General features: G+C 37.4%; 3 protein-coding genes and 1 long non-coding RNA gene across 4 annotated transcripts in view; 1 reads left to right on the top strand and 3 right to left on the bottom strand.

The window, feature by feature from the left end:
• LOC131167134 (1-phosphatidylinositol-3-phosphate 5-kinase FAB1B) overlaps positions 1 to 11,752 on the bottom strand; it is a 17,999-nt gene extending 6,247 nt beyond the window's left edge. Inside the window, exons 1-8 of the mRNA XM_058125960.1 lie at positions 9,771 to 11,752; positions 6,644 to 7,387; positions 4,438 to 4,591; positions 3,767 to 4,111; positions 2,483 to 3,382; positions 2,021 to 2,352; positions 489 to 612; positions 230 to 400 (exon numbers count right to left, since the gene is read on the bottom strand). Of these exons, the coding sequence (XP_057981943.1) occupies positions 230 to 400; positions 489 to 612; positions 2,021 to 2,352; positions 2,483 to 3,382; positions 3,767 to 4,111; positions 4,438 to 4,591; positions 6,644 to 7,387; positions 9,771 to 10,390 (3,390 nt within the window). The 5' untranslated portion in view covers positions 10,391 to 11,752. The remainder of the gene's footprint in view (positions 1 to 229; positions 401 to 488; positions 613 to 2,020; positions 2,353 to 2,482; positions 3,383 to 3,766; positions 4,112 to 4,437; positions 4,592 to 6,643; positions 7,388 to 9,770) is intronic.
• Positions 11,753 to 31,920: 20,168 nt separating this feature from the next.
• On the bottom strand, positions 31,921 to 33,155 carry LOC131167133 (uncharacterized). The gene is made up of 2 exons (XR_009139996.1): positions 32,937 to 33,155; positions 31,921 to 32,185 (listed from the first exon to the last, which is right to left on the bottom strand). It is a non-coding gene; the product is annotated as an uncharacterized LOC131167133 (long non-coding RNA).
• A 625-nt stretch (positions 33,156 to 33,780) lies between these two features.
• Positions 33,781 to 43,887, top strand: LOC131167132 (uncharacterized). Its single transcript, XM_058125959.1, has 5 exons — positions 33,781 to 34,371; positions 41,408 to 41,560; positions 41,638 to 41,779; positions 43,158 to 43,399; positions 43,508 to 43,887. Exons 1-5 carry the CDS (start codon positions 33,925 to 33,927, stop codon positions 43,712 to 43,714), a joined length of 1,191 nt encoding a protein of 396 aa, XP_057981942.1. The 5' UTR covers positions 33,781 to 33,924; the 3' UTR covers positions 43,715 to 43,887.
• Positions 43,888 to 45,925: 2,038 nt separating this feature from the next.
• On the bottom strand, positions 45,926 to 46,729 carry LOC131167131 (uncharacterized). Its single transcript, XM_058125958.1, has 2 exons — positions 46,659 to 46,729; positions 45,926 to 46,480 (listed from the first exon to the last, which is right to left on the bottom strand). The coding sequence occupies exons 1-2, from the start codon at positions 46,700 to 46,702 to the stop codon at positions 46,129 to 46,131; spliced, it is 396 nt and encodes a 131-aa protein (XP_057981941.1). The 5' UTR covers positions 46,703 to 46,729; the 3' UTR covers positions 45,926 to 46,128.
• Between the last annotated feature and the right edge of the window lie 25,360 nt (positions 46,730 to 72,089).

The raw sequence follows: 72,089 nt of genomic DNA, 5'->3' as shown, positions 1-72,089 counted from the left end.
TTTTATCCAATTCAAAATTCAACATACCAGCTCAACGCTTCTAATCCACCCAAAAGAGACAACCAACCATTTTGTAAAAACTTCAGATTCATTAGCATACATCTCCATAAACTTATATGATGTAGAAATGTGCAATGCAATGCAGCAAGTACAACATTGAGTTGATAATGAAAATTGCATAACTCAAATGCAATGAAAATTTCCAAGCAATAAGAAACCAAATCCTTGCCTCAAATTCGGCTTTCTCCTTTTGTAGCATCCCTTCCAATTCTGCAATTTGGCGTCTTGATTCAGATGGTTTTGTGCCACTCTTAAGTGGTCCAGCAGCATTCTTTTTCTCTTCAATCTGACAAAGGGCATTTAGTACCTCAGAAAATAGAAGTTCTGCTCGATCAACCACCTGTTATAAACAAAATATTTAAAATTAGAATGCATGCAGAGAGATATTTCAAATGACATCTTTAGATAAACAGTTTCTATCAATGCACCTCGCTAATTTCCTTTTGCACCCATTCCTGATTTTCATATTTGAAATCAAGTTTGGGGGGTGGAAGGTAGACCGAATGAACATCAATTGAAGCATAATGGAAGCACGCAACCATGTTCCCAAACCTGCAGATGTAAAATTAATGAGTGTGCATGTGTGAGAGAGAGGTGAGGAAAGGGAAAAGAGAGAGAGCATTGTGCGCATCAAGACTGTCCGATTAATATACAACTTGAATGAAAGAAAACAGAGGTATATACATACAAACATTTTTACTTTCAATTACCAGCACCAAAGATAAAAATCAACATGGAAATCTACCTCATCATCACAACTTATAGATGTTGGAAATGGACAGAAGGAATGGGTATAATAAGGCATCTATGCATGAATATCGCAAAACCCCTTTTTTTCAAAAACAGGCACAAGACATTACTTAGCAAGGGCACAATAACATATGAACAAACGTACAAATCTACATATCAACTTTTTACTCAATACAATTATATAGCCAAACATCTAATATACAAACATATGCTTCGTCTTGCTTCTCCCAAATAAACTTTTTAATATATTTTCTCCTACTTTTCTCCTACTGAACAGCCAAAGATGATTAGATTATGTAGAAGCCATCATTGAAATGTGTGTGTGATTTTTTTTTTGGGGGGCGGGGTGGGGGGGGGAGAGGTTAATGCTCCACTAAAACTGAGGTGTCGCCAGCCTTTTTTGTGATTTCCAAAAATTAATTTCAACCATTAGATAGAACGTCATCTTCCTAACCTGCTAATCAAATTACCCCATCTGAAAATAAGTGGACACTGATCAACACTATTAAAATTTTACTTCTATTTTGAGATTTTAAAAATGTTTTTAAAATGTTCCAAGTTTGATTGCATTGATCAAGCACCATCTGACACTGGATGGGCTTGAATTCCATCAGCAAGATAAACATGAGATGAACTTCTGACAGTTGATATAATTTTTTGTCCTCATGTGGGCACCACAAAAAAGGAGACACCAAACTTGGCGACAGCCAGTGTGCTTGCGTGCAATTAATCTTTAAAAGCACACCCCAACGTCTAAAAAAAATCTTTTAAGATTTACAATATAACTGGAATTGTCAATGCTTGTAGGATCCCCTTGCAAAGTGCTGCTTCCAACACAGACAAAGCTCCTACATAGAAGGATCCATGTAATTCTATCAAATAAATAAATAAGGTCTATGTCATGTAGGTTGCAACAATAAAGGCAAATAACTATGAATTTTCCCTACTATTCACCAATTTTGCCAATCACCAAGAAAGGATTCAAAAAAATTAAATGGCAGAAACCAACAAGCCTTGGTAACAACCAAAACAGCATGTTTATTAAATCCAACCAACAATATCATACAAGTGGCTCAATTAATTTTCAAGATCCAGGCCCAGTATGGGTGCCATCTATGCTGAACCTGTTCCAAAGAGGAAGCAAAGCTTAATATATTTCAAGATTATTTATTTCCTGTTTGCAAAAAATTCAGTGAAATTGACAGAATACCCATAGAATCGAAGACAGTCTCTGTGTAAGGAGTGGCCACAACTTGCCACCCTACTCGCAGCTGCATGGTTCGAAAAACTAAGCTCCAAAAATTTCCCAAAAGATAAACCCCAAGCAGCATCAGACATCACAATTCTCCGAGTTGCTGGAGGAAAACCATTAGTTCGTGGACACCGCAAGCATCTATGCCACATCCAGATCTTTCCTTCCCTTTCACCAGGCAAGAGAAATTCTGGTAACTTTTTAACAGAAATTGTGAGGGTTCCTTGTCGATGAGTATAACAATGAACATGTGCTTCTGAGGGCATCTCACACGAACGACATCGGTAACTCTGACCAATAAATAAGCTTCTTCAGTCTCAAATGCATTTATGGGGTTTCTATTTGAGAAAAAAACAAAAACAAAAACAAAACAAACAGAAGAACATTAACATGCAAAACATTAAAAAAAAAAAAACCAACCTGGTCGAATAAATGATCTCGTAAAAACCGCCCCAAAGGTTTATCAAAATTACCATAATATTTAATCCGAAAGAGATGGGACCTTTCACAGACAGTGCCCTTCCACACACACCGGGATGATAAGGAAACCAAGATGCTCTGATGGTCGGAAGGTGATGGAGGAAACTCTTCTTTGGAAGAGCCTGGCTCCCCTATACTTTTACCATTTGGTTGCAAGGATGATAAATCAGAAGTACCTAGTGAATTTGCAGCCATTGTATTGTAATCATTTTGGGCATTACCAGCCATGGCTCTTGGTCTCAATGCCTCCGAAGGCCCAAAACCATTAGCAGTGAGATGATCACCAATGCCAGTTTCACCATAATTGGCTGCAGTTTCAGCCTCCAAAGATTCCTTTGAACCTAGAGCATTATTCTTTTCACCAGAACAAGGCACATTATGGTAAGAATCGGAAGCAACTATCCCTGAAGGAATATAGGAGGAAGAAACAGAGTTAACAAAACTCAAAGTGGACGGCCCATGCTGAGAGCCAGGACCACCAGGAAAACAAGGTGGATGAGCGACTTCCATTTTGTGTAAGGAAGCACTGATCGAAGTGGCTAGATCTGAACTGGGGACACTATAGGACCCCTGTGGTTCATCAGCAGGTTGAGAACCCTGAGACTTGTCATTAGCAGGGATGGCAAAACCAGGTATTGTTGAGATTGACCTATCAATGCTTGATGCTTTATCTGGAAGTGCTACTGTTATTGGAGAATTTAATGGGAATTCAGGCAGAGAGGCTCCTTCATCAGCAAGAAACGATGTCTCCAAAGCCAAGTGATAAGCTGCAAAAACACCATATTGGACAACATGCTTCACTTTCTTTAAATCATCCCCACTGGCACCTCTGAGTAAGATCTGGAAGCAAAAAAAGAAAAAAGAGCCACATGAATTTTTTTATTGGAAGCCTATCCAGAGACAGTTGAGATGTTCATTTAGTTTAATGAAATACTAACACAATTATGAACTCGACACCCCCCGCCCCCACAAACTCCCCCTCAAAAAACACAAAATGCAACCACCTATACATGGGTCCTACCGGAATAATATCCCAAACTAACAGTCACTTGACAAAACTTGTTCTAAAAACTTCAAGTGCAGAATATCAGCACAAGAGATATTTAAGTGTAGTCCACATGCCATATTAAAGTAAAGCCTGCCAAACTTTTATCTGATTCACAAAATTATAGAATAAACAATAACATAACTTTTAATAATTTTATCAGTTTCATAAGGACTTACAGTACAACCCAAGGGCTTTGGGCAGCCTTCAAAATACATCAATGTCTTCACCAATTTTTTTCCACCCTGCCCAGCAGACCCATGCTCTTCCAAAAACCTCTCCACATGGAATATGTCACAATACCCCAACTTTTGCGGGGAGAGATGATCAATGGAAGGAACTATTTGAGCACCTGTGCAGCGGGCTATGCGCTCTAAAAGTGGCCTTTTAATTTTGAGAACAAGTGATATGTCTTTTGCAAGGAGATACTCTTGTGCAAACCGAGAAACTGATTTCTCCACCAAAAGGACATCAGGACGGTGCACATCTATTTTTGCAACTGCCATCTTTAAATGATCCATTTCCTACACAAGGTGATAAAAATCCATTAGAACAAATGATACAGGAAATAATTACAGAAGCACATGCAGAGACATTGAGCAAACGTAAAAGAAAAATTCTTCTGGGTATGCAAAACTAAGTTCCTTTATTTATTTATCAATTCTTTTTATGAGTAATGTATGGTATTAAATGGGCACTGAGTAGCTGCCAACCCAAAACACGATGCATAGGCATAATGAACAAAGAAGTCAGCTGCAGAAAAAGAAAAAGCAGAGTTCCCCTTCATATTCCTATAATAGATACTCGTATAAATGGCAAAATAATCCAGGAAAAAGTTTAGGACCACAACCTGCTGTAACAGGGTATCAAAACTTGATAAGTGATTTGAAACCCGCTGGTACTCAAGTGCTCCACCAAGGATCAGCAATCGAGGTTTCTCTATTTTTGACGTCATACGCCGATGCGCCACATTTTTCTTACAAACAACTCCTTTGACCACCATGCTAGAAGAAATGCAATGAAGTCTTTGTCAAAAACAGAGAAACTTCAAGATTATAAAAAATAACTCAGGGAAAAAAAAAACGCAACTTCAGTAGTACTTCAAAAAAATATAACATAAAAATTCAAATCAGGATTGGAACTGGATGTGAACTGGCAGTTATGGAAGCTCACGTGGTAATTAGAGATGTCACATGCCTGTACTACAGTTTTATGGACATAGTTCCAGATGCCTAAAGTTGTGATGATGGGAGGGGAAAGAAACATGAAAGAAATGAAAACATTAAAATTTATTTATTTTTTTATAAAACCACACATATAACTGCAAGTCATTTTAACTAGACACTGTTATCATCATCCTTCTGAGCAAAAAGAGATCATGTATCATATGATAAGTTCCTTGTGTCTGGGCATACAAAGTCACATATTCTTTTCCTACTTATTTAGAGGGAGAGAAGAATTTGGGTTCTAGACTCCTTGGGGGAAAATTCGCAAGTCTTTCTTTCTTCAGTTGGTTAATGCTCCAAATGCTAATCCTTTCTTCTTACATTGTTTTATTTGGAAAGCTAATGTTCCCCAAAAAATAAAAGCTTTTACTTGGGCAGTGGTCCTGAATAAAAATCAATACTAGTGACTTGCTTTGGAAGAGAGGACCAAATAGGGCAGGATCACTAGATATATGTGTACTTTGTTTTAGGAGTGGGGAGACATTTACATCTGTTCTCACATTGTCCTTCTTCATGGAATGTTTTGAATCACTTGTTTGGAGTTCTAGGTGAGAAATGCATCCATCCTTCTTCTTTGGATGCTTTTTGTGTTGTTAATTTTAGAGGCTTGGGGAGGGGAAAGAAAAGGAAAGATTTTTGTGGAGATGTATGGTTCTTGCCATTACATGGTGTATTTCGTAGGAGATGAATCCCAAAATCTTTAAGGAATGGCACATCTCCTAATTTGAATGGAGCAGAATGGTTTCTCGTGTCTCTTTGGTGTTTAAGGGTGTTTCTCTTGAAGATTTGCAGCCAGATCAGATACTTTGCTCCATTAGAGTGGTTTTTTAAATACTTTTCTTTTATTTTGTTGTTTTCATTGACTTATTGGAGGATATCCCGTTCTCCATGCTGTTATTCTTTTCTTCTGTAATTTTTTTCTTAATTCTTCAAATAAATTTCTTTGTTCCCTTCTCATGATAAATCACTGCCTTGTTGTCACTTGTACTAAACTCCCCCTCGCCACTTCTCTCTCTCTCTCTCCCCCCTTTATAAATCTCATTTTCTATGAGGAACAGAATGTTACAACGAATGTTAATTTGATTCACAAATAAATCAAAGAAAACACTGTCAAATTTGAGGACTCATAAAAATAAGTATCAGCAATATCTCCTATCAAAATGACATATGTGCAACGCAACAAATCAATTAACAAGTACAAATATGAAACTTTATGCTAGTGCATATGGCCATACTACTAAAAACACCAGCTTTTTGATGATTGAAACCTTCATAAGAAGAAAGAGCTAGGGTCCAACTATTTGGGGTCCACAGCCCTTAACATTATTATGACAGCTCAATTATAAACAAGCCTGATGAAAATTGAAAAAATAATGGTAATAAATTTCATGCCAGCATGGATCTCATATCTAAATAATTGCAATCAAACTATGAATCTCTTGGCAATAGTCTAGGAAACCATCATTTTACAAAGAAAACACAATAAATTTGCAATCAGAAATCCAAGCATCTCATTGGCACAGTTGATAATCTGGAATATAATTGTAACTTCTGAAGATTGTGTTCATTTATGATATGGGCCATAACCTAACATATTGTCACATTTCTGAACGAAGCTTACAATTAGTTTCACCAGATTAAACAATAATATCAAGGTGCACAACTGCATATACAAAATAGACTAAATTGATTAATGGTTGGCAGATGAAGCAAATTAAACACAAGCTTCAATTTTATGGGATTTATGTTTTTGCCATGTACCCTAGATGAATGGATTGCTGGCAGGATACCTTACATCTAAATCATCATCTTAAACAGTGCAGTTTTTACCTTTCACAGCGCCGTCCAGAAGCTATGCATTTTACTTTCACATATCCACCCGGGTCCATTCCCCCACCTTTGCTTGTATCTGGCTTTAAAAGTGTAGCAGCCTCCCAGGACAGTGATGTAATTATCTCCAACCAACCCTCATTGTCATCTTCTTCGCCTACAGGAAGGTTCTCAACCTGCAATAGCTGAGAAACCAAAGCCCTGAAATGCCCATCAACTACATTCTTCATAGCCTTCTTATGCTCCTCACTAGACTTGTCTCTATTGCGATACTCTCCACTTCCAAAACTGCTGGAAGTGCGTAAATATCCCCACTCTCCCACAGCATCACCCTCATCATCATCATCAAACAGAACAGCTTCCTTCTCATCTTCTTCATCTTCTGGTTCAGGGGGAAGCCAGAGAATTCCATTGTTCTCAAAATCCACAGGTTCGGCGTTGACATCCTCTCTGGCATAAAGGGAGGAAGATGCTTCCTCATCAGCAATATAATGTTCATCTTTTTTGCCAAGCTGTTGAATTCCTTCCAAATTCTGTGAATCAAAGCTATGGTGTAATGGAGAGCTACTCAAACTCTTTGCGTCATTCGTTTCTCCATCAGGATGCACCTTATGTGATCCATAGTCATTGTCATTTTCATCAAACTCAACATGACCATAGTAGTCATTGTCCTGAGGAAAATGCCTTGTTTCAGAGTCTGACCGATAAACATCATATCCATCATCGTCGTCGTCACTCCTGAATCTGAAAAAATGGAAGCAATAAATAACTAAGAGTAACACATTACTGCACGCTAAATGTGGATTGAAGGTAATAATGCAAGTTAATAAGAATTGCATAAAGCCTGGTAGCAGCAGAATATACAAACAATGATGACCACAACGACCATAATAATAATAATAATAAAGGGCACCCACAGCTATCCTCGGTAAGGTTGTTATCGTGTGACCTGGAGGTCATGGGTTTGAGGTGTGAAAACAGCCTCTTGCAAAAATGCAAAGTAAGGCTCATTGTAAGGCTGCATACTATAGACCCATTGTCGTCCGCCCCTTCCCCAGACCCCGCATACACGGGAGCTTTGTGTGCCCCTTCCTCAGACCCCATATACGCGCAAGCTTTGTGCACCAGGCTGCCCTTTTTTTCACAAGTTGAACATTGATGGTTATCTTGCTACAACTTGTCAATATGAACATTGAGAGACATCAATGCATTGACATGCATGGCTTTGCTAAATTTATAAGCATCCACTTGAGCAAAGCAAGCATAAAGAACACAATACTAGGAAAAAAGTAAACAAAGAAAAGAGAAATATCCAATTTTACAGGTTGCAAATATACTCTCGAGCAATGCACTCAGGCAAGGCCTTCGAAGCATTTAGGCATATGCTAGATACCTTCCTCATGCTTTTGACATCTGACTTGAGCTAACAACCCCTCCGAAGCAGGGATTTAAGCATTTTGATACCATGTTTACATTTTTCACACTTATTACATCCCAGGGAACCATTATTATTAAGCTTACTTGTAGAGCATGGGCTTGTGGCCAAGTGGCTTATCTCTTGGTTCTCAAAAGGAGATATCAAGAATACACTCCCCTTAGGGGAGAGTGTGTGGGTGTGGTTTTAGGGTTGGTATGTATTAGCTAATTACAAATTTATTAAGCTTGTCAGTTATTAATTATAAGTTGTAAGGTTAGTTGAAAGGCAACCATGGTTGTGCACCAGACATGCCATAAAGAGAAGACGCAGAAGGAAAAAAGCTGTGGCCTTATTCCTCAAGGCTGATGCCCCACATTTGATTGGATAAGCCATCATACCCAACACGTACGCCCTTATAAACAGTGAAAGAATAGTATTTATATTCTTCAATAACGGCAAACATTCTTTCATATAGAAAAATAAGATTCATTAATAGGGAGGAGAAAACTCCAGAAAATACAACCCCAAAAAGAAGCTAGGAACACAACTCTATCCCAAAGCAAAAGTGGAGGAACACACAGAAGACACCCAAACAAGCACATGCCTCCCCAAAAACCTCCCCTTTCTGCCCCACCATGAACAGTAATCTAAAATCTGTGACATACTTGTACGCTTAAACAAACATAAATGTTTACATGCTTAAAATAAGCTCTGTTTGTTAAACCATCACTTCTACAATATGGCAAGCAAAGAAATTCATTCTTAAATCTGACAATAATTTCAAATAACCACCAATAGAGCACACTTTTATGAAGTAATCTAGGCCACTCAATCAAGGGACTTAATCGAAACTAAATGCATGATAAAACATAGAGCACATTCGCTGAGTATTCCCAAATTCCAACTTCCAAACAGGTGAGTTTTTCGAGTAATCATAAATCAAATATATATTCATGGGTTATTTGAGGCAAGCACATTACTACTAGAGGGGAACCAGATATAAGGCAAGATGAAGCGCAATGGCAAACTATACCTGATACTAGGAGAGTCTAGACCTGCTGAAGAGGAGAGAATGCAAGAGAGAACAAAATTTTATATTTTGGTCAAGATTATAAACAAGTAGGGCAATGAATAAATTTCTTTAAAATAAAAAGGCTGCAATTTTTGTGAATTATGTATTTCTTAAATATGCTCATGAGGATAATGAACCAGGTTTTGGCATATGTTAGTGTAAGCATTGGTAATAGATGATTTGCAGGAATGAGAAGGCATGCAGGTTGCTCAAATGATAGTTCCCCCAAAATGATGGTGTTCCTACACAGAAAGAGAAGATGCTCAGAGACTTCAAAATATGTGCCCACACTATCACCCAGCAGCCCTTCAGCCCCTTTCACTCTAGCAAACTGACCAAGAACCTCTCATCCCATTACACAGGAGCAACAGCAATGGAACCTACCATCAACAAGCATCAAGTTTGTAGAGGCCCGCTTGACCCTTAAACTTGTAGAAGAACCCTAGATGCTTAAGAAACATTACAAGCTCAGGAGTAAGGAGCATTACCCTTGCTCACACTGTCTTATGATGAGCCATCTCAAAAATACAGGAAAATTCAGCATGCAATTAGTGATTATAAATTTTATTGCAACCCATGCGCAATATTTCAAATTGAACTCAACAGAAAGTAGCAACAGAAGGAGAGATAAAACTAACCTGTTCATGCAAAATCCAAATTGGTTGGAGGATGGATCCCCTATTTCTGGAACAGGATGGCTGCTCCTTCCTGATGCAACTGTACCTTGCTCCTCTTTGCCTGTTTCCATCACTGGTGATTGACGTGGGCTGAGACCAGAACCGTAAGAAACTCGTTGATACGGTCCAACCGAGAATGGCATCGAACCAAGAGTAATACTGCTACTATTAGCTGTACCACTAGATTTAGTGCTGGCCAAACTTGCAATTGATGGTGAAGCACTGAGATCCAGGTGGGGACCCTGGATCCCATTATCAAGAGTAGTTACACCTTGCTCCCATTGCTTGAAACAATAGTTACAAACCCGGATCTTTTCCCACTCTTCACGGGGCGTCCTAGGCTCACTAGATGGGGGAGGAATGGAGTTTGCAGTACACTTGGCACAGAAAACTCGGCCGCAGAGTCGACAATGGTGCCTACGATTAAATATTGTGAACTGAGAATCACAATCGTAGCATACCCTGCAGCTCTGATCGGGCATCCAAAAGTCCCTTGACACATTAGCCGGCTCAGACCGCCAAGGGAGCCAGGATTTCAAGATGCCAACTAGCTCAGATAATGTTTTGTCAGGGGCATCCATCGACAAAGAGTCCTCCTGCCCCTCATACTGAAATGCTCATTGGCCACTCTAACAACCAAATCCCAGCAAACAATGATCTGATCTAATAAGTGTAGATTTGGTCTCAAACTCAACAATTTGAGAGATTACCTATACAGCTAACCACCAGATGGCAAACCAAACCAATTTGCCAAAAAGGGAGAAAAATGATTACGGAAAAAACACATCAAATTCCAATTGCAATAAACCTGAGCAATTTCACAGACAGTTGCCCCTGCCCTAATCCAACCCCCAGGAGTTCAAAGTTCAACAGAAGAACGCTCATGAAATAAGTACCCAATCGCATTAACGGAGCTCTTGATTTTCCTAATGAATGCCCAATATGAGTTTTCTTTGCAAACCAATCCTCAGTCCCCAGTCCTCAATATGGCAGTGGGCTATATTTCCTGAAGCTGCCAACTGAAAACCTTGAATCCATAATTATGTGCTGAACACCTTTACCCCACAATTCTACGCTCAATTACAAAAATCCTCTAACCTATGAAGACAACTCCCCCAACCCTCTCGGTCACAAAAATCAATAGAAGGAAGCAGGGCTCAGAACCCAAATTTCCCACGACTTCAAAGCGGCAACACCCCACCCAAACTGCTCCGCAGAAAGAACATAAATAACACGGTTCTATTTATTTATTTCTTTCTTTCTTTCCCTGTGAGGAAAGGAATAAATAAACGAGAAACCGACTCTAATCTGTCAGTCGCCAATCACTCCCACGCGGAATCCATTGATTTTCATTCAAAAGACCGAAACCCATAAGGCGCTATCTATAAACGACAAACAAAGCCCCAAAACCCTCACAAGATCAACAACGATTGTGAAGCAAATTCATTCAACAATTATCCATATTTATAAACCCTTTTGCAGCCCATACCCAATCTTCTGGAAGACGAAACCAGTTCATGTCATCAGAATATCCTCCACACACATAGAAAAAACTAAAAATCCGAGAGTCAAATCCTAAAACTCTCGTCAAAATTACCTTCAGCTTCAATCAAAACCACAATCGGATCTTCGAGTCTTCGAGTCAAGGCGAAAGGCAACACACAGATTTGCGCCACGAAGACAGAAACCGTGATATACCGAAAGTTATGGGGTAGGTGGACATGACGGGTAAGTTCCCCAACCCAGATAGCGATTCTTCCCCATAAATTTGATCCAAATTACAAAATCGATTCTCAAGTACCCATAATCATCAATCCCTCCTCCCCCACAAATTTATACCCCAAATTAAAATTTTGCATGTAGAGAGAGAGAGAGAGAGAGAGAGAGAGAGAGAGAGAGAGAGAGAGAGAGATCTACAGGCACCTGTGGCTTCCCGCATACGAGGAATTGCAGCAAAAATATGAGAATGGAAGACTACTTTTCATCAATATCTAATCTAACGTCTCTGTGAAATTAAATTGAAAATTTTTTGAGTTATTCATTTGATTCCTCTCCCTCTCTCTAGAATTTTTTGCTGCTTACTAATTTGACATTTTAGTTTTTGTTTTTTTTTTTTTTTTTTCTCTCGGCAATGATAGAGACCTCCTTCTTTCTTTTGAGTTTTGACTCTCAACGTGAATCCCTCTTCTTTACTTATTTACAGCGCAAATCGAAATTTATTAGTTTTCCCAATTAATCCTCCGGACGACGGCCATCGGCGGCTCGGGCTGGGCCGCCGCGTGCTCAACACATCCCCGTTGTGAGCCGTATCCTTTGCTGTCCGGCCCACGTAAAATAATATTTTTTTTTTTTTTTATTCTATAACAATAATGTCATATAATCTACGGAATACTTCATTGTTTGATTTTTAAACACTATACAATATATTTGTTTTATAATTTTATCAGCAATATTCTACATAATTTTATTTTTTATTTTTTTTTTGTTTTAAGAGCTAATTGTCAAATTCAATTTGAATAATTAATTGGTTAACTATTCAAAATATCATTTATCACATTATTATTAATAATGTGGACCTTGAAATGCATTTGATCGTGAATGAATAATAAAAAATTAAATTAATTAATTTAAGATAATTTTCAAGCTTGTAATTAATCTGTGTGTAATCCACACATTCAATAAATATTTTTTCTTAAATTGTGTATGTCATTATAATAAATATATACTTATTTATTTGTGTAAAATATTATTGATTGCAAATAAAAAGAAGGGTCCAAATATTCTAATGTTGAAGCTTTAACTTTAATGTTTTTATCAAAAATTTATTATTTTAATAACTTTTGGTAAATGGGGGAAAATTAAGAGAACCTTTTTGAAATACTAACTAGAAAGATTTCGAGTATAATTACTTTTGGTTCAATTGTTAGCCATTGCGAATTAGTAATTAGGATATCCTAAAATATAAAAAAAATAACTAAATAACTCATATAAGAACCCTCTCATACTTAGGTAAATTAAGAAATGAAAAAAGAATAAAAAGAGAAAAGATGATGGGTAAAAAAGGCTTGTTATTTTTTTATGATCATCCTGTCTTTGCATTCAGTTAAGTTGTCATGAAGGTTGTAAATAGCGACCTTATTCTGAATAAATAAATAAGTGTGAATAGCTACCACTAAATAGTTATTAAGTGACGGGTGTAGATCTATCTGCTAAGATGGTTGTAGATCATGCAATTTGACTAAGGTGATGTTTTTTATGGTCTGTGTATATGGTTTCTTGTACTAATAAGTATGTGTGGCCTATAACTAAGATAACGAGCTCTAATTGTCCCTCCACTACTAAGTACAAACTCGGTCCAGATTGGCAAAATGTTATTATCTCGGGCCTCTTTTATTTAGGATTTCTACCCACCTCTCCTTGATTTTTCTATGCTTATCATATGGGATATTACATTTATTTCTCTTTATTATCGAAATTACTGTGCAAGAAATTTAACTCTGTTAAGTGGACATGTGTACATAATAAAACATATTTTTATTAATCAAAACATCATGTCATTCTTTTATCTGCTTACCAATTATATGACATGTATTCTACCATTGGTAGGACATGCTAAAGCACAATATCATTTCCTTATAAGAAGAAATGACATTTAAGGAGTTTAATATATAGGCTTTTGGCTTCCTAAATCATCTCATTCTCTTTTTAAGATTTTTTCTTTATCCCTCCAAAACTCAATTTCTACAACCAATCACTATTGCTACACTTGTTACTCCATTTTAAGACAACATTTTTGGTGTTGTCCCTATGTTACTCTTGAATGAGGTTTCATGTTGGATTCATTTTAGGCTTTTTCTAGTACTAGAGGCATCAAGAGATCCTTTGTACCTAGAAAACTCTTTAAGGATGTCTAAAAGCCATTCAACCCTTCTCAAGTCATTCCCAAATCCGAGTAGAAGACCCATCTATTCATTGATGTGTAAAAGCTCCCATATAAGGAGTTGACCGGCCCTATGGTCAAGTACAATTTTCTCAATTTAGAGACTATTCCAAGGCTCATCTTGAGATCAAAAGATTCCACATTATGAATTCTTTCAAGCTTGCATTCCTTATACCTATTAAAGTGCTCATCATTGCCAAAGTAGGGAAATCAACAACAACGGGAGGACAATTGTTTGTTCATTAAACTCTAATTTTATACTACTAATTTCAAACATTCAAAATATTTATTGTTGTACGCCTTCTCAACTTATAACATCAATTTAACCATAATACTTCAGTAACCAAGGGCTACAAATGTTTTTTTTCTTTTTTTTTTTTGGGGGCGGGGTGTTGTGGTGTTTACTATGAGGCTCTAATCAACACTATCAAAATGAAGATATAAATATACTTGAATATAAATGGGAGCATAAGGCATAATGACTACAATTTTTTGTTTACTATGATGCTTGTTAGGCATATGCAATACAAAAGACAACCAATATCTCTTTTTAAATTCATTATACACTTTTCAAAGTTTTAACAAATTAAAATCCTCTAGTATGAAAGTACTAGAATCAAACCTTTGATATTTCACGTTGAATATGACTGATATAATTTATATTTTTAGTTTTTTAAAAAAATTTCTAAAATATCATCAAAATTTTTGATACTCAAGTGTGATCACCACATTTTCATTTTGAGTGGCACAATTTTAAAAATTCGACAACTTTGTCCCATATGCATATATAAGTTAGTGTCTACAAGGTTGTTATCAAGGATGGGTTTAGGTTAGGTTTGTAATTCTAATGATGAAACAAGGTTTGCCCCTCGGCTTGAAGTGCTTTCGTAATATCTTCACAATTAAACAAGATACGAGTTTTTTGAGAGTAATGGAATTTTTGTGTTAAGTACAAAAAGAAGTTTATGCAGAATGTCATCTCCTTTATCCATCAGTGAAAAAATGAAAGTATATATATGTTTGCTTTCAAAGCTGAGGAATAGCCAATAAACACCAAATGAAAGGGATCTAATGAAGGATCATGGAACAATAAATAAAGGGCCTAATTGGATGTACTCTTAACAGATTTGAATCTTGTCCTTCTATTCGTTGCTTGTTGAAGACAAGTTGGTCCATGTTAACCTTAGCCTAACTACATAATGTAAGGGTAGGTTTACACTCATGTATTTATTTAATTTCTTTTATTTGCAAACTAACTTTTGACCTGACATTATACCTATCTTAGAATCTCCCTCTTTTAAAGCTCCAGGATTTGGGGGAAAACAAAGACAAGAAGAAGGAGGCCATCTAGCGAGGCTTCAAATAACTATTGGAGTTGTAAGAACCCGAATCGTGATATATGGGTTTAAATAAATAAGAGAGGGGCAAATTGAAAATTTAGTAGGATTCTTTGACGAAGCCAGAGTTCGTCAACGAAGTCCATGTATCTCTCATTGATGAATCAACGAGATCAGAGGCTCGTCGACGAGGAGAAGCCGAGGAGTCTCGAAAAAATCGGAGATCCCAGACTCGTCGACAAGGTCTTGGTCTCGTCGACGAGAAGACTATAGAGCCTCGTTGACGAGGACACAATTCGTTAACAAGAAGTGGCGAGGTCAAAGGGCTATAAATAGAAGTTTTCATTACTTCTCAACTAAGAAACTCAAATATCTTCTCTCTCTCTCTCTCTCTCTCTCTCTCTCTCTCTCTCTCTCTCTCTCTCTCTCTCTCTCTCTCTCTCTCTTTAGAACTCTCCCTACTCTCTATCTCTCTAGATTTTTTCATCTTTCATCGCAAGAATCGTAAATCTAAAGTTACCACGAGGATTGTGGAAGGATTCTCTACAAGTTCTACGGATTAGAATCCTATTTCAAAGATTTTCGGGTTTTGGTGTAAAATCGAGGTAAGGCTCAGTTTTCAATTCTGATTTGGTAGTTTAGTAAAGAACAGTGTTGTGAGTATCTTCTATACTGTTGTTTGTAGGTTTTGGAATTCGGTTCGCTGTTTAGGGGCCTTAGAGTTCGGGAGTCTCTCTTGGGGGAAAGGTAAGGGGAATTGTGTTTGTATCAATTATTTTTGAAATCGGACTTGGTGGAACTGTGGTTCACGATCCTGTATATGTTTTGGCTACTCATTTGAGGGAATCTAACAGGGAAAACTATGGGTTTTTCATGAATACAGTTTTGGGAAAAAGGGGGCGACGGGTTGCATCCCTGGTTTTATTGAAAATCAAATGTATATGTTGATTTATACTGTGTTATAGGGATGTCCGTGCCTTGACTTGTTTAAACTGTATATGTGTTTGCAAAACCATGATTTTAGATTACCAAATGGGTGTGATTTGTTTGATTATATGAGTATGCATGTGTGTGTGATTGGTTAAATGGCTAGTAGGAACGGGGTTTCGAATTTGTTCCATGTACTGAGAGTGTCCGGCTTTATATCCGAGGGCGTGTGTTTATCAACTGCCACGTAGGCAAGAGTGTCTGGCTCTATATCTGAGGGCATGAGCCTATACCGGCTGATCACTGAAGGGCGTGGATCCACCAGTTACCGCCGATACGATGCCATGAGAGTTTGGGACTAGCCATGTGCTGGTGGCGCCGTGCTTTGCGGGTTGGCTACGGGCCAACGCTGAATTGTCGCAGACCATCTACGGGCCGAGGGGTGTGATCATGGGCGTGCGTATGTGTGCATGTGCGTGTATGCATTGTGTAAATTAGTACTAGACTGCATTTAACTGTGTGTATGTTACATCATGATAACACTCAAATGTCACACACCAATATAACCTGTGTTCTTCCTTAGTGAGAGGTGTCTCACTCCTACTATATGTACATTTTTACAAGTCCTTCGAGTAACAGAAACTAGCGTCCTGGTGTAGGGAGCTAATAGCCGGTGTACTGCGATTAGCGCTTGGGTAAGTGTTAGGACTGTATTTTGGTGGGTTGCCATTTTGAGATGTAATTGGGCACTTGTTTGTGCATTTGTGTTAGAACCTTGTTTCTGCTCTTGTATAGACTCTGGTATGGTACTGTATGTATATATAATGACAGTATTTCCACTGCGTATATTCTGTTATGTTTGGATGTGTATAGGGTGCCTGGGAACCCCACGGGGTCGGACCCTCATCCTTTGTACTGTATCTGTGGGCGGTTTGTATAATACAAGGATATGTTAGATTACATTTTCACCCCTAGGTCCCATTTCTGGGTTCGGGGCGTGACAGTTTGGTATCAGAGCTAACCAGGTTGTTAGGTCTTGTAGACTTGTTTAGGCTTAGCTGTGAGTACATACTAGAGTATAAGATGTTGGATATGGGTAGAGTTGGTTGAGAGTTGTTCGGTTGCTAGACCGAGATTTGTCGATGGTATTCCGTGTTTTTCCTGGGATGACGATTCCAGTAAAAGTAGGGCAGATCATTGATGACTTTCGTGTCGGTGTGATAGGATAAACCCAGACTTGGTAGGGAGTAGTTAACACAATTAATGTAGATCATTGTGTTGACTGTATATATTGTAGGGATACTGATAGGTTCCTATTGTGCTGCAAAATAGAGCCCCAAGATAATGACCTAGGAAGTGACTCCGAGGAGACTGCGAGTGATGAGTCTCCTTCTGTACCTTAAGGTTTGACGAGATAGGTGTTATGGGAGATCGGGCGGAGTGTAAGGAGACGCGAGCGCTCTCCTATTGCTGTAGGGTGCACCATTGAGAGGTTCACACGCATGCATCCTTCGACGTTCTCTAGAGGACCTGACTCAACGATAGCAGAGGATTGGGTGGAGAAGATTAAAAGGATCTTGGAGGTCCTGCACTGCACTGATAAGCAGCGAGTCTTCTATGCTACCTTCCAACTATCTAAGGAGGCGGGTCGATGGTGGACTACAGTGAATCTATTGGGGAAGGAGAGGGGCGGTTCGAAGGAGATGACGTAGAGCCGTTTCAAGGAGGTGTTCTTTGACAGATACTTCTCGGCTTCAATACGGGATGCGAAGGCAGATGAATTTTTTGCTCTAACTCAGGGGAGTATAACGGTGCAGGGGTATGCGGCTCGGTATATAGAGCTGTCCCGGTTTGCGTCGTGTTTGATCTGGAGCGAGTATGAGAAGACTCAAAGGTTCGAGAAGAGTTTAAGGAAGGATATACACAAACTTGTGGGTATGCTTCAGATCTGCGAGTTCTTGGTGTTAGTGGATAAAGCCACTGTGATTGAGACCGATATCCAAAAGGACGAGGTGGATCAGGAATTGTGGAAGAGGATAGTACCTTTTGGTTCTCAGACAGGATCTCGTCAGGGATCGTGGAAGAAGAGGAGCAAGGGCTCGGGTTACCGTCAGAATACCGAGCGCCATAGTTCCCAGGGGAGCCAGACTAGGGATCGTTGTATCAAATGCCACAGATGGCACAAGGGTGAGTGCCGATCTTTCGACAGTAACTGCTACAACTGTGGCTAGCCAGGTCACATGACTCGCGATTATTATGCACTGAGGCGAGACATGCCTGTATCTAGTGTAAACCGAGGGGGCAACCAAATACCTCGGGGAACCATTCAGACGAATACAGCTCCGGCCAAAGTGTACTCTCTTACTCTAGCGAATGCTGAGCATGTAGGGAACGTAGTGATTGGTACTATATTATTGCTTTCAAATAAGGCTTCTGCGTTTTTTTATTCGGGTGCAACCCATTCCTTTATATCTATGAATTTTGTAGGACAATGTGAGGTTGAGACCCAAGACATGAACGAGGTGTTATTTGTTACTACACCATCTGGGAGTGTATCTTTCTGTGGGAAGATGTTGGTAGATTGCCTAGTAGTAATTTATGGGAAGCTGCTACTAGCGAATCTTATTGTATACGACATGTCAGGGTTCGATGTTATTCTAGTGATGGATTGGTTGTTCTCCAGTTATGCTGTGATCGACTGCCGTAGGAAGGTAGTAGTTTTCAGACCTCCTGGGGAGTAGGAGTTTGAATTCGTGGGATCGTGTGTGCGTCCAACGCCACAGATTCTGTCTGCACTACAGGCGAGGAGGTTACTGTTGGACGGATGTCAGAGGTACCTAACTTGTGTGGAGGAACCGTAGTGGGATGAATTAAGAATCGAGGATATTCGGGTAGTCAATGAGTTCCTGGATGTGTTTCCAGATGATTTACCCGGTTTACCTCCGGATCAAGAGGTGGAGTTTGCTATAGAGTTGTTGCTTGGCAAGGCACCGATCTCTAAAGCTTTGTACCGGATGGCTCCAGTGGAATTGCAAGAGTTGAAGGAGCAGTTGCAGGAATTACTGGACAAGGGATTCATTCGACCTAATGTTTCGCCCTAGGGAGCTCCAGTACTATTTGAGAAGAAGAAGAACGGGTCACTGCGGATGTGCATTGATTACCGTGAGATTAATAAGGTAACTGTGAAGAATCGCTATCCTTTACCTCATATAGATGATCTCTTTGACCAGTTGTAGGGGACACGAGTCTTTTCGAAGATCGACTTGCAGTCAGGATATCATCAGGTGAGGGTTAGAGTTAAGGATGTAGCGAGGACAACTTTCCGAACTAGATATGGCTACTACGAGTTCCTGGTCATGCCATTTGGGTTGACGAAAGCTCCAGCGGTGTCCATGGATCTGATGAATAGGTTTTTCCATAAATACCTGGATTGGTTTGTGATGGTGTTCATTGATGACATTTTGGTATACTCGAGGAGTTTAGAAGAGCATGAGGACCATTTGAGGTTAGTATTACAGAATCTGCGGGAGAAGAAGCTATATGCTAAACTAAAGAAGTGGGAATTCTGGTTGAGTCAGATTGCATTCTTAGGCCATGTGGTTACTGGTGATGGTATATCAGTAGATCCTAGCAAGATTGAAGTTGTGGTCGACTGGGTGAGGCCAAAGAATGTGTAGGAGGTTCAGAGTTTTCTAGGACTGACGGGTTATTATTGTCGGTTCATGGAGGGGTTCTCTAAACTGTCTGGGCCTCTGACTCGATTGACCGGGAATGGGGTACAGTTTGTGTAACGACCCAAAGAATAATGTTATTTAAATAATAAAAAGGGGGGGAAATGGAAACAGTAACATTGCATTTTGGATATTATAACCCTAGAAATTTTCCAAGCACTTGTCGACGAACACAGGAGTTTCGTTGACGAGATCCCGTCTCGTTGATGAGAAGATCTTGAGAGAGGATTTTTGGGAATTCTGAAATTCGTCAAAGAGCGTGCAGATTCGTCAACAAACTTTCCACAGGACTCGTCGATGAGGTGACGTGGCTCGTCGACGAATCTCGTAGTATAAATAGTGCTTAAACTCATTTTTACGCAAAATTTCTGCGTCGTTCTCTCTCCTCTCTCTCTCCTATGGCCTCTCCTCCATCTCTCTTCGATTTCAGCCACATCAGTCGCTGAATCGACGATCTAAGGCCACCACGACGCTCCTGGCGGAGTTCTCTTCAAGTCTACTGGGGCGGATCGTCGGTGGGATTGAGTCGTGTTTCTTCCCAAAATCAAGGTAAGGCCTTTTAGTCAAATTTTGGCCTTCTGGCAGTTGTAGGAAATGATGTAGGCCAAAAAATATTGATATTTTGTTCTGACAAATGTGGTTTTCAAAGTGTGGAATAGGAAGCCCTGTGGGTGTAAGACCAGTATACGATAGGGGCTTTTCGACAGTTAGGTAAGGGAAACATGCTATGCTAGGAAAACCTAGTATGATTTCAGTATAAAGTTTATGTTTCTACCAGATTATTATTCAGGACATATATTTATGCAATTTATTATTAATGTTAAAATATTTTAAATTATTGTGTGGCATGAGAGTATGAATACAAAATAGGAACATGTTTTTACAGTATTTTCAGGAATACGTTTTACAAAATATACAGACAGTGAAATGCATTTACAGTATCTTTCAGAATACCATGATTTTACAGTTTTATAGTACCATAATGGGTAGATTTACAGTTTATCTCAGAAAAATGCAATTGATATACTTACAGATTATTATAACATTATGGTTTATACAGTTATTACAAAATCATGGTAAAACAGTTAGTTGTTTATAGAAACGTATTATATAGTATCAGACCCTGATGGATCAGACAGCAGAGCACGGTACCGTAGCTACAGATATACAGATATTCAGTTCAGAGTGCAACCACTTAACTCATATAGTAAGTGGTATAAGGTCGATCATGCCTAGTTGTGGACAGGCTCCCCATCAGATATGGGTTGAGGAGGGCCGATCTGACCGAGGAGTAGAGTGGTTTACCCTGGTCGGCCAGCCAGGATAGATCCAGCCTTCGGCCCGGACAACCTTGTCATAAGGGGGTTAAATCATGACATACAACCATCTAGGGAGATATTCTAAGATATTATAGTATTATCAGACTTTCTGAAATAGTAGAATTATTATGAAAAGTAACTTCATACAGTTTGACATGTTAAATTATATAGTTAAAGGGTTATAATATGTTATGTAGTATCAGCATTTTCTGATTTAGTTACTTGTACTACTCTTAACACGGTTTAATTTTTACAGATCCATATCTCAGTAGCCACACACTAGTGATAGCATGTTTCGTCTTACTGAGCTTTGTCTCATCCCGGCGTTGAACTATTTTTTTTTTCAGGTGAGTCAGTTGGGCGAGCGGAGTAGGCTCGCAGATAGAGGAGCTGTTAGTATGCCCTTTTTGAGGGTGAGTGTTTTTGGGGTACAATTTTGTTAGCCCTGGTATTAGTAAGAGTAGTTCTTGAGAGTACAGTGAAATATGTAATATTTGTGGAATATTTAGACACTCTGGTATTGTATATATATGAGGTTGTGTTTCATGTTATTTGCTTTCCGCTGTGTAGGAAATTGTTTTAATTTAAAATAGTAGAGAATTTATCTTTATAAGGAGGTTGTTATAGTTTAAGTGGACCATTGATTGTGAACAGTGCTTTCAGGAGTTGAAGCACCGGCTGGTTACCACTCTAGTTTTGACCATTCTTTTGGGAGATGATGGGTTTGTAATTTATAACGACTCGTCTCTGAAAGGTTCGGGATGTGTGCTTATGCAGCAAGGTAAGGTAGTAGCGTATGCCTCTCGGCAACTGAAGGAATATGAGAAAAATTACCCTACGCATGATCTAGAATTGACTGCTGTTGTATATGCACTGAAGATCTAGCGACACTATTTGTATGGTGTGCAGTGTGAGATCTTCACTGACCATAAGAGCCTCAGGTATTTCTTCACGCAAAAGGAGTTGAATATGAGGCAGATACGGTGGCTTGAATTGATTAAGGACTACGATTGCACGATCAGTTATCACCTAGGAAAAACTGATGTGATAGCCGATGCGTTGAGTCGAAAGTCGAGACTTGCGGTTGTTTCTGCAGTTGTAACTTAGTGTCACATCAGATGAGATTTGGAGAGCTCGGGTATAGAGTTGGTATCTGGGGATTATTAGGCTTTCTTTGCTAGTTTGGTGGTCCAGCCGACTTTATTTGAGCGTATAAAGGCCGCGTAGGCTAATGATGCAGAGTTGGCAGAGGTTATGGAAAAGGTACAGTAGGGACTGACTACAGAGTTTGACATCTCTGAGAGAGGTATGCTGAGGTTTGGGATCAGGTTATGTGTTCTGAACAATGACGAGATCAGAAGGATGAAGTGCATCGTTCTTTGTATACAGTACATCCGGGTAGTAAAAAGATGTATCGGGATTTGCGCGAATCCTTCTGGTGGAGTGGTATAAAGAGGGACATTGCTCGGTTCGTGGAGCAGTGTCTAACGTGTCAACAGGTGAAAGTTGAACATCAGAGGCTGGCAAGGCCGTTGTAGCCTTTGCCTATTCTGGTGTGGAAATGGGAGCATATTTCCATGGATTTTGTGACCAGATTACCTCCAGCGCTTCACGGGAAGAATGTTATTTAGGTAATCGTGGACAGGTTGACGAAATCTGCTCACTTCATACCGATGAAAGTTGACTATCCTTTGAGTAAGCTAACTAATATGTACGTGCATGAGGTTATGAGAATGCATGGAGTACCGGTGTAAATCGTGTCAAATCGAGACCTAAGGTTTACTTCTTGATTTTGGACGAGCTTTCAGGAGGCACTGGAGACGAAGCTTACTTTCAGTACAGCATTCCACCCCCAAACTGATGGACAGTCAGAGAGGATTATACATATCTTGGAAGATATGTTGTGAGCTTGTGTGTTAGACTTTGGTGGTAGTTGGATACAGTTTTTGCCACTCGTAGAGTTCGCGTATAACAACAGCTTCCAGGCTAGTATCGAGATGACACCGTTCGAGGTTTTGTATGGTCGGAGGTGTCGATCTCCTTTATGTTGGGATGAGATTGGAGAACGTCAGGTGTTAAGACCGGAACTCGTGCAGCAGGCGTATGAGAAGGTGGGTTTGATCCGGGAGAGGATTAGATCAGTTCAAAGTCGGCAGAAGAGTTATGCAGATGTTCACCGCTGTGATTTAGAGTTCGAGGTGGGGGGTAAGGTATTTCTACGTATCGCTCCGATGAAAGGGGTGATAAGATTTGGGAAGAAGGGCAAGCTGAGCCCGAGGTATATCGGACCATTCGAGGTACTGGAGCGAGTGGGTCTGATAGCCTACAGGATTGCACTACCCCCATCACTCTCGAGGGTCCACGATGTGTTTCACGTGTCCATGTTGAGGAGGTACATGTTGGATCTATCACATGTTATCAGCTATGATGAGTTGGAAATTGGGGATACTTTAGTGTATGAGGAGATACCTGTTCATTTTCTGGACTGTAAAATTCAGAAGCTTCGTACCAAAGCGATACCATTAGTGAAGGTAATGTGGCCGAACCACGAGGTTGAAGAAGCTTCTTGGGGACTGGAAACGAAAATACGCCGGAAGTATCCACAGTTATTTTAAGCACTTGTATGTTATCCTACTTTGGCTTGGGATAGATGGTTAGTCGTCGGGAGTGTGTATGTTATTGTGAACTCCTGAGATAGTTGTATATGTGATCACGGTATTCCTCCGCCATAAGTGAGGGTATGTAAGTGTATGTGTATGATGGGGCTACGCTGTAGTGGTCGCTAGTTTTCTTAGAGATGTGTATATGTGTTCGATTGTATGAATGAGATTGCGAACGAGAGATGACAAATTTCGAGGACAAAATTTTTGTAAGGAGGGGAGGTTGTAAGAACCCGAATCGTGATATATGGGTTTAAATAAATAAGAAAGGGGCAAATTGAGAATTTAGAAGGATTCGTCGACGAAGCCAGAGTTCGACGACGAAGTCCATGTATCTGTTGTCGACAAAGTTTAGAGGCTCATCGATGAGGAGAAGCTGAGGAGTCTCGAAAAAATTGGAGATCCCAGACTCGTTGACGAGGTCTTGGTCTCGTCGACAAGAAGACTATAGAGCCTCGTCAACGAGAAGTGGCCGGGTCAAAGGGCTATAAATAGAAGTTTTGATTACTTCTCAACTAAGAAACTCAAATATCTTCTCTCTCTCTCTAGAACTCTCCCTACTCTCTATCTCTCTAGATTTCTTCATTATTCGTTGCGAGAATCATAAATATGAAGTTACCACGAGGATCATGGAAGGATTCTCTACAAGTTCTACGGATTGGAATCCTGTTTCGAAGATTTTCAGGTTTTGGCATAAAATCGAGGTAAGACTCGGTTTTCAATTCTGATTCGGTAGTTTAGTAGAGAACAGTGTTGTGAATATCTTCTGTACTGTTGTTTGTAGGTTTTGGAACTCGGTTCGCTATTTAGGGGCCTTAGAGTTTGGGAATCTCTCTTGGGGGAAAGGTAAGGGGAATTGTGTTTATATCGGTTATTTTTGAAATCGGACTTGGTGGAACTATGGTTCACGATCCTGTGTGTGTTTTGGCTACTCATTTGGGGGGATCTAATGGGAAAAACTATGGGTTTTTCATGAATACAGTTTTGGGAAAAAGGGGGCGACGGGTTGCATCCTTGGTTTTGTTGAAAACAAAAAATATATATGTTGATTTATACTGTGTTATAGGGATGGTCGTGCCTTAACTTGTTTAAACTGTATGTGTGTTTGAAAAACCATGATTTTAGATTACCAAATGGGTGTGATTTGTTTGGTTATATGAGCATGCATGTGTGTGTGTGATTGGTTAAATGGCTAGTAAGAACGGGGTTCGAATTTGTTTAAAGTACTAAGAGTGTCCGACTCTATATCCGAGGGCGTGTATTTATCGCCTGCCACGTAGGCAAGAGTGTCCGGCTCTATATTAGAGGGCGTGAGCCTATACCGGCTGATCATCGAAGGGTGTGGATCCACCAGTTAGCACCGGCACGATGCCATAAGAGTCTGCGACTAGCCATGTGCGCGCTTGGTAGATCATGGGCGTGCATATGCGTGCATGTGCATGTATGCACTATGTAAACTAGTACTAGACTGCATTTAACTGCGTGTATGTTATATCATGATAACACTCAAATGTTACACACCGATATAACCTGTGTTCTTCCTTATTGATAGGTGTCTCACCCCTACTGTACGTACATTTTTACAGGTCTTTCGTGTAACCGGAACTAGCATCCTGGTGTAGGGAGCATAGTGGCCGGTGTATTGCGATTAGCGCTTGGGTAAGTGCTAGAACTGTATTTTGATGGGTTGCCATTTTGAGATGTAATTGGGCACCCATTCGTACATTTGTGTTAGAACCTTATTTCTGCTCTTGTATAGACTCTGGTATGGTACTGTGTGTATATATAATGACAGTATTTTCGCTACGTATATTCTGTTATGTTTGGATGTATATAGGGTGCCTAAGAACCCCACGGGGTTGGACCCTCATCCTTTGTACTGTATCTGTGGACGGTTTGTATGATACAAGGACATGTTAGATTACATTTTCACCCCTGGGTCCCATTTTCGAGTTCGGGGCGTGAGAGGAGTTATCTTATTGAGGAGACCCCAATTGCTTGATTATACAAGGCCTCTGTTGTTCACGAGTGCGTGCAGCAGAAGACCTCACACAAACTCGAAATAATCACTAAATAAGTAATGCAAGCACTGAATGATGAACAATATGGAACAAGAAATTAGTCACAACAAGAATCAAAGAAAGCAATAATCAATGACACAAGATTTACGTGATTTGGAAATGTGCCTACGTCCACGGGAGCAGCAATTGAATTTTCACTATCAATAATGTCAAGCTTACAATTAGTGTTACAAAATATGATTATATGCGAATCCTAAGCATACAAGAATCTTGGAACCTATCTAAATCATCCCTGTAGCAATCCCTGGAGGAAAATCCTCCAATCCTTCCAATCTACTGATCTCCAAATTCAAAAATCGTAACTTGTGTCAAATGAAACCGTCGAGGATTGAGACCAAACCGTCGATAGTTTGAAGCTGAGAGCATTCCTTTTGCATACTGCCTGAAACCATTGACGGTTACAGTGCAAACAGTCAACAGTTATCCCTTGACTTTGAAACCATCGAGCAAATCATTGTCAGTTTCTTCCTGCAAACTTCTCTCTCTTGTTCTTTGCTTCATGATGTTTCTTCCTGCAATAGTTTGAGGATATTTCTGGCCTGACCTTGTTTATCATGTCATTTTTATCTTTTAGATGACCGGTTAAACTGTTTTGTGTGCTTAAATATTTTTTTTTTAAATAGTTCAAAATTTTCTATGCCCAAATCCTATACCAAAAAGGGAGAGTTTTCTAAGAAAAATAAAAATTATTTTAAAAAGGGGGAGTTCTTTTTTAAGTTAAGTATCTTTTAAATGATCAAAATTTTTTACTTAGCTTAGCCATTTTTGCTAATGCCAAAAGGGGGATAATTTTATACGCAAAATGTTTATGACCAAAAGGGAAGTTTTTTTAAGGGCAAAAACATAGGGGCAAATATATGGGCTTGTGTTTTAACGCAAAAATTTAAATGCATGATTACTTGTAATGCCTTTTTTCGTGAATATGCTTGAGTTTTATTATTTATATTTTACATTATGCACATTCTTAGGAGGAGCCTTGTCAGACTGTACCCATTTTATTCTTGTGAGTTTATTATCATCAAAAAAAGGAAGATTGTTGACTTTTTGAGTCTAATTCCTGTTTTGATGTTGACAAAACACAAGTTACTTATGTGTATATTTAGTGATTGAACATGTAATAATTCAACACACACATAAGGAAACTGGAAATGGAAGCCATGAAGGACGCAAATACTATACACTCAGGCGCTTTCCATGAAGTCATGAGAGCAAAAAATAAGACATTTTGATTTAATTTGTATTACATTTAATTTTTATATTTTTGGTTTAATAATGCATGTTTCTGCATGATATGGATTGAGTGCTCAGAGTGACCGTAAACAGACCTTAGAGCACCCAACATGATAAAACAAAAACTTTTTTCTAAAATAACTAAAATCATTCAAAAAAGGTTTTCATCAATTAGGGTAAAAAATTTGGGCTAAAATGAATTTGACAAAGACTTGTCGATTGACATTGGATTTTTGGGCTTAATTAAAAAGCCTCGGTCGATTGACCAGTTATGTGTTATAACCCATTAGTCGATCGACACACTATTTGCCTGAAGTCAAAGTGTTGACCAAAGCTCGGTCGACTGACTAAATTTGAATATAGCTTCCACGATCGACCGAACCTAAAATTTTGACTTTTCTACTGCCCTCGGCCGATCGACCTAATGGTTCAAAAACACCTTAGTCGACCAACCCTTATGAACCGGAAGACCGGCCTTAGGTTCGGGCGACTGAACCTACAAATGTTTGGCAAATCGCCTTGGCTCAGTCGACCAGTCATCACTCACAACCAATCGAACCTATTTCCAAAATCAAATTGGCTGTGAGTGTTTGGTTGACTGGCGCTGAAGTTCAGCCGACCGAACCTCTCGGGTTCTGAATTTTTTAAGGGCTTAAACATAATTAATTTTTAATTAAATAATTTGAAAAATACTCAGCATGTCCCTAACGGTCATATTTTTTTGAAAATCTATATATATAAATGTTCTTTCATAAGCTTAGATTAGCAACTTTGATTATCTTCATAAACCTCTCAAATTATTTTCTTAATCAAAGTTCTCTCACTTATATTTTTTTTGCAAAATCATTGTTGGGGTAAAATTTTATACCCTCCAAACTCTCTTTATTATTCTTTAGAAAATCTTTTGAAAGAGAGTATATATATTTTTTTGGGCATTTTGTTTTTCAAAATCACTTACTCTCTTAAGCCTTCACTTTTGAAAAACAATCTTTGAGAGTAAGATTAAAGGTTCTTCACATTGTTTTACTTTGATAAATATTTTTGTGGAGAGATTTTTATTTGGATTTAAATCTTTGTTGGGTATATCATATACATTATTTTTTAGAGATTGAAAATGTTATTCTGAGAAAGACACCCTTAGTCTCTGAGCAATATTTCCTATCTTTAGAGAGTGCATTTGAGCTTTACTGTGTACATCTTTGCTTGTATTTAGAAGCATTCATTTGTGCAAAAATTATTTTTAATGTACCAGTTGGGTTCAGCTCGTTAATTGAACTGAGGAGTTTCTGCCCCGCAAGGAAGACTAGTTGGGTTCAGCCCGTAATTGAACTGGAGAGTTTTCGCCCCCTAAGGAAGGCCAGTTCGACTCAGCTTGGTAATTGAACTGAGATATTCCTCGCCCCGAAAGGAGAGGTGTGTAGGTTGGGGTCAACCCTGCAATGTGACGTGGGGTTTACCTTTCCCCGTAAGGAAAGGTTGTAAACAGCTTTTCCTTCGCCCGTTTAAGTGAGCAGGGATAGTGGAATCCTTAGGGGGTATGCCCAAGGTGGGGACGTACGCTGGTTTGGCCGAATCTCGATTACAAATATCGTGTCTATCTCTCTCCTTATCTCATTTAATTTCTGTGCTTTAAATTCAGCATGTGTATGCTTGTTCATTTATGGTTATAACTAATTGCATGTACACATTTATTTTAAATGAGATACACGTGTATGTCTGCACATATTACTTATTTAGTTATATATACACGACCATAATTAAAATGAGATATGATATGTGGTGGATTGACATAAATGTTTAATTTAGCCAAAATATTTTTAAAACTCAATTCACCCCCACTTGGGAATATACCAATTCCAACAGTTTAGACAATACCGGATAGTGGACATAACTTTTGCTTCTAACTCCTTCCAACTCGTGTCATCCATGTCTTTCGACTTCTTTTCGTATAGAGCCTTTACCATACCTTGCTGCGCAAGCAAGTCCTTTACTCTCCTTTGCCAAAGTCTGAAATTCCCCATTCCATCGAACTTATTAACATCGAACTTCATCGAAGAGATCTCAGCCATTGTGAATCAATAACTCTGATACCAATTGTTGTTCACAAGTGCGCACAACGGAAAATCTCACACAAACTCGAAATAATCACGAAACAAGCAATGCAAGCACTCAATAATGAACAATATGAAATAAGCAATTACTCACAAAGAGAATCAATGAAAGTAATAATCAAAGACACAAGATTTACGTGGTTCGACAATGCGTCTACGTCCATGGGAGTAACAACTGAATTTTCACTATCAATAATGTCAAGCTTACAACTAGGGTTACAAAATATGATTATATATGAACTCTAAGTGTACAGGAATCTTAGAACCTATCTAAATCATCCATGTAACAATCCCTGGAAGAAAATCCTCAAATCCTCCCAATCTACTGATCTCCAAATTCAAAAAGCGTAACTTGCGTCGAACGAAACCATTGACATTTGGAAGCCGAGAGAATTCCTTTTGCATACTGCCTGAAACTGTTGACAGTTACAGTGCAAACTGTCGATGGTTATCGCTTGACTCTGAAACTGTTGCGCAAACCGTCGCCAATTTTTTCTTGCAAACTTATCTCTCTTGTTCTTTGCTTCACAATACTTTTTCGATGAATGCGTTGCACTCAAATATGAGCCGCATTTCCAACTGCCTCAAATTCAAACCTTTGAAAGGACAACGAGCTTGGAACCTAATATATATTATTCCTTTTAGCAAACCATAAAAGGCATATATATTGAATCACAAATTCATGGTGGGGACATTAGATTGCAAGTCAACAATAGCCTACGGGTTATTAAATTTCATGATAATCAAGTTATGTTTTTTATTCTTTTGTAGAAGGATGAGCATTCTTGGGACTTCCATTTTGGGAGAAATCTTAATGAGAGAGAGATATTAAAGAGTCAATTCTTTTGACCAACTTGTTTGATTCTTTTCATATTCATTTGAGGAGTGATAAAAAGGTAGGAGTTTAGATCCCTTCGGAGAATTCTCTTATAAATGTTTTTTTCCTGATTTACTCGACCCTAATACAAACTTTTTTTACCTTGTATTCTTTAACTTGGAAAGTTAAAGTTCCTAAAAAAATAAAAAAAACAAAAACTTTAATTTCAAATCAATTTGAGAAAATCAACGCAGACAATTTGCTCAAAAGAGAACGCCTAAAAGGGCCATGTTAGTTGATGTTTGTATCTTTTGTTTAAAGTGGAAGGGGGATGGGGAGAACTTGCTCAGATTTGTTTTTTCACTACTCTACTACCACTTTGGCTACTTGAAATTAATTACTTGGTATATTTAGTGAAAATTAGATTTGCTCGTCCACATTGAAGGCCTTTCCTACTATTATTTATGGGATTTGGCAAGGAAAAGGATAAGAAAGCTTTCTAATTTTAGAATCTTCAAAGATGTGAGTACTACTAACAACTTGTTTTCAAGTAAATGCGGGAATTTTTTTTTTTCTCATCTTGTTTTTTGAAAGACATACTGCAAAATCGATTGACTCTTTTTCTTTATGTCATTTTTCATTTTTCTATGATCCTATAATTGGTCTTTATTGTTGTCAATGGAGGATTTCTTATTTCGCTTGCTTTTTCCTTTTTTTCTTTTTTAGGTGTATATTCTTCTTTCCTTTTATACAATTCTTTGTTTATTAAAAAATAAAAAGAATCTACACATTTAGCATAATCACAAGTCTTTTTTTGTAGGAGTCCAGAACAAATAACCACAAAAAAAAAATTCTAATAATTTTTTTTATATTTAAGTTTTGTTGACCTATTGTTAAATTTTAAAATTAAAGTGGTATTTGACTTAGAGCGCGACAGCAATGGTAACCACCAAGGGCCTATTCTTGCAATAAGTGAAGTTTTATTACTCTATGCAATTTGTAATAAGTAATGAAGCCCCTCCAATAAATTTTGTGGCTCCATGAATTGGTCTCCAATAACATTTTTTCTAGAAATTCCTTTTGGTTTGATTCTTTCTCCTTTGTAAAAAGTTTCTTCCATAATGACCATAAAGTTGCTCCAATCTTGAAATGGCTAAATAGAGCTTAACTAATCTTTTTATTATAGAGTTAGGCTCCATTTGAGATAATAATTATGTGAAAAATACCATTAAGAATGAATTTTTATCTAAGTATAAGTAAAATTTTAAAATATAAAAAATGAGTAAAATAAAATTTTCATTGATTTGCTGATTATTTTGTTTTCTTTCTTGCATTCTTTCATACTCAAAGAACGAAAACCATACTTCTTGCAAGAAAAAGGAAGAAAATTGATAAAAAATTGTTTGTTTTTATATTTATATATATATATATATATTGGCTTTTATTTTCGCCATCAATCTAAGTGGAATAAATGTCTACTTTTCATATGAAAATTTAGTCATTCCTAGTTTTAAATAACACTTGATTATATTGCTACTTTTAGTTGTCCAATTAATCTTTTGAGATTTGAAAACAAGTAAACTTTAGAACATTTTTATGAGTTCATAAGGTCTAGTTTTTCAAAAACATATAAAAAATGCAATCTTATTTTTAAAATTTTTCATTAGTCAAATTTTACACGTAGAAAATTTAAAATAATTAACATAATTTTCACACATTTACATAAATTTTTTTAAAAATAAAATAAAAATAAAACTAATTTTCACAACTAAAAGGCCTCCCTAATCCACTTTAAAACATTGCAGCCCTGTCAAGTGTTCAGGGTAAACTCCCCTGCAGCTTGTCCCAAAAACCCTAATTTAGATGCAAATTGCATATGGAGTAGGGCAGGGGCAATGGTTTAATCAAAGACCATTCATGATCCAGGAAAAGAAACCAAGACTGATGGGAAAAGCAAGTAACCAGAAGCAAAAATAAATAAATAAATAAGCAGAGGATCAGCTAGAAGCAGAAACTGGGCATTACAAAAATCCAAGGCAAAAACAAAATCAAAAGCTCTACCCCCAAGGTCTAATCCTTGCAATATAAAGGTTACAATCTTAGTATTCAAGCAGAAAACTAAACATTTGCACTCAATTCATTGGTGAGTCTTGGGTAGCCAATCAACCAAGTACTTTGTCAAGTAAGCAAATGCCATTTGACCCTTTTTTGCTTCCCCTCCAACTAGCCATCAAGTGAAGCATACTCATGTTAGATACTGATCATTTTTTTTTATATGGTAAAATGGCAATGCACACTTGCTTTCTAAATCTTTCACAAGCGGCTTGGCCTGTCCCCTTCATTTTTTTTTTGACTCTCTTGAGTTTTAATTCCCAAGAACTTCAAACCCCAAAGAAAGAAAATTATGAAAGAGTTTAGATAAGAGTAGTGGAAGAAAAGAGTAAGAAAAATTTAGAACCATGAAAGATCAAGACAAAGCATAAGCAACTCTGTTCGACACCTAGATACAAATACGCAGATGGGTAAAAAAAAAAAAACCAAATTTCTTTAGATTTTGAATGAAGATAAGGCAAGAACGCATTTTTATGATTAAATATTATACATACATTCATGCATCGATACAAATATTCTTCAATCAATTCTTTAAGATTTAAATGAAGATATGGCTAGAATACATTGTTATTAGATATATACATACAACCATAGGTACAAATATTCTTCAATCTAGGGCATAGCAAAGACAAATGTGGAGCACTATCAATCTAGCTCTGCTCCAACTCTAGCAGACAAGAGCTGGTTTTGTGCCCCAACTGCGATTTCAATGTCTGCAGCTGCATTAACTTACTGCTTGGCATTGCTTTAGCCAACCAGCTCGGCCAGCTGCACCCCCACTTCCTATAATATTCTCTACCCCAAAAATGAAAAATCAAAATGAAGTTGCAGAAGCATTTGTAAGCGGAGCAGAGTCACCTACCAGGCAAAAGAGAAGAAACCCATCACGGGATTCTCAGCTTTTGTGCTGCCTTTTTGCCAATCTGTGGAGAATGACAGTGTCGTGGAGGCTGGGTAAGGAAGCGGATGACCTAGATTCTAGGTTTTATGTGCGCCCCTTACATGGGCCGGACTCCCGCAGAAGGGGAAGAGGCCCACTCATTGACCACTCTTCAAAAAAAAAAAAAATTTCTTGGGCTTGGCCTGGTCCATCCGAGTTGCGCATTCTAGTTCTGCTCTTTGGTAGCGTTTGGTTGTGAGTAGCCACAATATAGAGTGTCAGACAATTTTCATTTTGTTTTGCTAGCATGACTATTAAACCTTTTTGTACTTTCCAAGATTTGTAAAATACTAATTTTATTATTTTTTTTATGAATAATAAAGGTGATAAAAACACCAAAATATCCAAAAAAAACAAACTAAATTAAAATATTAAGTGATTCATATACAAATGAATAAATCAACATTGATTTGATATGTTAGTTATTGGTTAAAAAAAAATAAGGCATAAACTTTTCATGAATGTTAATAAAATTAATTAATATTTTAATTTAACGAGTAGATATTTAAATATTTTTAGCATGTTTTGTCGATAAAATTTAAGAAATTTATCATATAATTTAAATTTACAATGCACAAAAATAATTAGTGGTTATGATGAACCAAATACCTCTATATAATATTTCCATTATATTAATGACATGACGTGTTTTTCCTCTTAAAAAGAAAAGAAAAGGGTGCCCATAAAACGCCACCGTTTTGAAAAAATTGCTGCGCACGGCAGTCCAATTCCAATATTGGGTTCATGTTAATTAACACTTGTATAAAAAATAATCCTCAATGTAATTATCGCATTAATCCCTTAATCGCCTGCTCACCGGAAACTTCCCACCGCTTCCGTAGATTTCGCTCTCTCTCTCTCTCTCTCTCTCTCTCTCCCTCTCCTCCATTTGCATAATTCGTAAATATTAATGTGGTGGAGATCAGCTTCCTTCATACTCGACAAACAGCGAGACGAAGCTGGGGGCACCGCCGCGCCTGAGAGCCGATACCTCTCTTCGCCCAACTACTCCTCCATGGCCGAAACCCTGCAGAACACTAGTCCCGACCCTAAAATTTCCGCCTACTACGAGACCAGGGCCGCCCACCACGGAGTGGTCACCAGTGACTGGCTCGCCCAGGCTCAGGCCGCCGTTGCCAGCCACCCCGACGATCTTCCGCCTGACTACCACACTAAGCCCCCTGATTCCGGCAAGCCCTTCAGCGTCATCGACGAGTTCAACAACTGGCGGAAGCAGCCCGATTTGGCTGAGGCCGTCGCTGCGATTCGGGCCCTGGCGTCGGTCATTCGATCTAGCCAGGCCACCACCATGATGGAGCTGGAAATAGAGCTCAAGAAGGCTTCCGACTCTCTTAAAGTAAAGTAGTTTTCATCATCTTCTTTCGTCGAATTCCTGCTTTTTAGTTACAAGACTGAATATGATATTGATTATGGTTATTTATTTTTCATTTTTTATTTTTTGATTCTTTTGTTGGGTAGCGTTGTTCCATGTGTTATTTGGAGCTCTTTTCGCTGCAAAATTTATGAATATATGCCTCCTAAATAGTGTACAGAGTTTAGGGACCATTCTTTCATTCTTAAAGTTGATTACCTGGGGCACCGTTCAGCTCTGTCTGTGATCTGTTGAGAAATGAATAGGGCAGCTCTTTGCTCGTTCTTTGATAAATGGAAACAAGTTGCATTTACTTGATTGCAAAGCAGTGTGTGGTTGAGGCTCGGCCTTTTTGCTTAGCCTGAGCAAAACTGGAAGTATGAATTAGGTAATTTTGGATAAATCTGTCTTTAAGCCTAAAATAACTTGGAATGAGACATTAAGGAAGAATTTAATAACCCTTAATTTAGTAGAGAAAAATGATCTTGATAAAATGAATTGGCAGAAAAAAATTTTATGTAACTGCCTCCACATAGTGAGACTAAAGACAGCTGCCTCATAATGCTGATCATTCTAAAATTGGAATTAATTTTGGGTTACCATTTCAAGTTCTATGTACTTTTTCCGAGTGTCATGCTCTTAGAGTCATGATTATGAATTTATGACACATAGTTTTGGTGTATAATTGTGACTTGAAGGGAACTTTGGTTTACTTGGATTTGATTATGTAGATATCATGGGGATGGTTTTGGTTTGTCACTATAACATGGTGGATCCGGATAGTACTTTTGGTTGCATTCTTGAACTTAAGATGTATGATCATTAGATCCCTTGGTGGTTACTTTTATGTGTATGAGAATGCTTCAGAGGCATTACTTTGGGGAAACACCAAGTGAGTGGCCTACCTTTTTCCATTATCTAATTAGGTACTAAGTGAGCTCCTTGAGAAGCATTCAGTGGTAGACTCTTGACATCCTCAAGGGGTATCTTGGGCTTCCTTGTGGGATTGGGAGTCCCATAGATGATCTATTTGAGAATGTGGTTGCACGATGCTCTCAGCTTGGAGGTTTGATGCCTGCCCCTTCTTGGCCATTGGCTATACTGTTGGGTGTTGTCAACCTAGATTTGGTTAAAGCATTGAGGGGTATTAATCCTTTTGTGTGTCTTGCTCGAGTAGTTTATGGTGTCGCTTATCTTAGCTCCAACTAGTGGGTGGTAAGTGATGGATGCTCTAACACGAGCTTGTACTTGGGAATAAGAGTTGCCCTCAGCGCTGATGGAATGTGAGCTTAGCTCCCATAACTTTTGAGTCTGGGTTCCTTAGTGAGGACCTCAATTGTACCAAAGACTTTTAAGCTGTGAGACTTGACCATTGGGTTAAACATTCAAGTGTTTCCTTGGATGAGAATGAGTACGGTTGGATTGGCTTGGTGTAGTCTTGTAGTTGCATAGGTATACCTCTTTGACACTCTAGACAAGGGTAATTCCTTTTGTCCTTGGGTATTTGCATGTCTGTGACAGTTGATATCAGAGTGGATCTCTCAATAGTGAACGAAAAATGAGATTAATACTGTGGGCTTTTACTCGATTGTGTTCAATTTGTAAGATTGAGTGGGGGAAGGATCAAGTTACCTTTGAGTGGGTGTTGGTCTCTTGCTACCCATTTGTCATGTGACTTGTTGCAATTAGTGAAGCCTTCAGTTGACTATCTTGTAAACATCAGGATGGTTGGTTGTTTCTTATACCCTCGATGAGGGATGAGGGTTGATTGAGGGGAACTAAGCTAAGGATTTAAGGCGGGTATTGAGGCCATACTTTGGGAATTGTCTTATTGTTGTTGACATTGGAGCTTGGATGTTTGTTTGATAAGACTTTGTGATTTCCTCATTCCACAGGTAGAGGTGATACTCTTAGATCTGATGGGAGTGGATGATTGTAGGAGTTTGGCCAAGGGTGTCATTCACTGAACTTAAAAAATTCAAACTCGTAGAGCGGTAGAGAGGTGATATTCTTTGATTTATGGGGAGGAATGAGTTGTGAACACCTTGGACAGATAGTCCTCAAGCCACACAAGTGGCTCTGTGTTGGCCATAGTGGTGATGTATATATAGTGGGGTATGGACTCAAAGGGAACCACAAATGTTGCTCAATACACTTCGTTGGAACCCGAAGATGTTCTTATAATTTGAGTTCCGATGGGAATTCAATTGAAGTTAGCATTTGTGGAATTGACGGGAGCGCTTTTCGTCGTTGGCCTTTCAGCCCTATTATAACCCATGCTGGTGGGCATTAATATGAGTTGCTATGGGGTTCCCCTCATAGTGATGTAGAGACTCCATACCTACAGACTTCATACTTTGGGGACTTGGCAATGCATGTAGAGAGACTCGGTCAGCCTTTCTTTTGTATTTTGCACGATGGAATTCCCTACATAATGGTCACTAACCATGGGAGATTGAAAAATTTTTGCTGAGAGCTTGTGATCAAATTCTCAATATGTTATCCTCAAAACTCAAAAGTAATGGGCAAGGCTGCACATAGGTGTTGTTAGAAGAGCTGCCAACTATCCTGTGGGCCAAGTACACAGCTAGCAAAACAACCACTAGGGAAGCACCTTTCAAATTGGCCTTTGGAGCAAAAATTGTCATCCTAGATTTAATTCATACCCATATGATAATCAATATTATAGAGAGGGCCAGAGAGATCTAGGCAACCCCTAGGAAATTCAAGCATAAGGGTTGGCAGGTGAAAGAATTTTGGTGATATGAGAGAATCCTCAAATTCAGAAATTCCAAAGTTGGGGTATTTGTGTGTCTGCGTGTGTGCATGCGCGAGATTCCATAGTTGGGGGGGAGGGAAGGAGAGGGCCAAAACTTAAGCATGGTTGGAGGTATTTAGAGAGGAGAGAAAAAATTGTGTACATTGTCATCCTATAACGAGAGAATACCAAAATAAAATCAAATGAGAAGGAGATAAATTGTTGGTTTGATGCAGTGGCAGCAATATGTGTTAAGCAGATAAGAAAGACATGCCACAAACGAAACGTGGTAGGGGCTTGAGCACCCTAGAAAAGGCTAAAGGTTTTGCAACTTCCCTTAATGAACTCCGATGAAAGCTCACCAAGCCAAGACTCTCTAGAATATTACATGGGTGAGATTGCTGGTAGACCCCACCATTTGCCTCCACAACTGATTTTGGTTGCCCACACTCTTAGTTTTACTTGTTTTAGTTGGTGTGGGCAAATTTTATATACTAGAGTAAAAATAGTAATGTTTTACACTCACATTTAGCTCCTTTTTGGATAACAATAAAAGAGTTCCCATGCACTAAGTTTAGGAAGTTGGAAAATTGGGCTCATAAGAAAGTAATGTTCAAGAAAAGAATACAAGTCAAATTTATTTTGAAAAAAGAAAGCATATAGTTAGGGATGTGTGATAGTGCTTGAAGTATAGTGCACTTAAAGAAATGAATGTACACAACCATATGTATGCTCGGTCATTTATGTGTAAAATAGAATAAACCTAATGCCAAATATGATAAAAGAATTATATTAAGGATAATATAATGATTGAAATAATTAAGTTGAAAGGCGCTGGTAATTGCAAAATATTAACTAAGAATTAAGTTAAATAATAACGATAGAATTAATATGAGTCAGGAGCATGTGAATATTGGTGATATCTTCATAATAACAAAAGAGAATTGAAAAACGTGTGCATACATTTAACTCGATTCTATTATTAACTTGTGTGATTAATCATAATGGATGGAATTTTTTATTTCTTTAAAGAAACAAATACATTTAATATTATTTTATTTATTTTTTTAATGCGACGATTGGAGGGGGGTGTATGCTGACCCTTACAGAAGCCTTTTTGATGCTAGGGTTTGGAGTTGGAGAGATGGAGGGTGGAGATTCTTCTAGTGTGAGATCTTCCTGCATGCTTTTTTTTTGTTTTTTTTGGGGGGGGGGGGGGGCAGGGGTTGGTTCCTGTTACATGTGGAGCTTGCTTCTTGTATGGTCTTGTGCAAGTTGGAGGCTCCACTTTACTTATAGGTCTCCCAACACACGAAGCCCCTTTTACTTGCAAGGATTTCAAAGCATAGGAGTTTCCCAATTTTGTGGGAGTTCCTCAGCATATAGGGCTCCTTAGCACAGAAGTTGCTGAGTGCATAAGTGTTTCTCAACATGTAGAGGCCTCATTCACATGGACAAGCTCCCTATTGCATGGGCCCTCCTCAATGGAAAAGTTTAGGGAAAAAAGGAGGGACTTGCATATGATTTTAATTGACTTGGAGAAAGCATATGATAGGTAGGGTACCTAGGGAAGTCCATTGTTGGGTTTTGGAGAAGAAGGGAGGATTCGGTAGATACTGATGTCATTTAGGATATGTATGATAGAGTAATAATCAATGTTAGGACTGGAGGAGGAGAGTCTAAAGAATTTCCAATCACAATATGGGTACATCAAGGTTCTATGTTGAGTTTGTATCTTTTTGCTTTAGTGATTGATGAATTAATCAGGAATATCCAAAAGTGATCTCATGGTGTATGTTGTTTGCAAATGATATTGCTCTAATGGAGTGGATTAAAATATAAGTTAGAACTATGGAGAAAAACTTTGGAGTCTAGAGGCTTTAGAATAAGTAGAAATAAGACAGAATATATGAAATATAACTTCAGCCATGCAAGGGGGAATATTGAAGATTAGATTAAAATTGATAATAAGGAAATTAAGAGCACTAATAGATTTTGATACCTTGACTCTATAATACAAGCAGAGAGAGATTGCAGAGGATGTAATACATAGAGTTAAAGTAGGTTGGATAAAATGGAGGAATGCTTCAAGCGTGCTATGTGATTGTAGAATACCTTTAAAATTAAAAACAAAGTTTAATAGGAAAGGTATAAGACCAGCCATGCTATATGGATTAGAATGCTGTGCAACTAAGAGAGAACATATCAAAAAAGTAAAAGGTGTAGAAATGTGAATGCTAAGGTGGATGAGTAGTGTAACTTTAAAGGATAAACTAAGAAATGAACATATTTGCAATAAGGTAGGTGTAGCACCAGTAGAAGATAAATAAGAGAGCGCGACTTAGTTTGGACATTTGAAAGGTTGGCCAAGTATTGCCCTAGTGAGGAAGAGTGATTTAGTTATTGTTAATGGTAGTAGATGGGGTAGAGGTAGATTTAAAATAATTTAGAATGAGGTAGTCAGAAAGGATCTAATAGATTTTAAGTGAGTGGAGGAAAATGCTTTGGATTGCGTGAATTGGCGTAAAAGGATTCACATAACCGACCTCACTAGTGGCACTTAAGGCTTGTAGTTGTTGTAAAGCAAGTTGGGTAAAATAGAACAAATATTTTGTGCATGTTGTGTGACCGTACAATATTCTTAAAATTGAAAGAAAAATTCTAAGACAGTTGTAAGACCAATTATGCTATATGAATTAGGGTCTTGAGCAAATAAGAAACACCATATCCAAAAAGTTAAAAAAAAAGAAAAAAAAAAGAAATTAGAATGTTAAGGTGGAGTAGTAGTATATGACTCTAAAAGATAAATTAAAAATGGATATTAGTGCTAAGTTAGGCATAGCACCTATAGAAGAAAAGAAAGGAGTGGGGACTGAGATGGTTTGTGCACATGCAACCTAGGCCAAATAATGCACCAGTGAGGAGTAGTGACCTAGTAAATGTTAGTGGTGGTATAAGGGGTTGAGGTGGGGGGCTAGACCTAGAATAAATTGGAGTGAGATGGTAAGGATTTAATAGCCTCCTATTTGTTGGAGAATATTGCCCAAGATTGTGTAAATCGGAGGAAGAAAAATCATGTACTTGAGGCCACCTAGATGGACTTAAGGCTTTGGTTGTGATTTTTGTTGTTTTTGGTACTCATCCTCTTAGCAAACTTTTGAATCATGTTGTCTCAATTTTGCTTCATTATAAATTTATAATGTGACCTAAAATAATTTGACATCTAATCGCTGTTGGTCTATGTGTTTTGGAGTCTAGTAATCAGGAACCGTATCCTTGTTATCAAGACCATGTTTATGTCATCATTCGATCTAGTCAGGATATTGCTTCAACATTGGCATTCCATGGCCCCTGGTCCCCATATTTTGCGCAACACTCATTCACAAGGCTGATGTTGTGCACGAATTGATTGATTTTCTAAGAATACTCTAGCAACACCATGGATGTCATGAAGGAACTCATAGAATGTGGCAGTTTCTGGTCAATTGTCTTAAATTCGAGAGGGTGACAGGCTGTACTCGCATCTGGTATGGTTAGGCAGCTTGGCCTCTCCTTGATTCATCATGGGAGCACTTATTTTTTATTTTTGAATTTTACTTGTAAAAGGGGGCACTTAAATAGTTGAATTTGGTGAGGAAAAAGAAAATCAAGTTCTCTAACCATGAACATTTGCTTGTAAATATGCAAGTTTAAGAATGTAGGTGATATCTAGGATGGAATTCTGGATTGTAGATCCAAAACAGATGATTAATGATTTGCTTGGTATACTAGTTTAATAAATTGATGTTTGTAAAATTTTTCTGAAAGAAACTTATGCATTTTCTGAAAGAAGCCTGTCAATTAGAAATAGTTAATTATTTGGTGACTAGAGAAGTCAATGTTGAATGACCAAGAAATAATTGGTGCAAAAGGTATAAGAGTGATATATTTGTAGGTCATGACGGTATTTGATTCAGTGAAATTTTTACAAAAGGGGATATATATATATATATATATATATATATATATGTTTGCATTGGAAAAGAAGGATTGTATATCTCAATTGAAGTGGTTAATCTTATGTGTGCATTTCAGTCATGGGATACAACTTCTATCTCTTTACAAAAGGGGATATATATATATATATATATGTTTGCATTGGAAAAGAAGGATAGGAGAGGTTATTTAAAAAAATTAGGACTTAAGTAAGATGTTTAAGAAGCTAATTCATTACCAAACCTGTATATCTCAATTGAAGTGGTTAATCTTATGTGTGCATTTCAGTCATGGGATACAACTTCTATCTCTTTGACAGCGGGTTGTGATTTGTTCATGCGTTATGTAACAAGGACTTCGGCTTTAGAATATGAGGACTTCAATTCTGCCAAGTCTCGCTTGATTGAACGTGCAGAAAAGTTTGGGGAGATATCTTATAAGGTATGTAAGCATGGCTTTTTGAGGGTTCCTCATCCAAGCTAGCACAAACAACTTCCCATTAAGCCCTCGTATTGCAGGCGCGCAGGATCATTGCAATGCTTAGCCAAGATTTTATATTTGATGGTTGTACTATTTTGGTCCATGGCTTCTCCAGAGTTGTTCTGGAAGTTTTGAGGACAGCATCACAAAACAAGAAACTCTTTCGGGTTTTTTGCACAGGTTTTGTTTTAAACACCTTGCCATTTTCATTTGGTTATTTTTGTCACTGGATTTAGTCAAGTTTTATAATTTTAAGAAGCAAAAATCAAGTTACTCAAACCATTTTATATAAAATGCTTAATCCTTCATGTAAAGTTTGCCTGAACGTACATTTATTTGATGACCTATTCTTGCTACATTGTCTAGGCAATCATCCTGTTACTAGCGAAGTCTAGAAGGCACATAACATGCCCTTTCACTAATCTATTTCTTATAGATTTTCAGATTTTATGCTTAATACTAAATTGTTAACTAATTCATTATCTTCCTAAAAAATGCGATTTGAATTGTTCTTTCCAAATAATAAAAAGTGTGAATCAGTGATTTTGGATGCGATTTTCAATGTTCCAATAAAATGTAAAATGCTTCGTGATGTCGTGATGTTGTGATGTCTTTTTCATTTATATAAATGCCTATCAGACAGTGTTGGATCCTAGATGAATGATCCAATTAAATCAGATAGTGAAGTGGAAATAGCAAAATATCATGATTTTAGTGATTTTCTATGACACAATGACATAATAATTGCCTCTTTTTTACATTTGTAGCAGAATTAGTTTGTAAATTTTGACTATATACACTAAACAAACCCTAACTTGCTGTAGTGTACGTTTCACATTCCATTTTCTTTCCATTTACGGATGTACCATAACAATCCATGTTCTTGGAAACCTTGGTTTTAGCTTTAGGAATTAGAGCATTGAGAGCACTGGATTTTTCGGTTGTGGATATGAGTTTAAATTTTTGTAAGTAGTATTATGGGATGTGCCTATTAAACAAGTAAACAAACATACATTTAAAATTCATCATGAATAACATGTAGAAACCTTCAAATAAAATATAGTGGGTTATTACTTATCAACAGGCTATCAATGCATGTGAAAAAACGTTAACAAAATAGATGAGCCCGCATATTAGATTAGGCACTTGAGGCTAGTACCCAGCATCTTAGAGCCTAGGTGGGCTACTTCCCAGCATCTCTGGGATGGCCTAGGTTAGTGTCTGCAGGGACTGGTATTAACATCCAAATTCACCTAGATTTGGAAGTGGCATAATCATTATAATTATATGAATGAATTTCCTGAAAATCAAATGCGTCATGTTGAATTTCTGAACTTTTTTGGGTTATGTGATGACCAATTATAGAAAGGTATATGGTCTCTTAATCTAGAGGAGAATTTTCATTTTGTGGGTCTGACATTTCCATTTGTCATCGGGTGTGTTGCAATTCCATTCGGAAACTGTGGCGACTATTTGCAGATTTCTGGATTACAGAAACATTCTTGCACTCATTATCTTTCTATATTGGACATTCAAATTTTCATGCTGTAAAATGCAGAGGGAAGGCCAGACAGGACGGGATTACGACTGTCTAATGAGCTGGCTAAGCTGGATGTTCCTGTGAAGCTCCTGATAGACTCTGCTGTGGCCTATTCCATGGGTGAGGTTGACATGGTGTTTGTTGGGGCGGATGGTGTGGTTGAAAGTGGGGGTGTAATTAACATGATGGGAACATACCAAATTGCATTGGTGGCTCACAGTATGAACAAACCAGTTTATGTGGCAGCCGAAAGCTACAAGGTTTGTCTAAAATGGAAAAGTAAATAAAAGAACTTGTAATGTCTGAATTTGATTTTTAGTTTCAACTTTCACTAAATAACCATCATACATTGGTATTTTGCTGTGCAGTTTGCTCGTCTGTACCCATTGGATCAGAAAGACATGGTCCCCGCATTGCGCCCCATTGGCTTTGGGGTGCCAATCCCTTCCAAGGTTGAGGTTGAAACATCTGCCCGGGATTATACGCCACCGCAATATCTTACTCTGCTATTTACTGATCTGGGTGTTCTAACACCATCAGTGGTCAGCGATGAACTCATTCAGCTGTACTTATAGTCATGGCTGGGACTAATTTTGTTTACTTTTTTCCAGCCAAACTTGTTATTAGACTTGCTTTTTGAGATAGATAGCTGATAACACTATATCTTGCTTGATGATGTTGTGTCTGATGCCCGTGAATGCAACTTGGCTACATATATCTTTTAAGAATTTGTACTATAATTTTAGAAGCGCCTCACTGTGTTCTACCTTTATTTTTTTTGGTAGTAGTGGAAAATGTGGTGTGTTACAACGCTTTCATATTGTGGTCTTTGGTTGCACCTGGCATCAAAGAGCGCATGCATTCATTTGACTCTTAGGTCCCTCTATCTTTCAAAGCAGTTTGATATCTCCTGCACAGTAGATTCCCATGTGCAACTTTGGTAGTCCTCTTAAAAGCAGTCTATTTTGCAATGTCAAGGTCATCTTGGTTGGCTGTGAACGAATCTCTGGCAATCAACCTGTACTATTATTCTTCCATTTCTGTATGGGGTTTGCCCTAGATGAGACCTGTATCAGCTGTTTTATTTGATGGCATCACATCCCTTAGCATCCACTTGGAATAGGTTGTTCACAATTGCCCTAGATGACGCCTGTGCACTTCATATGATCCCAACTTTTTTACTCTTAAAATTTGTGAGATTTTCGTGTTGGGTAAGCTACTAGCCTACTACAAACCACATTTGGTACAAAGGAAAGGAATGCAATCAAGTGTAGTGGAATCAAATTTATAACTTGATTTTGTTATGTTTCTCATTTAAATTTTTATTTCATTCCTTTCCTACTTCTATGTCATCTGCAAACCAAACATGATAGAAAAATTTATGGGATTCTTGTGTTGGGTAAGCTGGCTGAATCTTGTGGATATGAGGAGAGTCCCAATAACGGAATTATAATTGGCTCAAAAGGCAGCTGGGATGGGAATGGCTACTCACCCTTGGCCTTGGGGGTAGTGGAAAAGCTGGTGGAGCATGTGGTTTAGGACATAGCTGTTCTGTAACGTGAGTTGCCAAATCTTGTATTGAGAACGCGTGAACCTTTCATTTTTCCTTTGAATCAAATTCCTCTGGGCACCCAAACCGAATAAGCTATCCTCCTAATATATGCACCATTTGTCTCATGATCTTCTTATTTTATTTCTTGTTTACCTCCCAATTTCACTTCTTATTTTATCTTATAGGATTGTACATTCATGTCAACGCCCTTATTTCATATGCACTCATCTTTTGAACATGCTAATCTTTTAGCTGTCCAACAATTGGTATTACCAAGCATATATAAGGAGTTGTTATGTAATTGCTTGTTTTCAACCTGTCTGTATAAAAATTGAAATTCCTTGGCAACAAGATTTATGTTGGTGCTCATGGATCCATTATTCATGTTAGTGCCCGGGAATCGTAGATAAAAATATCAAGAAATTCATGTTTTCATAAGAAAATAAAAATATATATCAAATTTGCCAGCAAATTTTTTATTTTATAAATAATTAATATTTTTTTTCTTCATTTTTAATCATATAAAAATAAAAATTTATTTTTAATAAAATTTAATATAGAAGGATATAATGGAAAATAAGTTTTCTTTTTATTTTTCTTTTTTTTTTTCCTAAGTAAAATTTTTCATTTAAATGGACTCTATTATATATATATATATATATATATATATATATATATATATATATATATGTCAATTGCAAGAGCTCTTCCTTCAAACCCAAGGAAAGGAAAATGAAAAGGAAATTTATTTTTCATTATATTTCCTTTAATATGAATTAAAACTAAAAATGAAAGTTTGTTTTAATAGGATTAAAAATTAGAAAAATTCATATATTAATAGTTTTAAAATCAAAATTCTGTCCATGGATTTGATATATATATATTTTTTATTTATTTTTCTTAATTTCCTTGATAAACAAAAATGAAAATATGGATTCTTTGATATTCTCATTTTCTTTTCCTAATATTTTTTGAGTTTCAAATTGGGCCTTTAATTTTTTTTTTTTTCATGTTAATTATCAGGTTATACTTGACCTTCCTCTTTGGGGACGCTCAAACGAGAATCTTTTGAAAGAATCTAATGTACTACGTCAAATTAATGAGTAAAATTTTAATTTTTTTTTTTGCGGAACAAATTTTCATTTTAAATAATACTTGACATAGAGAAAAATTACATAATATAAATAACTTTTTTTAATTTTCCTTTCCTCAATATTAAAACGAAGCATTAGTGAAACTTCAAACTTCTTTCACTCTATTAGATGACTCAACTTTTTAAATGCAACTCACGTATACAGTACCAAAACATAGATGCATATAAATATAAAAACTAGGAACGCATTTATTTTTCTTACTTAGTAATTAGGACATATAGAAGTGGAGAGAGCGCGCACACACAGTATCATATCATCTCATATAATTAGAAGTTAGGCGTAGTTAATATTTGTGGGGAAGGAAGTGGCGTCTGAGGTCGGCAACATCAACCTGGTCAAAGTGAGACTCTGGAATCCAGTTCCCCGTCTTCGGATCTTTCATCCAACATTCCTTCTCTACACCACTCTTATTATTATCATTATTAGTAGTAGTAGTAGTAGTAGTAGTAGTAATTGCAGTTCTGTTAGTTTTGCTCTGCTCATGATGCTCACCATCATCATCATCACGATCATGAGCGCTGTCCCTCCTTTGGATGGAATGCATGTTGCTGCTGAGCTCCGTGGCCGACCCCTGTTGCTTGCTGCTGCTGAACCTTACTATTACATTCTCCTCCACTCCTCCTGATGCCCTTCGTCTGCAACACCTTCAAATTTATTAGTAATACAATATGTAATTAGAAAGAAAAAGTAGCAGTTAATTAATATACTGTCCATGTATTTATATAGTTAACGAGCTAGCAAGGAAGAAACTAGGACAAAAAAGAGACATGCACACAGAAACAGTTGAAGAAGAAATTAAGGAATTAATACAACCTGATGGGAAGGAGAAATGCGTTCATGGAATTCTTAGCAGCCATGGCATTGAGGGTTTCAATACTGATCGTGTACGTAGAAATGCTGAAGGGGTTTGATGGGTTTTATAGCAGAAGGGGAGAAATGAAGACGCAGTGGTCCAGTGCCAGCGATGATCGAGTAGTATATAAATTGAATTTAGTTCTGGATCAGAGTTCAAATCAATTAGGTATCTCTAAAATAAGATATTTCGGAAATGACAATAAATATCCCGCAAGAATATTTTTATTTTCTGATTTTCAAGACTCTCTTCGAGGGAGTGTCTGTTGGGTGTGTCAAAACTCAAAAGCTAACACTAAAAGGGTATGTGTGCTTATTATTGTGACTTCTATTTATTTTTTTTGAGTACTTAATTAGGTAGTGGTATTGGAATATGGCTAGACTTTATTTTGATGTGCCCTAATGTATGGGGAAGAATTTTTTTTTTTAGTCGGTAGGCCTTAGAATTCGATTTGTATTAAATTTAGATAAAATGTAATATAAAATTATATTAAAATTTGTCTAAATCTAACTACAGTTCAAATCTGAGGCGCGAAATCCATACTCTCAAATGTAGGGTAAATTTTTTTTTTGAGAATATTTTTAGGGGTCAACTTTTCTTTAAAAAATAATAAATTTTACTTTTCTTTTAAAAATAATCATCTGTTTAGTTCTAATTTAGCAAACTTTAATTGTCTTGTCCTTTTTAAAAATAATTACTTGTACTTTAGAATAAAAAAATTGTATACTTAGTTCCGTTTAAAAATTTTAATTGTCTTGTCAAAAAACCCAAATTTAAAAGTCCTTATCCAGTTTGACAATCTAAATTTTTATCCCAAAATTATAGTTATCAGTTTAGGATTGAGGTAAAATAAAATTTTGGTCAACATAAATTTAGTCAGTAATTAGACAGTATGCAATTTACTCCAGTTTTTGTTTTTGATTTTTTGGAAGTTTAGGGGATGAGTAATTTTTTTTATTTATTATTTTTTGATCAATTAAAATTCATACTCAACTTGTACAACACAATGAGAGGATGAGATAAGTTCTGTCATTGTATAGTAGGATGTCTCCCAGAAGACAGAAATGTTGTGTGTTGAGAAAGTAAAAAACACTAGTTAAAAACCATTCTTTCTTTCCTATTTAGGTTCTCTGATATTTATTCATTTATAAGTTATTACCAAAAAAAAAAAAAAAAAATTAACTCCTTTTTTCTATAAGAAATATATTAAAAACTTTATTTTTATTAAGGTCCTGTTTGGAACTCAGAAAAATATTAAGAAAGGAAAATATTAATGAATTCTCATTTTCATGTTTGATTATCATGAAAAATGAGAAAAATAATAAAAAATATATATAATAAAAATTCATGTTCCAAACACAATATAAGAGTTGGACAGTCAGGAATTCCCAATGAAACTGGCATTTAGGAGATTGGTTCATGATGAAACAACAAACAGAAAGAAATGAAAATGAAAAATTATGATTGAATTCTCTGCACACATATTATATTGATACAACTGCAATTTATATACAACAAAACCAAAATATTCTTTACAATAGATTTCACCACAGCAAATGAAATCAGTTAATCGTCCCAGCCGAGAGTATGTTATGACAACCCGAATAAAAATTGAATTTGAATAATTAAGAGGGAGAGAAAATAGGAACAGAAACAGAAGGAGACCGTACACTTCGTCGACGAATGCAGAGCGTTCTGCGTTCGTTGACGACATTGTAATTTTGGAAAATGTAAATAAATTCAAGAAATTGCCAGGATTCGTCGATGAATACAGGGCCTCGTCGACGAGTGCATAAGAAAATTCGTCGACGAATACAGGACTTCGTCAACGAGAAAATACCGAGCGGGGTTTTTGGCCGCTCTAAATTTCATCGACGAATGCAGGGTCTCATTGACGAATTTAATGAAGGACTTGTCGACGAGGTGACGTGGCTCGTCGACGAATCCTTTACTCTATAAATATCAAAATTCGGATTTAAACTTCATTATTAAGCAAGCTTCACTCCTCTCTCTCCTCCCTTCGGTTTTCTCTCTCTCTCTCTCTCTCTCTTTGATTTCGGGCTAAATTTTTGCCGGATCGACAATTTGAAGCCACCACGACACTCCTGGGGAAGTTCTCTCCAAATTTGCTGGAGCGGATCGTTGGTGAAAGTAAGTTGGAAATCATCCCTGAGTTGAGGTAAGACTTTTTAAGCCGTATTTGGTCTTGCGATAGTTATAGGAAATGATGTATACATGGAAATACTAAAGTTTAATACTAGGAATTTTCAATTTCACGGTATTGGTCAGGAAGTCCTATGGGAGTTAGATTAGATTGTTTTGGAGGCTTTCTTGGTAGCCAGGTAAGGGGATAAACTAAGCTAGTATTTGTTGAAATTATGTATACTACTATAACATCTGGTTTCAGAAAAAGTAAATATGTGTATATGTATATATGATTTTTATTTGGGGAATTATTGTTAAAATGATGATATATATTGAATATGGAAAATCTGTTTAGTGTGGCATAAGTATAGAATGCTATGAAATACTGTTTCTGGAATTGTGTTTATGATACGGATTTTTATAATGGGGAAAACCGGCGTACGGGCCATGCTATGATGTGATTTGCCAGCGTACGAGCTGTGCTATGATATGTTTGCTGGCATACGAGCTGTGCTATGATGTGATTTGCCAGCGTACGGGTTGTACTATGGTTTGCCGGCGTATGAGTCGTGCTATGATAAAATGTGCAATACTGGCGTACGGGCTGATGATTTTCATGATACACACTTATATGCAAAATGATATGATTAATGTGAAAATAAATGATATGAGACAATTTTTAGTATATGTTATATGGTATCCGAACCTGGTTGGCTTGGTCTAGGCTAGTACTTGCACGGTACCGTTGCTATGTGTCCATAGTCTTCGTGATCATGATATTTGTGTTAACACCGCTGTACGGAGTGGTGTGAGATTGGATGGTCGATGTGACTTTTAAGAAGAGTGTGTGGTCGCCTCTGGTGTACGGACCAAGTCAGGCAGGCCCATCGGACTTACAGACTGTATGTTTGACTTGGCAGTGGTCGGTCAATCATTGTCAGGTCCCGCCTTCGGGCCACACAATCCAGTCATGTAGGGGTAATACATGACAACAGCCAACTAACCTACTAGGATTGTTTTTATGTTATTATTATTATATGAGATGAAATATGCTTATGAAAATGCTATATGTTCTGCCATGGTTTAATATGTATGTGTTTTTCCCAGATTTGACAAAACAGTTATGGGATATGTTCTGTATGGGATATGTATAACACAGTTTACTTATGTTGCCACACACTAGTATTAGTTTATTTCCCTTACTGAGAGGTGTCTCACCCCTAAATTTATAAACTTTTCAGGAGCCCCAGATAGAAAAGCAGGAAAAACCCCGCTGAACTGAGTTGTTTGTCTGCCCTCTGTGAAGGGTAAGTTTTGTAGAGACAGTTAGATTTTAGGGAAATGTCCCTAGACCTTATTTTTGGGTTGTATATATATGAAAATACTGTGGATATAATGACTCTAATATTTGTAATAATATGATGGATGTTTGTATTTACAACATTGTGAATATATGTTTCTTGCTGTTTAGGCTTCTGTGTTGTGCTCTGATTTATCCCTGATACCTATGGGTTCAGGTGTATTATGACCTACTGAGCTGGAAATTGTGATATTGAATATATATATATAAAATGTGGAAATTAAGCAGGTCATCACATATGTAGTCTAGAGGGGGGGGGGGGTTTTGAATAGGCTATTTTCGCGGAATGTGTATTTTTCTACAAAATAGAATGTTTGACAAGATACAAGTAATTATATCACAATATATGAAATATAAATCATACACAAGACATAAATAAAAGAGTGAAGGGAGAGAAAACTTAATACTAGAGATTTAACGTGGTTCAGCACCAAACCTATGTCCACGCCTTAGCACCAAGTTAAGGATTCCACAATCCACTATGAGTACTCTTTTACCAGCGGGGCAAGCCTTACAACTCGGGTACCAAACCCTAGACTCGACAACAAATTCCTGTCGCGCTCACTAAGAGCCTTCACTTCGGTTCACAATGAACTTTCACCAAACAGTTCACAAAGAACCTTACAAGCAACCTTACAAGAAGATGGAAATACAACAAAATGCTCTTCAAATGAGCAAATATAAATTACAACCCAAACCTCACACTATTCTCTCAAGAATTGAATCAAATACAATAAGTGAGCAAGAGAGAATGAACACATGTAATAAAGAACTAATATGCAGAGTGTTAGGTTTTATATAAAATGATGTTTTTCACTAAGAATGATCAAAGACCTTCAAAACTATGTTAATATAACCCCAAAAGCCAAAGGAGCCGTTAACTAGTCATTGGGGGAAAGAAAAAATATTTTATTTGGTAAACTAACTGTTTTCCACTCGTTGGGCCAGTTCTGCCCATTGGACTCGTCAACTAGTCCCCTGCACTTGTCGATTAGTGTCAACTAGTCACTCTTCGACGAATCCCCTGTTCTTGTCGACGAGTGCTATGAATTAGAAAAAGTCATCAACGTGAAAGTTGTGGGTTTTTTTTTCTTAACTTTCCAGGGACAACAAGATCGTCCTTTTTGGACTTTTCTAGCAAAAATGATGTCCTAAATATCGAAGGATGTTCAGAACTCAAGGCTGCACTATGTCAGTTGACGATTACTCTGTTTTTCCTTATAAAAAAACCTTTTAATGACTTAAAACATTTCTTGGACAAAATATAAGAAAGATATAAAGTCTAATGAAGTTCAAAACTTGTCCAAGTGAACTTTTCCTCAAATATAAGATATCTTGATTTATGAAAACACAATTGAAAGATCATTTGATATCTTATATACTTAGAATGTTCTTTTACAAAAATATACTTAACTTTCTTAAAACTTTAGGACATTAAACATGCTTTGACGAAATCGGGACCAAGTATAAAAATGTTCTTAAAATTAGGATGTTAAAAACTTGTCCCTTTGAAAACATATTTTGAGTAGATTGTTTTTAACAAATTCTTTGAATTTAACTTTGAAAACCATAAATGTGAGTTTGTGGCTTTTAGTATAATCCTATAAACTCAAGTATCCTAGTACGCATGCATTGGCTCAAACCTTACTCAGGAATTATGCAAAAACAAAATACAAGAGTTACAACAAGTTCCTACCACACACAACCCTTATTACAAATAATTCAATGATGAAACTTTCATCGGTTGTGCTTGGGTTCATCCGAGTACGCGACCTTTTGATCTTTCCTACTTCAATCGTTAACTCGGTCCAATCTTTGCCTTTGATCCAGTACTTCGTGAATGTGTCACTTGTACCTGTACTAAGATAATCTACAAAGATGGAAGACACTAGGAACAACAAGGAGGTTAATATCATCAAAACACAATAAGCCATGATAGTGTGGCCATCAAAGTTAACAAAATCTCTACACGTGTATAACTAAAAATTATTCTTGAATACTCTGGCTTGGCACATTTTCAGTATTTCCAGATGAGGTGTCCATTAAGAGCAGATCCAATGTGGCAAAGGTAGTGCTAATACTCCCCTACAAGCCAAGCATGTTTGGAAAAATAGTGAGGCTCGATCTAAGTGTTGAAAATCTGGAAATAGACAATGATGGGGATCAACATGCCCTACCTATGTCATTTTCATATGTTGCGACACGTGGACGGCCTCCCGATGTCCACTCCTTTGCTGACATGGTGACACATGAACGACCTCTAGATGTCCACTTTAGTTCATAACTATTTTCTAGGAACCCATGAATTGATGTGCAAATTTCTTTATCAAATCCTTCCTATATTCAAAAAGTTTGAACACAAAAGTTGTGGGAAATTTTGTTAGCTTTCTTTTGATACCAAGATCTCTTTATTTGGAGCTCTATAGAAAAATTTGTGCCTCAAATACTAAAGGGTGTTCGCGGCTGAAATTGTCCATCCATCAGTAGTTTGCAGATTTTCCTGAAAGTCTCAACCAAGGCGCGACCAGGACACTATGAGGTGCAACCAGGTCACCCACACACTGAAAAATTCTTGAGAACTTCTAACAGGAGCGCGACCAGGAGCCTTGGGGGTGCGACCTAGTCGAAAATACTGTCATCTGGACACCAAAATAAGCGAGCTCGAGTCCCACATGGCCCCACACGGATTAAGCTTCTTTTTGACTTTTATTTAAAATGTAATATTGCAAGAAAACTTGCTTCCATGTGCTTAGTAACTTGTTAGAGTCCTTAATGTGTCTTAGTAAGTTGTGTGTCTAGTAAGTTGCTATATTTATTTCCTTTGTCTCCCATGCTTGTATGAGAAGTACAAGTGTTTTTATCGCCTTGCCTCCCCCTCTCCTATGTTAGCTTATATATTCTCATTGTAAGACTTGGAAAAGTAGTTAAGTTGATATTGATATTGAATTGAAAAGGGTTTTCCTTTGTTGAAGCTTGTTTAAGCTTTGTCCAATCGTTTCGATTGTGTAGTGAGAGGCTACGTCATTCTCTTCAGAGATCAGGTGGTGAGAGACCACCATCCTATCCAATGTCTCCATTTCCACCTATCCCTTTTTCCCTCACTCGACCACCACCCAAACAACACCCACACAGCCACATCACAGCATACACCCACAGCTATCTATCCTTCACTCCACTATTGCATTAGTCTTGGTAATTTGAAGCTTGATAAAAGAACCTACAGTGTGATCCAACTGTGTGTTGAGCAACGTCTAGCATCCATTGAATCTCTTGGTAAATCAGTTTCTATTTGAACCGTTACTAAATCTTGTTAAAGCCTTATCTTCAATTTCTGAAATTTCATATTTGATAAGCCTTTATATCCATAGACTTCAATATTTCTTCTTGCTAGCTTGAAATCAATTGTGGAATATTGTTGTGCTAAACTTAGCATTTTATTCTTGAAATATTGAAATTACATCTTTGCTACATCTAGCTTAACACCTTTGTGAAAGAACCAATTGGGACTAATTTCTGGACAGCATCATACACCCTTTAAAAATCCCAAAACATGTGAAATGTCCTCTGATTTATTATGTTTATGTGTGGATAATTAAATTCTTAATTTAAAGTGTATTGAGTGTACGTGTTTGTGAGGGTTGAACCGTAGGACTAGGCCACCCTTACCCGTCCTACATCAGACAAGGGCTTGGTAAATATATCAGCAAGTTGATCCTTACTTGAGAGAAGAAACTTGAAGAGCTTTAGCTTGAATTCGATCCCGTACAAAATTATATTCAATATCCACATGTTTGATACGAGAGTGTAGCACATGATTCATAAATAGGTAAGTTGCTACCAGATTATCCCAATAAAGAGTAGGGGGCTTTGATAAGAAAATTCCCAATTCTGATAAGAGAGATTGAAGCCATAACAACTCACACGTGGCATGAGTAAGGGCCTTATACTCTGCCTACGTACTCGATCTGGTTATAGTAGATTGTTTCTTGGAGCTCCATGAGACCAAGTTTTTCCTGAAAAATACACAATGGCCACCAGTTGACTTTCTGTCATCGGGGCACCCTGCCCAGTCTGCATCGGAGTATGCAGCCAGACATGGAGTAGAAGATGATTGCAGAAATAAACCATAATGAAGTGTATGCTTTAAGTAGCGTAAAATATGCTAACTTAACACTCCGCTAATGAGATAAGCATGGAGCATGCATGAACTAACAAACACGGTTGATAGAGAAAGCAAGATCTAGCCTGGTGAAGAGCAAGTAATGCAAACTGCCCATTACACTTCGATATAAGGTAGGATCTTCCACAGAGGTAGAGTCAAAAGTAGACAACTTAGTGGAAGGAGACATAGGGCTGTTAACTGGCTTACAGTTCAACATGTTTGTCTTCTTGAGCAAATCCAAAATATATTTCCTTTGAGAAATCACTAGTCCAGCAGAATCACGACGACATTCAAGACCCAAGAAATAGTGTAAATCCCCCATATCCTTAAGGGGAAAATCAGTGTGTAAAACATAAATAAGATGAGCTAAAACACTCGGACTAGAACCAGTAAGCACTATGTCATCCACATAGACTAGAAAATATACAACCATAGATTGATGTTGATAAATGAATAGTGAGGTCTTTGATTTTGAAATAGTAAAACCCAACTATAGTAGCCGAGAGCTGAGTCGCGCATACTAGGTCCGTGGAGCTTGGATATGGCCATATAAAGCTCGATTAAGCTTGCAGACATAGTGAGGAAATTGAGGGTGTATAAACCAGGTGGCCGAGTCATAAAAACATGTTCATCAAGAGTCCCATGCAAAAAGGCATTTTGGACATCCAACTAATCGGCCAACTAGAAGGGACTGCAATGGAGAGAATTAACTTGATGGAAGTTGGCTTGATCAGAGGGCTAAACGTTTCATTGTAGTCTAAGCCTTCAAGTTGGCTGTAGCCCTTAGCAATGAGCCGCGCCTTTCGTCGTTCGATGGAACCATTGGACAGGTGCTTGGTCTTAAAAATCCATCGAAAGCTACTTAGATTTTGATTAGGGGCAAGAGGAACCAGAGACCAAGTATTGGTGGACATAAGAGCATCAAACTCTAGCTGCATCGCACGCCTACGCCTCTATTCGGGAAATTTAGAGGCTTGAGTAACAAAGGAGGGTTCCTCTGGAACTGCAAAGGAAGTGGCATAGGCGCGAGGCAGAGGCCATGAAACAATGTCATCAATTTGTATTTTGGGGCAAGTTTTCTTGGCTTTGGCTCTGGTTTGCATGGGATGAATGGAGGTGGAAGAAATTTCAAAGGAGAGAGGTGTCATGAAGGGGAAAGAGGATGCTAGAGAAGAAGAATCTAAGGGTGCCCTAGAAGAGGTAATATATGGGCTTGATGAAGGAGAGGATTCAGGTAAGACTAAAGGAAGGTGGGCTTGGCTAGGAGTAGAAGAATGAGATGGTGACGGAAATAAGTTGGGATTTGGAGATAGGCTAGGTCGAGTAGAGAGTTGGTTAGGAAAATAGGAAGGCTCGGGAGATTGAGAGGGAGAAAGGAAGTATAAATGAACGTAGGATGGGTTGGGTCGAGATGGACAGGTTGGAGATGGCCTTGAAATGGAAGCAGAAAATGGAAAGTTAGTTTCATAAAACAAGACATCCCTGAACATGGAAGCACATATAGCCATGGTGAGAAGAACTATATCCAAGAAATACACACTAGAGAGACCTGAAATTCATTTTGTGATTATTATATGGCCTAAGATTAGGCCATCATAGGCAACCAAAAGTTTTTAGAAACATGTAATTTGGTTTTTGGTGAAAAAGAACTTCAAATGGTGATTTGTGATGTAAAGTGGGAGTAGGAAGTCAGTTGATTAAGAAAACAATAGTGACCTGTTTCCATAATATGTCTGTGTTTTCTTTTGACTGAAACATTTTGTGAGTGAGCATTTGGGCAAGAAATGTGATGAAAAATACCAAAAGAATGCAACACTTTATTAAGAGATTTAAATTTTCTACCCCAATATGATTGTAAGGGACGAATTTTTTTTATTAAAAAGTGTTTCTACATGACCCTTGAAAGATTGAAAAATTGAGACTACATCAGATTTACATCTCAACGGAAAAAACCAAGTAAACCTACTGTAGTCATCAACAAAGGAAAGATAATATCTAAAACCACCACGGGAAAGCATTGGAGCAAGACCCCAGATGTCTGAAAATACAAGATGAAGAGGAGCAAGAGAACAATAGGAGGATCGTCTGTGATTCCCCGATTTTTTCATACCATCTTTTTTAAAAATCATCAATAATAATTAAATCATACACATCAAACGTCACATCAACCACGTCAACAACTCTGATACCAATCATATGACTAGACCTGCATTGGGTACCGGGTAAATGGGTATTTTACTTATATTAACCTAACAATGGAAGACATAATGTACGTACCATCCAGAATACAATATCCAGAGTATCAATATCCATATACATACATTTCTATCTCATACCCAAAAACAATACAACCCTAGGAAAATAACACCTCCCTAGTCCAAAAACTCACCCCGTATATCAGGGTCCCAGCTCCCTACTATCTCGGAGCTCTATCACCTAGTCTGTCTTCGTTCCCTAAAAAATTTAGATAATTTGGCTAAGACACATTTTAGTAAGACGGAATAAATTATTTACAGTGTGTGACAATATGAGTTCAGTTATAACACATTTTACTTTTCAAATCATCAATTCATCTGAGAAAATACACTGATATATTTGCTCATAATCATATAGTTATAAAACACAAGTTTTTATAAGTTTTAAAACCATTTCTCAAGTTCATTCATATACAATCCATATTTACTAGCGAAGTTTCTAAGGATAGGGGAGATTGCACGCCCATACATGCAGCTCCCCTCTACTCTGATATTGTTTGTAATCTTACCCGATTAACTCGGGTTCAGCTACAACTGATACTCATCAGGGCATTCACCTTACTCAGTAAGCCCTCAGGCAGAGAGTTTTACTTCACCTTAATTATTTATATTATTAACTCACACATATCCATTTCACTATCCAGCATATGAGTATCCTTAGTACCCAGTACCAATATCGCATCTGTAATTCATGGCTGCCCTAAGGATCTCTTTTGCATACCATGCTTCCCCCCATGGTCAGGGTTGTGCAGCCTGAAGGCTATATCTAACCGCGTTGGCCGACCCGGTTAGATCAAATATCATATCATATATCCCACGTCTGTAGTACGACTGGCCGGCCTATAGCCCTGATCCGGACTCAGGGGACACAACAACTCTACTAAACAATTTAATCTACTGCCGTGCCACATGCTCCAAGAGTTTGTTTGGTTGCACTATCACCACTAGCAATGATATTGTGCTCAATATCACAACCCATCATTAGGGTTTCCATAAACATCCGTCAGGGTTATCATTACCACATATCCGCAATCATTATACAGTATTGATATTTCATCATTTATTTTTCAATGATCCCATTGTAACTTTCGCACTTTGCAATGTTCACATTTTCCAGAATTTACAATCAGTAGTCTCAATTTAATCATCACATTTCAATTTCCATATTACAGTATTTACGTTGCATTATTTACCCTTCTTTGTTCATGTTTTAATATTCACAATTAACCTCATATCAGTATATTTTAATTCATCTCAATAAAAATATTTTCATCATTTTCTGTACACATTTCATCATCTCATAATAGTATATATCATGTTTCACGTATTTCAACATTTCTCAATAAAACATATCTTCATTTCATAATCATTTTCTCGTAAACATATCAATATTTCACATATCAGTACTTCTCAGGAAATACTCATTAATATTTATCACTTTTCATCACTTCTTGTATTTCAAAAATCAAAACACCACAATTCAATATAAATCACATGCCACACAACTTTATCTAATATTCATATCATAATAATTTTAGGCAAAATATCATATACTCATTTCCACGTATTAACTAAAACAATAGTTCTCAAAATAACTATAATAATTTATTCCTCTTATCTGGTTTCCTGAATTACGCCTGCATGGATCCCGAAATTATACCCGCAACGCTCACCCAAATCCTAAATTCAATAACCCTAGTTCAACTCCAGGATGCCTTCCAAATCTACATTAATTAAATAACAATTAATCTCTAAATAACCTCCTTATTATAGTTTTGGGGCTATACCTACGACGACCTCACGAGAAATCCGCTCCGCTATACTTGTGAGAATCATCCCTAGATTCTTGTGATGGTGACCGATCATCAATTTGGCTTAAGATTTAAGAAAAATTAAGGTAAGATTGAGAATTTACCTTACCTAGGAGATATGCCTACGTCGCTCTTACGACAAATTCATTTTGGTAGAAATGTCAGTGGCGGAGAATGGAGTCCACAGATATTTTTCGACTTTCGATCGTTTGGTCGAAAAAATTGAAAAGAGAGAGGAGAGGAGAGACGAGGAGAGAGACGGAGACGCTCGGCCTTGGGGGGCGCAGCTCTTCAAGAAATGAAAAGGATCTGATCCTTCAAGATTCCTTCCTTACTTATATTATATTAATATATTAATATGTTATATTACTTAATTCATAATTCTTATTATTATAATATTATTTGTTTAATTAATTTAATTTTTATATATATATTTGGAACCACTGCATCCTCCTATAATAATTATTTTTGGTGCATTAGATCAATCGTATGGGAGTTGATGGAGTTTAGCCTTGCAACACGAGGAGCATAGACCTAAGGAGGTGGAAGACGGAGACTTGTGAAATTATTTTGTCAACTAGTTGCATGGAGGGATGACCAAGCCAAATATGAGGAGACTCATTCACCAACATAAGCTTAGGAGATGGAGAAGTTTGTGGAAATACATACACGTCATCTTTAGTAGGACCTTGGAGAAGAATTTTCTGAGTTTGGGAATCCTTTTCACATAAAAAGAAGAGTGGAATTCAAAATAAACCTTCACACAACTGCCGGACAGGAATTAAATTCTTAGAAATTAAAGGGACATGATAGAGTTTAGTGAGAAGAAGATTGCCATGAGTAGAAGAGATGATGGAGCTGCCAACATGATGTATAGGAAGGGAAGTACCGTCACCTACACGAATTTGTTCATCACCCTTGTACTCAGAAGTATTAAGTGAGATGTTAGAAAAATCATGAGTGAAGTGGTGAGTATTGACTAAATCACGGTATCAGTTAGTGTCTGCGGGAATGGAAGGAGATTTAGGGTAATGTGGTCCTGAAGTGAAATGAGCCGAGAGGGAAGGTGGCGGAGGGGATTGAAAGCTAAAATTGAACCTGTGATAGCAAGTGTTGGCTGTATGGCCTTGCTTATGACACACTTTACAGGTGGGCCGGTTCGGTGGAAAGAAGGGTGGGGAGGAGGAGAAACCACGACCACCATTTCTGTCGCAACCACCACACCCTCTGAACCTTCCCCTGCCATGAGAGAAACCACGTCCTCAGGAGGAATTGCTGCCAGATTGTTTCAGAGTGGTATTATTCGAGAATTCAGGAGCTGCTGTAAGACCAGTAATTTGATGAGTTAATCTGGACTCATGAGTGAGGAGATGATTGTAGACTTGGGCTGGAGTGAAGGGATCCACGCGAGTAGTAAAAGAAGTAACCACTGAATCATAGTATGAGCCTAAGCTAGCCGAAAGGAAAGAGATGAATTCAGAAGATGATAATGTTTTACCAGCCAGAGCACTTGGAGGAGCTTTGCACCTCAATAGTAATCAACAATAGAGTTCTAACCCTTTTTGAGGGTGGAAAGTTGCAGCAGCACTTGCATGATATGCGCTTGCGATTTTGCAGCAAATAATGCTTCGAGAATAGTACATACTTCACGAGAAGACGATGCCTTTAGAACATGAGCAATCAAAGTTTCAGAGAGAGAGGATACGAGGACACTCATGATGGCTTGGTCCTGTTGTTGCCAGGCCAGGAAAGCTAAAGTTGGTTTGGAACTTTCATCGAGCAGGTGGCGAGGAACAATAGTGTCATCAAGATAGCCGAAGAGATTCTGGCCTCGGAGATAAGGTGCAATTTTCGCCTTCCACAGAAGATAATTGTCATTGTTTAATTTGATAGAAATCAAATTTTTGGGGGAGGGAAGAGAGAAAATAGAAGTTTGAGTGGAAGCAATCGGTGCATCAGGAGAGTCAACCATGGAAGCAGGCGCTGAAAGGTTAGGACAGCGAGCGGAGAAGATGGACGCGAGTCCAGAGGAGAGAAACAACAAACAGAAAGAAATGAAAATGAAAAATTATTATTGAATTCTCTGAACACAGATTACATTGACACAACTGCAGTTTATGTACAACAAACCCATAATATTCTTTGCAACTGATTTCACCACATCAAATGAAATCTTTACCCGTGTATAACTGAAAATTATTCTTGAGCATCCTGGCTTGGCACATTCTCAATATTGCCAGATGAGATGGCCATTGAGAGCTGATCCTATGTGGCAAAGGATTCTCCACTACGATGAGTGATTCTTTTGTATGGGTAGATGGAAGCACGTTTGTGACGAGCCTCATAGTGGCGACGATGCAACAGCCTCTGCAAATTGGTCATGCTTTTGGAGTTTTGGGTTTTAAGTTTGGGAATTTTGCATTTGCTGGGAAATGGCATTTTCATGAGTTCTAGAAAAAACAGGTGGAGATGGATTATGGTGCAGACCTACTGTAAGAATGTAAGACATACAATTGCTTGTGCTTTTGGGGTTTAGGGTTTTAGGTTGGAATTTTGCATCTGCTATACAATAACGATGGGAGGAGTTTATGGATTCATTCGTTCAGAGCCCAGCCCGTTTATAAAATCTGGATGCTACATTGCGGCTCAGCCCTGGGCTTGACTTCCTTAGGCCCATGATTTGATGTGTGGTCAATATCATTAGCTACATATTTATATTGTTTTTAGTGAGTTGATTCCTAATTTAGACGTTTAAACTATGAATTAGGCGAGGATACAAATTTTTGCAGATTAAAAAATGAATAATAAATAAAAGATGTTGTCAAAGAAACAATAGTTATTTAGAGTTAATATTAATATAATAATAATATTGAAGCACAACTTAGAGGTGATGTGTGACTTTTGATTTATTTATTTATTTGTTCACTCGTTCGTTTGGAGCATTTTCGGAATTGTATTTCGGAGAGTATATCGGCATGAAATAATATTGGGTTTGACACATTTGTTTACGCTTAGTATGAGTTTCGTATATCATGTGTCTTACTAAGATTTCTCCCGAAATACCAACTTTGGATTTCGTGAAAAAGGAATTTAATTTCAATTTGTAAATTTTTTGGGTTTAATATATTCTTAAAGACTGACATTTGAGTGAAATAATTATGAATATTTTTTTTATTTTATTATAATATTTTGAATTAATATTCTTTTATATTTTTATTATTGTAATAGTGTCATAATTATTTTTTAAAATAAACATGTGCTCAATTAGGTTTTTAAATTATTTCAACTTTACGAATATTACCCAATTGTATTGTCCATTTTTAGTTTTTATTTTTTTTAATTCATTTTTTTTAATTTTTAATTGTGATATTAACCTATGCTTGACTTTCTTTTCTAGATTTGAAAAAAAAAGTATTCCCATCCTACATTTAAGAGTACGGATTTCAAATCTTAAATTTGAATATGTGTAAATTTGAAATACATTCTATACAAGTTAAAACCTCTAACCCTTTGTTTGGATAAACTTTAGATTGAGATTTGTATTTAATTTGGATAAGATGTAATTTAAATTTGTATTGAAAATTGTTCATATCCACCCAAATCCAAATTCAAAGTTTAAAATACATGCTTCCAAAAATAGTATAAATCTATTTTTCTAAAATACCATCTTACTATTTTTTTCAAATAATATTTGAGTTCCCAGAAGATGATTAATACATTAAAAATGTCACTTATAAGTTGTAAGGATAGTCTTAAATCAAAATGATTTATATGAATTATTCATAGTTTAAACTTTTTAAGTTATTTTAGTCATACTTGTCCATATACATCAAAACCATAAAAGACTTTTATGGGCAAATGGCTGATCTAAAACTGACAATTTGTAACCCTATGTGAGCAATGATAAATTAATGCATACATGATCACAGACTTGAACTTTTCAATTCAATTAGTATTCATCCATATATAAATTTCATACAAAAACTTTCTCGATACTAACATGTTGGAAATAATGTGGGTTTATTTGTATAAATAGTAATATTATATAAAAATAAACAGAAAACAATGAAGAGAAAGAGTTTGTCTATCATGTGAGTCACAAATCAAACCATTGTCGTAAAGGTAGATTTGCTTTTCTTTGTATGAATGATTCTGATACGATCTCTTTCCAAATAAAACTCAGACTCAGCGAATCTCTTTATTAATATGACCAACAGCAAAATCTAAGTAGCATTGTCGATTTCTCCAAATAATTAAACTACTCTTAAAAGACTAAAGGGAAAATTTTGATAGTATTTCAAGTGATAAATTTTTGAAAAACCTACATTACCTTTTGTGCGTTATTCATTAAAAATTTGAGACACTTTTCATAGTTGATTTGTCCAAGTAATGCTCACTAGCTCATCTTTTCACATGCTTATAGGTTTACATGTATGGTAATTTGATGAGAAGTTCAATTATATGTAAAAAAAAAAAAGCATCAATGATATATGAGAAGAGGTAAATTTTGATTCAACTTTTCTCTACTTCTCCTTCTTTTTTTTCTTTAATTGTTAGATTATATTTATTTGCATTGATTTAACTTCCTTTCTCTCATTCCTTTTCTTTTGTTTGGATTGAGAAATAACATACGAAATATTAAAAAACAAATAATAATTACAAGAATTGATATTCAATGGAGCCTACAAATGCTTATTTTTAAGAGAAGTAAACTATTAATGTTGTGCTCCAAATTGTTTGGATTGCTTGCAATCTCGACTATTTACTTTAAAAGAGATAAACATAAACTTATTATAAATATCAGTTCACTTATGCATGTTATCCAATAATTCTAAGTTCACTTTGAAATTTTTTTTTTTTACTTTACATACAAAATTGATGAAATATTCAAACCAAAATGAGAATATAAAAGGAATTTTCTAAATCGAGAAGAGTAGAGGGGTGGACTTTGTTGGGTTTGGGTATCCCTCTTATGTGGAGAAATCCATCCAACCCTTTAGGCCATTTTCTTTGAGCTCTTTATTAGGCTTATTTGGAGGTCTTTTTTACACCACATTTAAGTAAAGAAAATTAGGATTGACAGAGAAAAACCATTGGAAAAGTGAGAGAGAGTGTGCGGCAAAAAGAGGGAGAAGTAGAAGAGAAAATAATTATGAATATATATTTTTATTTTATTATAATATTTTGAATTAATATTCTTTTATATTTTAATTATTGTAATAGTGTCATAATTATTTTTTAAAATAAACATGTGCTCAATTAGGTTTTTAAATTATTTCAGCTTTAGAAATATTACCCAATTGTATTTATTTCTTTAATTCATTTTTTTTTTCATAATTTTTAATTGTGATATTATCCTATCCTTGACTTTCTTTTCTAGATTTGAAAAAAAAAGTATTCCCATCCTACATTTAAGAGTACCGATTTCGAATCTTAAATTTGAATTTGTGTAGATTTGAAATATATTCTATACAAGTTAAAACCTCTAACCCTTCGTTTGGATAAACTTTAGATTGGGATTTGTATTTAATTTGGATAAGATGTAACCTAAATTTGTATTGAAAATTGTTCATATCCACCCAAATCCAAATTCAAAGTACAAAATACATGCTTCTAAAAATAGTATAAATCTATTTTTCTAAATACCATCTTACTATTTTTTTCAAATAATATTTAAGTTCCCAAAAGATGATTAATACATTAAAAATGTCACTTATAAGTTGTAAGGAGAGTCTTAAATCAAAATGATTTATATGAATTATTCATAGTTTAAACTTTTTAAGTTATTTTAGTCATACTTGTCCATATACATCAAAACCATAAAGGACATTTATGGGAAAGTGGCTGATCTAAAACTGACAATTTGTAACTTGATAAATTAATGCATATATGATCACAGTGTTGAACTTTTCAATTCAATTAGTCTTCATTCATGTATAAATTTCATACAAAAACTTTCTCGATGCTAACATGTTGGAAATAATGTGGGTTTATTTGTATAAATAGTAATATTATATAAAAATAAATAGAAAACAATGAAGAGAAAGAGTTTGTCTATCATGTGAGTCACAAATCAAACCATTGTCGTAAAGGTAGATTTGCTTTTCTTTGTGTGAATGATTCTGATAAGATCTCTTTTCAAATAAAACTCACACTCATAGCGAATCTATTATTATCTATATGACGGACAGCAAAATCTAAGTAGCACTGTCGATTTCTCCAAATAATTAAACTACTCTTAAAAGACTAAAAGGAAAATTTTGATAGTATTTCAAGTGATAAATTTTTTAAAAACCTACATTACCTTTTGTGTGTTATTCATTAAAAATTTGAGACACTTTTCATAGTTGATTTGTCCAAGTAATGCTCACTAGTTCATCTTTTCACATGCGTGGTAATTTGATGAATCGTACAGAAAAAAAAAAAAGCATCAATGATATATGAGAAGAGGTAAATTTTTATTCAAACTTTTCTCTACTTCTCCTTTTTTTTTTCTTTAATTGTTAGATTATATTTATTTGCATTGATTTAACTTCCTTTCTCTCATTCCCTTTCTTTTCTTTGGATTGAGAAATAACAAACGGAATATTAAAAAACGAATGATAATTATAAAAATTGATATTCAATGGAGCCTACTAATTCTTGTTTTTAAGAGAAGTCAACTATTAATGTTGTGCTCCAATTTGTTTGGATTGCTTGCAATTTCGACTTTTTACTTTAAAAGATATAAGCACAAACTTATTATAAATATTAGTTCACTTATGAATATTATGCAATAATTCTGAGTAAACTCACTTTGAATTTTTTTTTTTTAACTTTGCATACAAAATTGATGAAATATTCAAACCAAAATGAGAATATAAAAGGAATTTTCTAAATCGAGAAGAGTAGAGGGGTGGACTTTGTTGGGTTTGGGTATCCCTCTTATGTGGAGAAATCCATCCAACCCTTTAGGCCATTTTCTTTGAGCTCTTTATTAGGCTTATTTGGAGGTCTTTTTTACACCACATTTAAGTAAAGAAAATTAGGATTGACAGAGAAAAACCATTGGAAAAGTGAGAGAGAGTGTGCGGCAAAAAGAGGGAGAAGTAGAAGAGAAAATCTGGATTTTTGCAATAGTGCGTAGATTTGATTAACCAGCGATTGGATGGCCATCCGTGGTCTGATCGAGTTGATTGTTTGTCAGTAGATAGAGGACTCATAGACGTTAATTTTGAATGGTTGGATTGGTCATCCAAGCACTGTAGCATTAGATATCGGATTTGAACAATAACCACGTTTTTTGTTAAATTTTCAACTTTCTTTTTTGATTTTTAAGATCTCTTGTTGTTAACTAAAAATGGAGTTATGTATTCATTGTGATAGCTGAAAATTGTGACCTTGTACTCACACTTTTATCATAGTAAAGTTTTTTAGTAAACTCTTACTCCTGTGACTTTTACCCTTTGATTTGAAGAGATTTTTTACGTAAAATTGTGTGTCTCGTGTGATTGATATTTGTGATTATTTTTTAATTAATTTTGTGCTGCTGAAAATATATATTTTTGTACAATTGTCATATCATAAGAACTGATTTTGTTATATGGAAGAGAATGAACTTCTGCTTGTGCTTCCAAGATTTTTCAGTAAGTCTCGTTTCTTCCCAACAGACCCATTATTCTGAGGAATTAGTCGAGTGTTTAAAAGGTATTGAACACCATTGTTTCAATGTATATAACTATATATATAAAAGGAATTTTTTTCTTTTTATTGTGTTAATTGTATTTCTTTGTTAGGAGTAAGTTTTTGACATTTTGTTTGTAATGGTAATATTATTTTTTGAATATTAAGCATGTTGAAGTGACTAATAATTTTTTAGAAATTAACATAGTTAAGTGTAAACCAACTCTAATTCAAAAAAATTTCGAATAATCTTACAAAAGTCTTATTAACTTCAAACAAAAATATATAATAATTAATCATACAAGTTGTAAAATTTCATTTCATAACTTACATTATTATTAAGAAAATATTATTTGTGACAGAACAAATATGTGTTGTGCCGTAACCATATCTAGTATATACAAAATAGAAAATCGTAGAGAGAGAGAGAGAGAGTCGTATTTATGAACAACTTGATGTCTAATTGAATGGGCTCGGGTGCGAGAGAAGATGTATTCCTTTTCAATGTGTTATTTCATTTAAAATTTAAAATTAAAATATTAAAAAAATAAAAAATAAAAAACCGTTGGGAACGTAGAATTTTGAAACTTCTTCAACATAACATAGCCTGGCACGACCCAGAGAACCAGGACTGCGTCGGTGTGGCTTGTGATTTTGCGGTTGGTAGAAAAGAGAAGAGAAGAAATTAATGAAATTGCTCGTTTAACTCGTGCAAATCGAGTAAAGACGCATTCGAAGAAACCGACATGAATCCACGTGGTCAGTAAGTGGACACCAACTTCATCAACGACTCAACCTGCAAATCGATGAATAGTCTGTAGCCCAATGATGACTTCACCAGTGCTTTCTCCCGTTTGATCGATCAGCTCTCCATCTCAATTTCAAATTAAATGAAGCGCAATGATCACCAACTCTATGGTTGTGATTTTTCAAAACTATGCAAAATATATATATAGAGGCACTTGGCAGAAAATTTGCTTCCCCTCACCCAGTTTTGTTCGCCCCTCTTTGTCTCTAATTAGAACTGCAAATGAACCTAGTCTCTCGTAAGCAATTTGTAAGTTTGGTTTGATAAGAGCCAGCTCATTTAATAACCGAGCCTAGCGTGAATAAATTTAGCTTTCTTAAGCAAAGAAAAAGGAAAGAAAAACATAAAATGGTAGCACAGCAGAAACTCATCGATGAATGCCTATGTTCACCGATGAGAAGACAACTGTTGGGGGATAAGACCTGGAGCAACAATCACACACAAAGAAAAATTCAAGCACATCCACAATGGAACACCGGATTTACGTGATTCGGTCCAAACTGACCTACGTCCACGGAAGCACACACCACTGCACTATAAACTGGGAGAAACAATACAAGGAAGAGCTACTGCTCAACTCTCTCTCTCACCACAACTCTCTGCTCTCTGCACTTCTCTCTCACCTCAACTCTCTGCACTGCACAACACTCTCACAGCATACTTCTGCAACCCACACACACCTCTCACAACTCACTACAACACACAGCACATTACATACATACCTCACTACAACCCACATATAAATATAGGAGGGGGGGAGCAAAAATTCAAAGAGGGTGGCTGCAGATTTCAACAAAATATGCAGCGTAGGTGGAGGGCTGTTGGCTGCTGGTCTTCATTTCAACATAGGCTGCATGGAGAGGTGCTGCTGAAGACGGTTCCACACCAAAATTCCTAACAATCTCCCACTTGGAGACGGAGGCAGCATCTCAACCAGTGTATAGACGAATGATGTGCTCATGTCTGTCTTCGAGCATGAAGACCAACTGAAGTTGAGCACAACTTCAGTTTCTCTCTAGTCACCACCTTCCTGTCTGCTAGATTTTTGCGGACTAATCTGATGGTTGACATTTTCACAACTGGTGTAAAAATGCCGGTGTAGTCAATCCCTTTCTTCTGCTCAAATCCTTTGACTACCAACTGAGGCTTGTACTTTCTAGAGCTGTCATGCTCCTCTTTAATTCTGTACACCCACTTGTTGTGAAGGCCTTTGGGCAACTTCCACGTTCTGTTGGAGGTGAAGGACTTCATCTTGTCCTTTATTGCAAGCTCCCACTTGCTCGCATCTCCTGCCTGACATGCTTCATCACAGCATTCAGGCTGTCCTCCATCTGTAGGAAGTAAGCAATTTATATACCTTTCGTCTGGTATATGAGGCCAAGTAGATCTCCTAAGCTCTGGAGCTGGAGTAGGAGACGGTGGTGCGACGATCTGCTCCACTGGTTCCTCCGCCTGAGGATTCTCGGCATTCCATTGTTGTGACCCGACACATTCTGGGACATGGGTGTTTATCTGAAAACTAACCCTCTTATGTTTCCTGACTATACAATCCTCACACATGTCAATCTGTACCAACTGTAGACCACTCAATTTTCCCTTTGAGTGCTTCACCCTAAGTTCTTTCTCGCTCATGTGACCAAGTCGTTGGGGCCAGATGTTGCTATCGTCATTTCCTGTAGCAATTGAAATAGACATGGAGGCATTGGAGGTTAAAAAAAGTGTCCCGCTTTTCTTACCTCGCACAGTCGTTAGTACACCCTTTGAGACTTTCCATTCTTCGCCGATGAATTTCGTCGTGTATCCCTCATCTGCCAGCTGACCAACTGAGATCAAATTCTTCCTCAGGTCTGGAATATGTCTGACATCCTTCAGCTTCCATACTGACCCGTTCATTTTGATCTTCATAACTCCCTTGCCGATTACGTCACAATGTTGATCGTTGCCAAGGTACACCTTATCGAAATCACCTGGTGTGTACTCCTCTAGGCAATCTTTGCAGCATGTGGCATGATATGAGGCTCCGGAGTCTAAGACCCAAGACTCCTGTTTGCTTTCCAAAGAGCAGATCAACATGTCATCATTCTCGGAAGCAATATTTGCTTCTGTCTTCGCCTCAGATTCCTTTCTCGAACCTTTACACTGGTTTCTGAAATGTCCGATCTTTCCATAGTTCCAGCACTCAACATTCTTTGTGCCCTGGGAACCTCTGGGATCTCTGGATTTGGACCGCCTAGTCCTAGATCTACCACGATTGTTAGATCATCCATGCCCGCTTCCCTTTCCTCGGTTTTCCACATTCAAAGCTGAACTTGAAGTGGAGTCATTGTTCGACTGCATTCTGATCTCCTCTGTCAAAATCATGCTGATAACCTCGTCGTATTTCAGTTTCGATTTTCCTGCAGAGCTACTGATTGCAGTGACAGTACCTTTCCAACTCTCAGGCAGCTGACTGAGAATTAATAGGGCACGAATCTCACTGTCAAAGGTAATCCCAACTGAGGCGAGTTGATCTGACAACTCGTTGAAATTATTTAAGTGTCTGCTGAAGCTTTCACCTGCAGACATACTCATGGTAAACAGTATCTTCATTAGATGTACCTTATTTGCGGCTGATGGCTGCTACTACATGTTAGATAGCGCATCCATAAGGGCCTTGGTGGTTGTCAAGTGCTTGATGTTGAAGGCAACAGACTTTGCCAACATCATCCTCACGGCTCCGAGGGCTTTTCGGTCAAGCAACTCCCACTCGCTCTCCTTCATGGATTCTGGCTTCTCCATCAGTAGTAAGTGCAACTCCTTACCAAACAAGAAGTCCTCGATCTGCATTTTCCAGAAATCGAAGTTTGTGCCGTCAAACATCTCGATGTGAGAGCTCTTTTCGTTCGACATCTCAATTCACTGATCTAGAGATGGAATTGGCTTAATTAGATAGCACCGTTGGATCCAGAACGGCCGAAAACCCTAGAAATGGCTTAAGTCGCTCGAAAAACGGACCCGAAATGGCTTCGAAAAGCCAAGTCAAACATTAGGTCAAGCCTGGTCAAAATCGGTCAACCTTGCTGACGTGGCACGTGGGCCCACTGCTGACGTGGCACTGTGGGACCCACTGCTGACGTGGCGTGGGTCCGGGGCTGACGTGTGAGATGACGTGTCACGGTCCCCTGCTGACGTGGCGCTGACTCGCCTGCTTACGTGGCGCTGATGTGGAGGGATCTGGCTGACGCGGCGCTGACGTCAGCGTCTTCAACCTCCGAATGCTCACCGAACTTTCTCCGGCACGTGGCCGCGCATGGAGTGATGCGCTGAAGCTCTGCCTACGCGTGAAGGCGTGTGTGTGCGCGTGGGAACGTCCTTTGGACGTTGACGGCGCGTGTAGGCACGTGCGGCTTCGTCCGAGCTCTGTTTGAGCTCCGGTTACTGCCGTTGGCTTCATCTCGGCGAGAGGAGTTTGATGGCAGCCTCAAAATTAAATTTTGAGCTATTGGATAGGGGCTCAAAATCCGGAATTTTTCTCCGATTTGGCGATTTTACTCCAACCAAGCTCTGATACCAATTGTTGGGGGATAAGACCTGGAGCAACAATCACACACAAAGAAAAATTCAAGCACATCCACAATGGAACACCAGATTTACGTGGTTCGGTCTGAATTGACCTACGTCCACGGGAGCACACACCACTGCACTATAAACTGGGAGAAACAATACAAGGAGGAGCCACTGCTTAACTCTCTCTCTCACCACAACTCTCTGCTCTCTGCACTTCTCTCTCACCTCAACTCTCTACACTGCACAACACTCTCACAGCATACTTCTGCAACCCACACACACCTCTTACAACTCACTACAACACACAGCATATTACATATATGCCTCACTACAACCCACATATAAATATAGGAGGGGGGGGAGCAAAAATTCAAAGAGGGTGGCTACAGATTTCAACAAAATCTGCAGCGTAGGTGGAGGGCTGCTGGCTGCTGGTCTTCATTTCAACATAGGCTGCATGGGGAGGTGCTGCTGTCGACGGTTCCACACCAAAATTCCTAACAGACAGCAAGGGTTCATCAACGAACATTCGGAGATTGTCGACGAGAAAATACTAAGAGCAGGAAAATTTCAAACTTCTGGACTCGTCAACGAAAGTCTGTTCTCGTCGATGAGTGGTTTTCTATGGATCGTCAACGAAGCCCTGTACTTATCGACGAAGGACACTTGGGCAGTTTTTCAAACTTTTCAACTTAAACGTTGGGTGATTGAGTAAATGGAGGGAAACTTTTGAGAGACTCTTTTATATGTCATTCTGGGCATGTATTAAGAGAGAGTGATCATTTTGAAAAGTATATTGTGTACATTGTGATTTTCATAGGGAAATTTGTGTGACATTACTTCCGTGGATGTAGGCTTTGTTGAACCACGTAAAAACTCCTGTTGTTCTTATTTTGGTTGTGTTTGCATTTACTTGTTGTTCATTCCGTTGTGCATTCTACTTATTTAATCCATATTTCAACAAATTGGTATCAGAGCGATTGTTGTTATGACATCGGGATCGTTTTCTGCAAGATTTGACGTTGTCAAATTCGATGGAATCGAAAATTTTGGTTTATGGCAGAAGAAAGTGAAGGAAATTCTTGTGCAATAAGGGATGGCTAAGACATTACTTGATACTCAACCGGAAGGAATGGATGAGGCAACATGGGTAGATTTGAAAGCAAAGGTTGCATCTACAATACACTTGTATTTGGCCGACGAAGTTCCTTATCGAGTGATGGAGAAGGATTATCCAGCAGCTATTTGGTGAAAGTTAGAAAACTGGTACATGTCTAAATCCCTCAATAACAAACTTTTTCTTAAGTAGCGTTTATATTGGCTTAAGATGGTTGAAAGATCAAGTTTGGATCAACACATCAATGCCTTTAATCAAATCATAAGTGATTTGATGAGGGTTGATGTTAAGTTTGATGAGGATGATAAGGGTTTGATGTTGTTAAATTCTCTGCCCTCGACTCATACCTACGAAAATCTTGTGACCACTCTCATGTGGGAAAAAGAGACTCTTGATCTGGAAGAGGTAACAAGTGCCTTGTTAAATTTTCATCAAAGGTTGAAGATATGTGATGAAGGAGAAGGACTTGTAATAAAGGGTAGTAATGAGCGAAACAAAGGAAAGTTTAAGAATGAGTCTAGTCAG

The sequence above is a fragment of the Malania oleifera genome, chromosome 10 (assembly GCF_029873635.1).
Source record: "Malania oleifera isolate guangnan ecotype guangnan chromosome 10, ASM2987363v1, whole genome shotgun sequence".
NCBI classification, from domain to species: Eukaryota; Viridiplantae; Streptophyta; class Magnoliopsida; order Santalales; family Ximeniaceae; genus Malania; species Malania oleifera.
This window is presented reverse-complemented; position numbering and strand designations above follow the sequence as displayed.

Excerpts from the sequence above, each read along its gene's own strand:
- LOC131167132 (XM_058125959.1), top strand. The coding sequence starts at position 33,925 with ATGTGGTGGAGATCAGCTTCCTTCATACTCGACAAACAGCGAGACGAA. Across the intron at positions 41,780-43,157 it reads CTTTCGGGTTTTTTGCACAG|AGGGAAGGCCAGACAGGACG; the intron begins GTTTTGTTTTAA and ends TGTAAAATGCAG. Across the intron at positions 43,400-43,507 it reads TGGCAGCCGAAAGCTACAAG|TTTGCTCGTCTGTACCCATT; the intron begins GTTTGTCTAAAA and ends TTTGCTGTGCAG.
- LOC131167131 (XM_058125958.1), bottom strand. The coding sequence starts at position 46,702 with ATGGCTGCTAAGAATTCCATGAACGCATTTCTCCTTCCCATCAG. Across the intron at positions 46,481-46,658 it reads GCATTTCTCCTTCCCATCAG|ACGAAGGGCATCAGGAGGAG; the intron begins GTTGTATTAATT and ends AAGGTGTTGCAG.